Source organism: Cricetulus griseus, chromosome 3, assembly GCF_003668045.3.
Source record: "Cricetulus griseus strain 17A/GY chromosome 3, alternate assembly CriGri-PICRH-1.0, whole genome shotgun sequence".
Taxonomy (NCBI): Eukaryota; Metazoa; Chordata; class Mammalia; order Rodentia; family Cricetidae; genus Cricetulus; species Cricetulus griseus.
The window spans coordinates 56,030,536-56,100,804 of NC_048596.1; the positions used below are offsets into that span (position 1 = coordinate 56,030,536).

General features: G+C 50.4%; 1 protein-coding gene and 1 non-coding gene across 6 annotated transcripts; one reads left to right on the top strand and one right to left on the bottom strand.

The window, feature by feature from the left end:
• The first annotated feature begins 12,377 nt into the window (after nt 1-12,377).
• On the top strand, nt 12,378-46,014 carry Tpcn2 (two pore segment channel 2). Of its 5 annotated transcripts, none has more exons than XM_027408792.2 (25): nt 12,378-12,508; nt 16,097-16,161; nt 16,957-17,033; nt 17,394-17,571; nt 18,331-18,447; nt 21,452-21,558; nt 22,268-22,343; nt 25,735-25,834; nt 26,550-26,615; nt 27,454-27,518; nt 28,030-28,130; nt 28,617-28,698; nt 28,828-28,914; nt 37,191-37,310; nt 37,442-37,501; nt 38,450-38,578; nt 39,348-39,397; nt 40,867-40,966; nt 41,557-41,628; nt 42,420-42,493; nt 42,866-42,947; nt 43,082-43,164; nt 43,694-43,775; nt 44,543-44,650; nt 45,386-46,014. In XM_027408792.2, exons 1-25 carry the CDS (start codon nt 12,448-12,450, stop codon nt 45,395-45,397), a joined length of 2,154 nt encoding a protein of 717 aa, XP_027264593.1. In that variant the 5' UTR covers nt 12,378-12,447; the 3' UTR covers nt 45,398-46,014. The 5 variants fall into 5 exon arrangements, with proteins under 5 accessions (XP_027264593.1, XP_027264592.1, XP_027264594.1 ...); XM_027408791.2 differs by having other exon boundaries at nt 44,543-44,637; XM_027408793.2 differs by lacking the exon at nt 18,331-18,447 and having other exon boundaries at nt 44,543-44,637.
• Nucleotides 36,832-36,904, bottom strand: Trnaq-cug. The gene has a single exon. It is a non-coding gene; the product is annotated as a tRNA-Gln (tRNA).
• Nucleotides 46,015-70,269: the final 24,255 nt, after the last annotated feature.

Here is a 70,269-nt window from a genome sequence, read left to right on the forward strand (position 1 = left end):
CATAGATGCATCATCTCTGGTGGCTTGTGGGGGTGGTTTAAAGGCTCAAGTGAGACAGGGCACTAGAGAAGGGAATGTGTTTGTTTTGTTTTGTTCTTGAGGCAGGGTCTCAGACTTGGACTTTAGCTCCCTGTAGAGCTGAAGATGACCTGGAACTTCTGATCCTCCTGCTTCCGCCTCCTAATTTACACAGGGATTACAGGTGTGCATGCCATTCCTGGGCTATATGGCCTTCGTACTTAAGCCAGGGCATCATTCATGCTAGCTAATCACTCTACCAACTCCCCTGTTTTGTTTCTTTAATACAGAGTCTTGGTCTATAGACCAGGCCTGGAACTCATGATAATCCTCCTGCCTCAGCCTCAAGAGTGCTGGGATTACAGGCATGGGCCACAATATGGCTTGAGAGTACGATTTTAGAACTCCTTGTTATTGTTTTCCCCAAGATAGATGTGAAAGGAAGGAGGCAGGGCGAACAGGCTTAGAGACAGGGGCCTCTATTGTTCTGAAGCCCAGTTTATGGATGTAGAATCGAAGGTCCACAGGGTATCAGGCTGGGTGGTAAAGGCCCATACCTCATCCACTTGACAACACATGGTGATGTGTGCTTTCTCCCAAATGGCTTTAGAAATCACTTGATGCTATTCCGATCTGCTTGAAGCATTATTCAACAGTACGTAGGGATAGTTCTTGGTGTGCAGTAGGTACTCAATAAATGAACAGGTAAATGAGTGAATGAATGAACAAAATCCATAAAGCTCCCTGTTCAAATCCATGTGGGTACATGCTTGCTCCTCAGGCCACCCATGAAACCCAGCTCCATTGTGCAGGAGGCCCTGGTACACCAGGGGAGGAAGCATCTAAAGCAGGTACAGTTTGGATCTCAGCCTGTCAGGCCAGGCCCTGAGGAGCTTGAATCTCTTGGGAAGGTCCCTGCAGGGTGCAGCCTCCCTGGGTCCCTCAAGCTTTCTCTATCTCCAGGAATACTTGTGAAGCTGGGTAGGGATGAGTTGGGGTTCAGGGTTTGTTTCCATTTCTGGGAGGTTCCTTTAAAACCCAGGGGCAGTGAAATGGTGGCCATGCTCCAAGTAACATTCAGCAGAGTTGGGAGGCTGAGGGGGTGTTTCTTACTTAGAGCCACATTTGGCATAGTCTCCAGGGCTCTAGGGAGAGAAGGCTGGCACTGGCAAGACTCCTGCAGGGACTCTGGGAGGTAGGAGTGTCCAAGGGCCTGAATCCAAGCCAGTGTCTCCACCAAGAGGTTGTTTCTATCCACTGCAGGATCTAAGACCTAGGCCACAAAAGCACCTCAGGGAAGTGTAGCTGTGTGCAGTGGGTATGACAGGGTGCACTGTGTGGTGCCCACTGCAGGGTGGAGGTTGGGTCCCAATGTGAATCTTCTGTCTGTTTGCAATGCCTGGGGTGCAGAGAAGGGAATTTCCAGCAAGGCCTCCTTTCTCATCTGCACCACAAACTCCTGGCTCAAGCTGTTTGAAGGTCTCATCTGGCCCTACACACTGACAGCAGGGAGCATCCTGCTGTGGCCGGGAACAGCCCTTTCTGTTGAGCTGTGGGAAGCTCACCTGCTGTGCTTGTGGCTGTGGGCTGAGTGGACTGTAGGCTGGGGCTGTGGTGGGATTGTTCCAGTCCATGGGATGATCCAGCTTTGGGAGGGAACCTTATAGAGGCCCTCCAGCCTCAGTTTCCTTATCCACACTTAGGAGTGACAGGCCCCTTGGCCTCCAGTGTGGATGAACAAACTCAGTTCCCCTGCCTCTGCCTCCTGGGTGCTGGCATTGTGATGCTACTGTGCCCAGTGAAACCTTTTTTTTTATTATTATTATTTATTTAGCCTCACTCTGTTATAGCAACACAGACTAAGATAATTTCCAAGAACACCTGTGTTAGAAATGTGTTTACAGGATGGGTGTGGAGGCACACACTTTTAATCCCAGCACTTGGGAAGCAGAGGCAGGGAGATCTCTGAGTTTGAAGCCAGACTGGTCTACAGAGAGTGTTTCAGGACAGTCAGGGCTACATTAAGGAACCCACCTGACACCATTTAGAAGGCAGAAGTCATTTTCTTTCTTTCTTCCGTTCTTTCTTCCTTCCTTTCTTTCTTTCTTTCTTTCTTTCTTTCTTTCTTTCTTTCTTTCTTTCGTTTTTTTGAAACAGGGCTATGTGTGAAGTTTGCTGGGGGAAGAGAGGGGAGAGAGAAGAGAGAAAGAGAGAGAGTAATAGAAGAGAAGAGAAAGAGATAGACAGAGACCTGCCTGCCTCCTCAGAGCAACAGTGGAGAGAGGAAGGAGGCAAAGCTTGTCTCTTAAAGGGACTTTTTCACCATTGTAGAGCTTGCAATGTATGGAGGGGTGATGCACTCTGCCAGGTCCCCAAGGGGCAGGGCCAAGGTGTACCTGTATGCTAACATTCTTCCCTTTATTTACTTTAAAAAAGGGTGGAGTTAGGTGTGGCAGGTTAAGGGAAGGAGGGTGTTGAGTTCTCGAGTCAGCTTCCTGCCGACCTGGGAGGTGTCAATCATCTTTGGGGGACCTGAGAAAGTTGGGGTGCTGGCCACATCCTGGGATAGCTGTTTGTTTCACTGCTGTCCAGGCTACATGGAACTGTCCAGTGTCTCTTGGTAATTGTGGGATAGGGTGTCAGGGCTAGGGACAGGTGGGGGTGCTTAGGCTGCTTAGGGCCTGGTAATTGAGGGAGGGATGCACCTGACCTGTGTGAGTGAATTCTTTGAGTTTGTGAAAACATAAGTTTTAGACACATTAGCATTTCTGCTGTTTGTAATCTGTACTGAAATTTACATTGCAGAAATGGCAGGATACTCATGCCAGAAATGACTCTGGTTGAAAGCATTAACATTCTTCTATCCGGAAAAACTGAGACAGATGTTTTTAGCATAATGAAAAGTACCTTTGAAGCCTATAGTCAGGAAATGACCAAAGGGAATTTAAAATGTTGGCCTTGCAGTTATGATCCTATAGTGGTATAGTATGGTGTTTAGCACTCTGTCAGAGTTGGATTAGTAGCTTATCAGAAATTCATTGATTACTGTTAAGACAAGGAACTTTTGGAGTCTCTGTTTAGCATTGTCTTTGTCAGCACTTAAGGCTTTCCATCCTCAGACCTTCATAACTTGCATCTACATACCATACCTTAAGTCACTTTTTTTCTCCATTTTTTATTTAAATTAGAAACAAGATTGTTTTACATGTCAATCCCACTTAAGTCACTTTTTTCTACCCTGAAGCATTCTTAGGTCCTCACATCTTAAGCTTTCTTGTCTTTATATAGGTATACTTTAAAGCATCGATTCTTTTCCCATCATCATGGCATCACCTTAACACTCAGGAGGCAGGGCTGAGGGCAGTCACTGTAGAGTAAGTTCCTCTAAACAAAGAAATGGTAAGAAGTTATTCTGAGGGGCTGGAGAGATGCCTCAGAGGTTGAGAGCACTGTCTGTTCTTCCAGAAGTCCTGAGTTCAATTCCCAGCAACCTCATGGTGGCTCACAACCATCTGTAAGGAGATCTGGTGCCCTCTTCTGGCCTGCAGGCATACATGCAGACAGAACACTGTATACATAATAAATAAATAAATCTTAAAAAAAAAAAAAGTTATCCTGAAATCTGTTTTGGGAGTTTATCCCCTTTCTGACTCTGGTAATGAGGTAAACATAGTATTGGCTCTAGGAGAGTGAAGCCTGTGACCTGAACTTTACACAGAACCGAGAAGGCAGCTGAAGCCTTGGCTGGCAAAGCTACCAGTTGTCAAAATGGCATCAGAGCTCTTGAGAAGAATAAAATTTTACCTGAATTAATGATTGAAAATGACAGAGACTCACTGGCCGCCTGAACAGTCACTCCCCAGGGTCTTCCATGGTCACTGAGGACATCATCAATCTTCTGTTGTTAGGTTTAGGCCTGCCAGGCTTCAGAGGATCTTGTGGATTAGGAGTTTGTAGGAAGACCAACCTCCTTTGCCCTAGGCAACTCAAGGCAGTAGATTCCCCGGTGTCCTGTTGTTCATGGTCTGGAGGGGTCTGTGCAGAAGTTGAGGTGAAAAGCAGGTTTGCTCAGTGGCTAGCACTGCCACTTAAGAAACAAGGGTGAAGGTCCTTCTGTGCCCATCCATCTTTGTGTCCTTTGGAGGAAATAGAGGTGCTTCCAGGAGTTGGCATGTCTCTTTATTATGAAAAGCAGTTTTTTTCAAGACAGGGTTTCTCTGTGTAGCTTTGTAGACCTCAAACTCACAGAGATCCGCCTGCCTCTGCCTCCCTAGTGCTGGGATTAAAGGTGTGTGTCACTATTGCCTGACATGAAAATGTGTTTAATAAAACATTTTAAATGCCATATTCTGTAGATCTCTGAACATTTGAGGACTGTTTGTCTATTGGGTATATCTGAGCAGACAAACTTTGTCTTTAGTTGCTTGAACAGGAGAAAGAGGGCTGTGAGTTGGGGTGTGGACCGTGAGCAGGGACTGAGGGAGCACAGAGGCCAGCATTACCCTTGACAGGCCATGAGGACCTCTGCCCAAATGCTCTGCCCAGAGACGGAAAAGGACCCTCTCTGGGACCAGTAATTTTATTATAGAATATATATTTTATCAAATACATGTTGCCAGTTATTTAAATTTTCTAGAAGCTTGGAGTTGAACCCTTGACAAAGACATAAGTACTTAGGTGTAAATCTCTAAGTTAGCTTTTGTTAATCTGAATAGATCTTTATAACCTTAAATTTTTATCACCATTTCAAAGTACATACCAATTTAAAATATTTGAGACTTAGAAGATTTTAGAAGGAGATATAGTAAACAGAACACATTAGGACTGTTTAAAAGAGTTCATTGTGGTTGTTTAAAACATTTTTTTAACATTAGGTACATGTACACATACGTGCAGTTGAATTTAAGTTACATACACACAGAAAATTAGAGCTAGCTCACATTCACACCTATAGAGTTAAGCGCGTGCGCACACACACACACACACACACACACACACACACAGAGATATATTAAGCAGGAGTTGAGTAGAATAATTAGAAAGGGAGAATCAGTGTGTGTTGAGCGAGATGAAGTTGGTTTCTCCACTTCTGACTTGCACACTATAGCAAACATTTAAAGAAGAGAGAGAGAGAACAGACAGACAGACATAAGCAGGTCTTTGGAGCAAAGAAAAGAAGTGGAGAATCAAAGCAGCCAGTGAACAAGAAAGCAGATTTGTTTCCAGTGGAAGGGAGCAGATCTGCTGCAGATAGAGCAGGTGGATAGGGTCCCTGTGTGAGGTGGGTGTCCTAGAGGGCCATTTAAAGGGTGCACATATCCCAGGGCTTGGTGACAGAGGCTGGCTAGGCTGTGTGGTAAGGAACCATGTGGGGTAGGAGCATGCAGGCCTGCAGCTCTCCCTGGAATCTCTCAGGCCCCTTCTGTGAGCGTCCTCCTCAGCCCCTGCCCCAGCTGCTACCCGGAGGCTGAGTGGCAAGGGGGCCATGGATTGGCAGGGGCGCCAATCATACATATGAGCAGAATTTTTAGAGGGAGTAGATGTTCCCAGGCAGAGGGAAGAGCCATGGTGGGAGGAGATGGGAGGCAGCTTGGGGTGGATAGAGGTAGGGGGAGGGAGAGAGAGAGAGACAGAAAGAGCTTGGAGTGGTAGGCTACACATTTCCAACTATTGGATTATTGGATTACTGGCAAAAGTTGCAAAGGTTCTGTGAACTATCAGGGCATGGAAGGAGTATTGGGGTAAGCATATTTTCTGTGAGTGAGGTAGAGATAAGGTTCAGAGATTGCACTCCAGTGTCCCAGAAATACAGCATGGACCAAGGCACAAGCTGGCCTAACTAACATGACTACAAGTTTGACTATCATAGATTACTATCTATTAAACTGTATTTATTAACTATATATTACATTTTTAAATGAGCTGTATAAATATAACACCTTAAATAAGAGTAGAAATATACACATAACAAAATTAACCTTAAGTTTGTATCAATAAACCAAAATCCATACCAATGTAAAGTATTCATTTCTATATCATATCTTTTTTTCTTTAGAAAGAGATTGACTGTGATCATCAACCATTCATAACAAAACCTGTTTAAATGAAAACAAACATTTATAAACAATATTTGGGAATTTGGGCATAGATCTCTAGACTACTTTCTGCTGATTGGGGGGGGGCTCTGTCAATCCCATAGGGATCCTGAGAAAACCCAGAACCATGGCCAAATCTTGGCTGTAGTAGTTCTTGAGGCTGTATTGTCTCAGTTGTTTTAGATGTTGGATCACCTGGGCCATGGCTTCAAGGGGTTTTGCTTGATCAAATCATATCAGTCTGGAAGGAATCTATAGGTTCCCATCCTCTGTGGAAATAAAATGAGAACCTCTTTTCCAAAGTAGCATGTCGACATCTTAGACTTAAATTTTGAAGTCAAGATACCTTTAAAATATATGTTGGTTTAGCTTAGCAGCTGCACAATCAAATGTCTGTCAGTAGTTAGCTCATTACTAGTCAAAAATTTTAAAGAAAACACAATATACATAATCCAGACTCTGTATTTTTATCTTTACATGATTTTTTTAAGAACCTCAGTTTATTAGCCTTAAATTACTGTTTTTATCTATGTCTCTGAAGCTCATGTACATTTTTTAAACAGATTGTGGCCTGTTTAGAGGTCATTTTTTGTCTTAATCTGTCCTACTGTGCATTTGTAATCCTTTTCTGACCAGGAGAGTTTAAAGCACTAGGGGGCCCTGGATTTTGGCTCCACTACGTTTAGACTTACAACATGGTGGAGGTATGTTCATCGCCAGCTCTGGGATCACTGGGTAGGAGCTGTACTTACCGCCCCAACTCTGGAGAGCAGCATGCAGCACGATGCCCATAAACCTTTTTTGTCTGAGTAAAAGCTAAATTTGCCATGTGGCGTGCTTCGTGGCCTGGAAATGCTTCTGTGTAACATGGCGGGAATCTACTGTCATGTGCTCAAGCCTTATCTGAAGCCACCAGCACGAACCATGAAACTGTCTCTTAAAGGAGCCTTGCATCTGTTTGCCCTCGGGAAATAGAGTCTATCTCCTGACTGTACAAGTCTAGCATATCTGATCAGGCCACTTGCCTGTGTGGGGAGTGCTGAGGCATGGGGCATGCTCTCAGATAATTTCTTCCTGACCCTGAGTGGGCCAACGTACAAGCACCCAGACCCAAAGGGGGTGATGGGTCACACAGGCTGGGCTGCCCTACCCAATATAATCCAACCATTGTGGTACCAGTTCTCTTTGGGCCTCCCTGGCTACTGCACCTGGTTCCTCTCTCTCCTCCTTCCCCTCTCTCTTTCCTCACAAGGCTCCCACTCTGGACTCTCCCAGATGTCCCCCGCCTCTGGCTATGATCTCCCTTTTATCTGCAATAAACTTTCTCCTTCACACCTAGGAACAATCATGTCCTTCCTTTTTATATCTTTTTCTCACTCAGGGGGGGCAGGTTTTGTTATTCATGCTAAGCCACTTTCATCATCCTGGACCTTATGCTAATGAGGGGCTCCTGGAGAGTAGGGACCAGCCTGATGATTACAGGCCAATGATCTAATTACCAGGCTTACTTAATGAAACCTTATACAAGTCCTGAACAACAGGTACAGACACCTTCAAGTTTGATCAAGAATCCTTGGAAGTGATGCATCTTGAGAAAGCACAGACCCATCAGACCTTGTCTATGGACCTCTTCCTTCGAGCCCTGTGCTTTATAATAAACCAATAGCAGGAGATGGCAAGACGACTCAGTGGTTAAGAGCACTTCCAGCTGTTGCAGAGGACCTGAGTTCAGTTCCCAGCACCCGTATCAGGTGGTGCACTAGTGTAACTCCAGTTTAAGGGGATCTGATGGTCTCCTCTAATGATCTGGTACCCTCTCCTGGCCTCCTCCAGCACTGCACTCAACTTAACTTAAACATAACCAGCACTAAATAACTTAAACCAGCAGTAAATGTCTTGAATTCTGTGAGCCATTCTAATGTAGGAAGATAAGGCCTATGGGGCCGAGAGACGAACCAACCTAGAGTCTGCCTGGTGCTGTCGTAGGTCATAGGTCTTGATCGTTCCTAGTCAATGTGGGGCAACTATGTGATGCTGCCGGAGGCCTAGCAACAGGCGCTGTCAGAGGTCCTGATTGTGCCTAGCCAATGAGGGGTGACCACATGATGTCAGCAGATCAGAATGCCTGGATGCTGGGAGGGTATATAAAGTTCTCCCCATTGCTAAGTAAATGAGTCTGTTGTTTTTCCTTTCACTCCCAGTGTCTTTGCCATTGATGCTGAACCTTCTCACCCCCCTCTCCCGAGGAAGCCATTAGGACCCAGCAACATTCTAGCTTTTTGTTTGTTTGTTTGTTTGAACTTGAGAGTGTGTAGTGGGCACCCTCTGTTTGTAGACAATTGCCTTGAAGACTAGGGAGACTTACACTTAGCATGTGAAGCTGTAAAGTCTTGTGTGACTGAGGCTTAACTTGTGGGTTCTACACTAGCTATAAGCAAATGGTGTCTGAATTGAATTGTGTCTTAAGGCACTATTGGGCATCCAGGAGTAGACTGGTTCCTGGTCAAACCCTGTGGTCAGTACCACCCACTCATGCTGTGTTCTAAAGCCAGGGCTAGCAGAGTCCCACATTGTAATGGCCAGGTCTCTGTGATGGCGAGGCTGTTCGGGATCAGCCACTACCTGTGAGAATACCATGACTGACTTCCTGGATGCCATCTGTCTGCACACCAGGGACATTCTAGCTGAACTAGGAACAGGACACCCTGTGTCTCAGACTCAGAGCCCTCTTGTGGTGCCACACTGCTCCTTGTAGTTTATTTCTGTATCCATTTGTGACAAGGCCCCTCTGTGAGTCCTGCCTGACCCCAAAGGAGGCTGCCACTTTCCATTCGAATCTCGGGGAGTTCTAGAAGTATCTAGGAAGTTCTTTAGCTGCAGTAGATGTTTCCCTGAGGCTGTGTGAACTCATTTCCTTTTCCTCAAAAACAAAACAAAACAGGGCTGGAGAGGTGGCTCAATGGATACAGTACTTGCCCAGCATGTACCAAGTCCTGGGCTCCATCCCCAGCACTGAATAAACTAGGTGTGGTGGCACACACCTATGATCCCAGCACTTTAGGAACCTCAGTTCAGGGAGAACTAGGATGTACAGTGAGTTTGAGGGCAGCCTGAGCTACGTGAGACCTGTCTTCAATCAAATAAATAATAAATAACAAAAATGTTACTTTTATCAGGGTTTACAATGCATGCTCCTGTTTAAGCAAACCAAAACAAACAAGTAACCTTGAAATTATGGTTTCTTTCTACCTGGCCTGCCTTCTAGAATGGAATCATCTGATGTCTGCTAACTGATGGGCTTTGTTGAGTTAATTTGCATCTGTTTTGCATATGTGTATTCTAATGAGGTATAGCTGTTTCTGGTAAGTGTGTGTTGGGGGATTATGCTGGGTTCAAATCCAGGGGCTTATCATGTGGGCAAATGCTCTACCATGGAACTGTAGGCCAGCTTCTTGTTGACATTTCTTTTCTTTGGGTTCCTGGTTCATTGGTCTGTCCTATCAATGGACAGCTTCATCTTTAAACTTAACCTTATTTTCTGTGTCTGAGTGTTTTGCCTGCATGTGTGTGTACCACATACCTGGTGCCCTCCGATCAGAAGAGGGTGTTGGATCCCTTGGAACTGGAGTTACAAATAGTTGTGAACAGACGGGATCTGAAATAACAATTGTTCTTAGCCACTCAGCCATCTTTCCAGGAACCAGAAAATTTGATTTCTAAAAGTGTATTAGATTTATTTGTGTACACGTGTGTGCCCTGTGTGTGTGTGTGTGTGTGTGAGAGAGAGAGAGAGAGAGAGAGAGAGAGAGAGAGAGAGAGAGAGAGAGAGAGAGAGAGAGACAGAGAGGGGGAGAGGGAGAGAGAGAGAGAGAGAGAGAGAGAGAGAGAGAGGAGAGAGGGGGGAGGGAGGAGGGAAGAGGGAGGAGGGAGGGAGGGAGAGATCACAAGATAATTTTCAGGAGTTTGTTCTCTCCTTTGTCCACATGGGATATGAGTCCTGGAGATCAAATTTCAGATGTCTGGCTTGGTGACAAGCACATTCACCTGCTGAACCATCTCACTAGCCTGGACTACATAAGACTTTTACTCCTTGTGACCCTGCTTCCATTAGATGGTTTTTTAAAAAAATTATACAGCAGGGTGTTGGTGGTACTCTCCTGTAATCCCAGCACTCAGGAGGCAGAGGCAGGTGGAGCTCTCTGAGTTCAAGGCCAGCCTCGTCTACGGAGTGATTTCCAGAAAGGCCAAGGCTACATAGAGAAACCTTGTCTCAAAAAAAAAAAAAAAAAAGGAAAAAACTCCTGTAGAAATGAGCAAATGTGGAGTCAGAAAGCTGTCAGGTCTTGTGCTAATGTGGAGGCCATGTATCTGAGACCTCAGGATTAGGTCTGTGCTTGTCAGCTTGTCAGCTTTACAAGGGGGGGGGGCTCCTTCTTGGGAGGGATATAGTGACCCCAGGAGCTGGGAGCCACCCCAGTCATACATCTGGCAAGTGAGCATGGATCACAAAGTCCAAGCTTCAAGGAAATTAACTCTGCCTGTGTCTGGATAAATCCAAAGTGGATTTTCCCCGTCTCTGAAGACTATGCTACAGTGGGGCTGAAGACAGGGCCCACTGGTGAAAAGTGCTTGCTCTGCAAGCTTGACAACAACCCAAGTTCAATCCCTGGAGTCAGTGGAACCCACCGTGGAAGGAGAGAACTAACTCCTGAAAGTTGTTCTCTGACCTCCACATGTGCAGTGTGGTATGTAAGAGCATGCCTGTACTGGCACATACACACAGTGATACACACACACATCACACACATACACCACACACACATACACTATACATCATATGTACACATATATACATACACCACACACACATTACACACACACCATACATCATACACATACATACACATACATACACACACATACACCATATATCACACACACACATACACCATACATCACACACACACATACACCATACATCACACACACACATACACCATACATCACACACACACATACATACACATCACATACACATCACATACACACCACACACACATCACACACATCATACACACACATTTATACATACACCACACACACATTACACATATACCATACATCACACACATACATACACACACATCACACACATAATACATACACATATACACACCACATCATACACACATACACCATACATCACAAACATACACATACATCAAACACACAGATATACCATACACCACACACATACATACAAATATACACATCCACACAACAACAACTACTACTAATAATAATAAAAGAATAAAATTAAAAATCATAGTGGCCATAATTGGCTTCAGCCTTCTGAGGCCAAAAGGAATTCTGTACTGTCTTTAAACTTCTGACCTCCAAGACTGACAGGCAACAGATAACAGCTGTCTCTGTCTCTCTGACTGCCTCTCCTCTGTCTCTGTCTTTGCCTCTGTCTCTCTCTCCCTGGAACTAGATAGTAGCAGACTGTTTTCCAACTGGCATCAATCTTCTTGTCTCTGCTGCTGGGGTGACTGGATTCCAAGTGTGTACAGCAACATGTCCAGTTCCATGTTTTTAAATTTTACCCTTAATTATATTTAGTTTTTTTTCTTCCTTTCTTTCCACCTTCCTTCCTTCCTTTTTTTTTTTTTTTTTTTTTTTTTTTTTCTGAGACAGGGTTTCTCTGTTTAAGCTTTTGGGGCCTGTCCTGGGGCTCACTCTCTCTGCTGTAGACCAGGCTGACCTGGAACTAACATAGATCCTCCTGCCTCTGCCTCCTCTTCTTAATTTCAGAGGAGAAACTCAAGCTCCATTGGGGTGGTGGTGACCTTTGTGGTCAATCTCTTGTATACAATACTCACATGCGTCAGAGTCATACAAAATGCTTGCTTAAACACTTCTGGGTTCCGGGTGTAGCTAGAGGGAGAGAGCTTGCTTGGCTTGTTATAAGGACTTGGAAATCAAAAACAAACAAACAAACAAAAAAAACAGGCAAAATCTCCAAACAAAGCAAGAGACTCTCGGTCCAGCCCCGGGAGTTTGACATTCCTACAGCTGGAAGGAGACAGATAGCAGTAATTCGTTTTGGTAGAAAACTTCCTTAGAGTTCACCTTCGCGTTTCTGCCCCTCCCTGCTGGATGGAAGCGGAGCTCCACCCATTGGAGGCGGGGCTTGTTGCTTCCGCCTCCCAGCACGATCCCTCCATTCTCATTGGCTGTCGCTGGGAGTCATCACAGAGCGGTCGCTCCTCCTCCGGAACGCTAGGTTCTCGCTGCTGGGGCCGAGTCCCGCTTCGCTTGTGTTGGTGGTGGGATGGCGGCTGAGGCGCAGCCCCTTCTGGGCAGGGACCGAGGCGGTGGCCAGGCCCGTTCTGGTGAGTGAGGTGACACTTTCATTTTTACTTTTCTTTTTTCCTCCTAACTTTTTGAGACAGGGTCTTAGGTAGCCAGACTGGCTTTGAACTCCAGATCCTCTTGCCTCCACTTCCCAAGTCCTGGGGTTACTGCACCACCACTTAAACTTCTTCCTCATGGGGAAACTGAGGCTTAGAGAGAGAAGAGTTTTCCGATCCGTGGTCCCCAGGCGTAAGTGGCTGAACATCCTTCTGGGAGTCACTTTGCTCTGGGTGCTAGGGGCTGGCCAGGGTGGCTTCCTTCCCTGTCCCCTTAAGTGCAGGGCCCCTCCCATCCTTTCTCTCCTCTTCTCCCTTCCTGAACTCAGGGAGAGTGGAGTCACCCTCCCAGCCATCTGGGGAGGGTTAGGTAGTGGCTGAGAGGCAGAAGATCTTATTCTCATTTTCCAGGTGAGGAAATGGAGGCCAAGAGAGAGAACGAGGAGAGGAGCCCTAGCCATCTCTGACCTACGTAAGGTCACAGCCCTGCCTTGTGGTGTGGCCACTGTCAGTACTAGCTTGTGTGTGCAGGCCTGGACATTCCCACTTCCCTTTCTGGACCTCCTTTCTCTTCTGTTGGGAGCAGACTAGATTGGCACAGTGGTCCCCCGTGCCTTTCTGTTGAATATGAGGCCACAGAGGTCCCCAATAGGAGATGAGGAAGCTAGAGGCTGAAGATGGCCACACTTCCAACCCCTCGCCCCCCTGTTGTGAGTGTTGAGGCATATGGTTCAGGGACACATGCTTTGTGTTGGGGCATCTGGGGACCTTTTGGGGGCTGCCAGTTGCTGGATGTGGGATTTGCTTAGCTTGAGTCTCAATAAAAGGGGGTAGTGACGGGTTGGCGGGGTGGGGGACATATTTGGAGGATGCAAAGAGATTCTGTGAAGTCTGGTGTGTGGGTCTGACAGATGTCTGGGATAGCAGGGTCATGATGCTCATAAGTCCTGGCCCTGCAGAATGAACAAGTGACAGATTCAGTCTTCTCTGTTGAGGCAAGACTCAAGGCTGGGCAGTGTCATCTGAGAGACTCTGGGGGCTCTTTGTCCAAACACTTGGCTTTGGCTAGGGCTGAGAACCCAGACAACACTCTTTGTGTTTGCATCTCCTGAGCTGGGCTGCCCTTGAGAGTGCATCTTTTAGTCTCTACACCAGCATCCTGTGGGTGAGAGATGGTTTCCAGGCTCTGGGTTTGGCTGCCCTGTGATCAGACTCCCAGAGTGGTTAGCTGCTGCAGACCTCCTGGGGACCTCAGGGGTCTCTGCAATTGTGCTCTGCGGAATCAGGTATACCTGGCTGGCCCTCACCAAATGTTGCAGAGAGTAGTTTTACCTTGTTCCTCCCGGCTGGTGTGAAACAGGATGAGGGTGCTTATAGGCTCTGTGGGCTAACTGCAAAGCTGAGGATCTGGGTCCTGCTGGGAGGAGTCAGGGAGGAAACTTCAGAAAGGTCACACAGCATGCTGGGCAGAGATCAAGAATGGATGTGTAGAGTCTAGAGTGAGAGGCAGAGCAATCCTAGACCTGGCTGTCAGGAAGTTGAGGGTAGAGAGATTTGTCCATAGGTATCATTGGGGACACAGGGTCTGAGCTTCTGTTATTGTCCCTCACTTTGCCTCATTCTGACCCTATGTGCTCAGAAGTCCTCTGGCTAACCTGTTTGGAGTTATAGGTATCAACAGGTGATTGCTACTTAAGGCAGTGAGCTCAGGGCAGGGCAGGTAGCCCTGGGAGAGTCTCTGGACCCTCAGGTTAGAGGAAGATTCTCTGGCAGAGACGGCAACCTAGACACGCGCTCAGAGGCTCTAGAGAGCCAGGCCTCCACAGGGTCAAGTTCCGAATGTGTGGCATGACTGGGACAGGGTGGTGAAGTAGCAGGAGATGGAGTGGGTGGGCAGAATGGGTTCCCGAAAGTGCCAGGATGGGGCAGAGTGTGGACCTGGAGCATAGGGGATCCCTAGAAATCCGTGACATGCTTCCTAGAGCTTGTGATAAGCTTCCTAGAACTGCAGGATGCAGAAGTGTGAGTTCGAGAGCATTCTTCAGGCACCTGCTGCCTGGGTGAGCTCAGGTAGCAGGACCAAGAATCTTACATACTAGCAGCCAGAAGCTAGATGAAAGGGCCCCTGTTGTTACAGAGCCCCAGGGTGCTGACTCACACCTGTGGAGGCTTGTCTGGGTGGACGTGAGTCCTTGTAGCCAGTTCTGAGACTCAGCTATAGCTGTTTTTTGTCTAAGAAGTTATTATGGTTTATGGCTCCAGGCCCAGGCTACTCTCTAGGGCATGACTAGGCTGCTAGATTCTCCCAGGCTGCCCTCTGCTATCTTTCTCACTGGGCTAGTTGGTCTTCAGTTCTGCCATGCTGGGAACACAGCGGTATGGCTTCTTGTTCATAGCCATCCCAGGAAACTTTCAGGAACACCAGCACCCACAACCCTCAGAGCCTCTCTGAGAAACAGTTATGGTGTCTTTAGGATAAGCCTCATGGACACACATGTGGGGAGACTGAGGTCCTGGTTGATAAGGTGTTGTAGCATGGCTGGGGCGGAGCTAGGAGTGAGGTACATCTCTGGTCGTCCTCTGGGATTTACTGCCTCTGTTCTGTGACCCTAGATGTGAGCCCGAAGAACTAAAGCAGATGACTCTTCAGAGACGGAGGGCATACTGTGTAGGCAGCCGCTGAGGCTCTGTCTATGGTTGTACACTGGCCTCAGGGCTTCTTGCTGTGGCGGCTCTGTTCTTAGCAAGGGCATGGCTTCTGTGGGTCCCAAGAGACCAGATTTTATAAAAACCAGAACTACGAACTGAGATAGCTGGATTTCTCACCTTGTTTCCAGCATGATGTCACGTGAATTGTTGGGGCTGCACAGTCCCCTAGCTCTTCTGCTCAGGGTTATATTTGTGGTCTACCTGGTCCTGAAGTGGGGAGGGAGGGAGAGCTCTGTGGTTGTTGGTATTGGCGGAAGAGAGTGATACCTTTGGTTCTAGCCATAGTTCCCCCATGTTGGTGTGAAATCTTGTGTTCATTGGATAGCGGTTACCCCATCTCACAGTGAAGGATACTGGCTGAGGTGGAGCTAGCATGGGTGGTGATGGCAGAGTGGTGATGGAAGCCCCTTCACTGAGCCTACTTGGGCACCAGGGGCTCCTGCACCGCATGGCATCCATTCAGGAGCCAAGCATGTGGCCACTGGCATCCACTTGACAAGGTTGACCATTTCCTGCTCTTTCCATGTTAGTAGATGGTTGTGGGCTCTGAGCCCTAAGTATGGTGCTAGGGTTCTACAGGTTGCTACTGCCTCTGTCTTTGTGCATGCTGTGCCCTGGGCAGTGGTGGTCATAGAGTAGAGCTGTCTTTGTTCTGGGCCTGATTCCTCCACCCATGCCATGTGTTTTTTTTTTACCTGGTTGGCACTCTGGCCTGGACAAGTACCTGACCTGCTTCAGAGTGGAGGGCCTCTGGCTGCAGACAGACAGCTGCAACTGGCTTCCTTCCTGCATGTGCTCATCCTGTGGAGGTGAGGCTGTGCTGTCCTATTTGCTCACCTGCTGTGTTCCCTCTACCTACAGGTGCTGCATCCAGTCAGGAGCTCTGCATAGACCAAGCTGTGGTCTTCATTGAAGATGCCATAAATGTGTGTAGTGGCTGCCCTGATGACCAGGAGTCTACCCTGTCCCTTTGTTCCTTACTGTCCTAGGGTGGGGACCTTCATTTAGGATAGACACAATGGCGGAACCTGGACCCAGCTCTCACTTGTCCTTTGATGGAGGCTGTCTCCTTAGTGTTGGAATCACTGTGTTATTGATTTTGTATGTACTGAAGCCTGACTTGAACCCCACCCTGTGCTAGGCCCAGGTCTGGGAGACATCTGCAGGGTGGATACAGTTGTATTGGAGAGTGGAGCTGGCCTTCCATGTACACAGCCTTAGCCTGTACTGAGGGAGCTCTCTCCACTGAGCAAGCTCTGTAGCTTGTGCTGGTCTAAGTCAGAGTTCAGTGAGGGGCTGTTGTCCAGACTCATTATAGCACACTTGGCTGGATTGGGCCTGCCTCTGGGGAGATTAGATCATTGAATTGGGCCACGTGTGATTTGTGGGTATAGTTGGAGCGTACACATATGTGGCATCAAGTGGGACCCCCCTCCCACATCCATATATGTGTGCCACTGTGGGGACCCCACTCAAGCCCAGTGTGTGGCAGCACTGGCAGAACCTACTCGCATCCCTGTGTGTGAGGTGCTGGAGAGACCCAACTGAAACCTCTTTGTGTATCACATTTGGGAACAATGCTAAAGTCTGTTTGTAGCCAGGGTCCCTAGTCACTTCCCTGTATTGTGTGGCACTGGAGGGACCCTGCTCATTTCGCTCTGTGTGTGGCTCAGTGTTGGGGGAGGATCTGTCTCATGCTCATCATGTGCTCTTGTTTCCAGTACCGCTCCATCTACCACCGCATGGATGCTGGCTCATTGTGGCTTTACCGCTGGTATTACTCAAACCTGTACCAACGGTGAGACTGAACCCCAGTGGAACCAGGCTGTGCAGACCTGCTTGGTGGGGTTGGGCTGACCCTACAGCTGTCTTGGGCTAAGCATACTCCTAGTTCTCATAGACATAGAGATGACCCCTGGTGTCTCTTCCACAGAGGAGCCAGCTGTGTGGCCCTAAGGCTACTGGTGGTAAGGGCTTCCTCCTCAGAATGCTGGGCCAGCCTAGCCACTGAGTCTTGGGCCAGGCTGTGTTACTTGGCCACGCGTGGTAGCCACAGCCAAAAAATGCCAGCTGTTGCCTTCTACCCCTAGACCCCAGTGCTTCCTGGCCCAATAGGCAGCAGCCTCTCACACACTGACAGTGTTTGTTCCCTTCCCAGAGTGCTGAGCTTCACCATTTTCTTGATCCTGGCTCTGGCTTTTGTGGAGTTCCCATCATCATTCACAAGAACTGCAGATGTGCGCTACCGCTCCCAGCCCTGGGAGCCACCCTGTGGGTTGACGGAGACCATCGAGGCGTTCTGCTTGCTGGTCTTCCTGGTTGACTTCTCTGTGAAGGTGAGGTGGGTGGTACATAGATCACACCCACAAAGCTTCTAGTGTTGTCCAGATGCCCTGAGCTATCATTGTGTGGCTACCGGTGAGCCTTGGCGCTGGTGTGTGTGTGCTGATTTAGGTTGTTTACATCCATTTGTGTGTGTGTGTGTGTGTGTGTGTGTGTGTGTGTGTGTGTGTGTGTGTGTGATTGGTGTACTCAGGGTTTTTTTTTCTATCTTTGCATATGATGCCATGGGCATCTCTAGGTTTTTAACTGGTGAGAATTTAGTATTCACTGGCTGAATGACTGGTACATGAGTGTATTCTCAAGGTGAAAGAGAGCAGAAGTTTTTAATCCATGGGCTGCGACCTCTGGAGGCAAGGTGATGGTGGGACATCAAGAGGGCAGGATTGGCAGGATCCCGCCTCCTGGATTGCCTTCCTGGAGTGGCTGTCAAGCCTACCCAGTGCGTGTCCTTTTGCCCTCCTGTCTTTTGGAATGCTCTCCTGTCTGCTCAGCATGCACTGATAGCTTAGATAGACAAAGCTGGTGGGACCTCTGCCACCAAGAGGAACCCAGCCAGAGAGGCTAAGTGCCATCCTTAGCTGCCTTGCAGGACCCCTGCTCAACTCCTCACTCCCCACCAGTAGTGCACAGAGACTGGACCGTTGAACTCCCCTCCCTGTTACCCACGTCCTTCGGTGTGCACTGATGCCCTCTGCCTGGCTGCAGGCCCATGTCTGCCTGGCTTGATGTTCACCCCTCCTCGTCTCTTTCAGAGCTACCTGGTGGGGCAGCCCCAGTTACAGGAGAACCTGTGGCTCCTGTCCTACTTTGTGGTGCTGGTTGTGTCCGTGGTGGACTGGATTATTTCAGTGAGTCTCACTTGTGAGGAGGTAGGTGTTGCGTCAGCTCTGAGACTGAGACAGCACTGTGGGAAAGGTACACATTTGAAGCTGAGCCCTGGGCCATGGGTGCACATACCCAGTGTTGTTTGGTTTCCCCCACTGCGGGAAAGGGTCTGTGACTTGAAGGCCAAGGTTTCTCCTGTGGTGTTCCTGGTGAGAGGACCTAGAAGCAGGGTCCAAGTTGCTGTGGCTCCCAATCCTTGAGGTTGCAGTGAACTCTCCTGGTTAGATCCCTTATAAGAGAGCCATCTCAGGGCATCACTGTTCCCATAGTTCCACACCCAGAGCTGTCCAAACTCAGTACTAACAAGTCTTATCTGCTCTCTCAGCTCTGACCACAGTGCCATGCTTCCTCAGAAGCACCCAGGACCCAGGGAGGGAGTGTGGGTAGCAAGGCAGGAGCAGGCTGATTTGGCCTTCATGGTTCTGTTAGCGTGTGATGGGAAGATGGTTACCTTGATGGGAATTGAATAGAGGGACTAAGACTGGTGCTGAGGACTTAGTGGAGCCTAGAGGGCTGATGGGAAACAATTCTTGGGATCCTGTGAGAATCCCTGCTGCAGAGCTGACTTGTCATCTGCCCTTTGGGTGGGTTCTGCCTGGTAAGGACAGCTGGTGATGGGAAGGAGGGGAGCCCAGCCTGCAGCCTCCCCCAGGCCCTACAGGAAGCTGATGGCAGAGAGTGGTGGGTAATGGGTCCCTGTCCCTGTATCCAGCAGAAATTGAGGGGGCACGGAGACACAGTTCCACAGCTGTTTGGCACCTTCTACTTGCCCTCCTTTGTCAGATGCAGCTCCTCTTCTGATTGAGGAAGAGTTGCCCACGCCTCCTGGAACAGGAGGGAGGTGGCCTACAGCTACCTTTTTCATGAAGCTTCCCCTGGGTCTTTGCACGTGGCTGTCAGGAGGGAGGACAGTGAGGAAAAGAAGCTCCTTGTGACACACAAAAGAGTCCACCCAGTAAATGAACCAGGGTTGGGACACACAGGCACAGAGTGGCCCTGACCTCCTAAGTAATCTTTATAATGTCCCTCTGCAGCCTGCTGCTGTCCCTGGGCCTCATACTTGTTAGCTGTCCAGAGACCTTTACTCCTAGAAGTGGACTCTTTAGTTCTGCTTTTTTTTTTGAAAGCTGGAGTGCTGTATCATCCCCTTCCAAGGCCTTGTACGTGCTGGGCAAGTGTTCTACTGCTTAGTCACACCCCAGCCCCCAGCTGTAGTTTTCCCTGGAGGACTTGGGGCCTCCTTATCACTCTGAGTGGCAGTGTCCTGTGCTGTCTTCTAGAGTTGGTTATTTGCCCTTGCACAAGTTAGGTTCCCATGTAGTAGGACCAGTGTGTGTCCTTGGTGGCTTTTGCCTTTGGAATTAGGTACTTCCAGACCAATAGGGCCCAGCATGGCAAGATGAACAGTAGAGATGTGGTCACTAATATCCAGCTTTGTGTCCAGCTGAACCTCAGACTCTGGACCCTTCCTGCAGGCCACAGATCTGGCAGCCACATTGCAGGAGGGTTCCTCTGATTTGCAGCAGCATGTGTCACACTGAGGTAGTGGAAACAGATCACTGGGTCATTTCCAAGCTCTAGGATGGTGGTGCTTGGCGAGGCACCATGGACAGGAGGGCAGAGCATGACTGACATAGCTATTTGTCCAGGGATGGATCAGTGACCCACATAGAGAAGGGCCTTGTGTTGGGCTCTGCTTTGCAGAGTGGGTTTGTCATTGGCCCCAGGTAGAATCTTCACCTTTGTCCTGGTGGCTATTTCCTGTGTAGCTGAGGTCAGAAGCTCAGGGTATTTGTAGGACCTGTTGAGTTGATATGCAACACTTCTGGGGCCCGAGTCCTGGGCATCCTGTGCCTGTTTGGAGGGACCTGTCCACATATGTCCTCCAAACCCCTTGTTTCTAATCCTTCAGCTCTTTCCACAACATTTTCTGCTCTCAGGAATCATGTCCAGTTAGCAGGCCCCTGCCTGCTGCCTCTCTCTGAGGGACTTTCTCAGCTAAGGCTGTCATGCCACAGGAGATCCATTTTTGCTTAGGTGGCTGTGTGACTCAGAACTTTTATAGCTATCAGGGCCCTCTTGAAGCACTCCCACAGATGCCGGATGTCTTGATGGGGAGGACCAGGCACCTGGCCTTCTTTGCCAGACCAGGTTTGTCTTCTGTCCAAATAAGTCCTCATGGTGTATAGGTTGGGTGACATAAGGTCTACCAGGCACTGGTGGTAATGACCGCATGCACACATACTCTCTCTCTCTGGATGCTTGCTTCCAGTCTGGGATCTGGGTTCTGATTTTCAGTATTGTCATCCTTGGAGATGGTACCTTCTTTCTTCCTTAGTCTGTGGCATTGCTAGCCCACACAGACAGCAAGACCATAAATAAGTTACCATTGTGTCCCTGTATGACTGGAGGTGGTCCAGGTTCCTGGAGGGGTAATGCATGTCTGAAGAGCTGGAGAACATGGGCTCTGGGCTGCCACTGTGGGTGGTATGTGGTGGTTCAGGGAGTGGAGGGCACTGATATCTCTCAGTCATGGGAACCAGGCAGGGTATCCAGGTTGGGCTGAGCCCTAAGTAGTTTTCTGGTTGTCATGGTTCCTGTTGTTGCCACATTCTGTTCCAGGCTCTGGGACCTTTCTGTATGAGCATAGCCTAGGAGCACCAACAAGCCCTCACAAGGCTCCCTTGGGAGTCTGTCATGTTGGTGCTGGTGGGCCATTGTCCTGTGTTATGAGCTGCTAGAAAGAGAGGCACTGATAGATAGCTGCAGTGTGACGGGTGCTGTAATGGAGAACCCCAGGAGAGTGAGTAGGGGGTGGAGGCGTCAGGCCAAGATATAAGGAATGCTGTAAGCTGTCAGCACTGTGGCCAGCAGGCCTAGGATAGCTGGAGTGGTTGGCAGGGACTACTCCCTTCTCCATGCTCTGGGATCCCTCGAAGGAAGGTGTGTGTGTGGTCCCAGTTCAGTGGCTGGCTTTTTGTCTTCCAGCCCCTGCGGGTGCGCCGATCACTCCGTCCCTTCTTCCTGATGCAGAATTCCTCCATGATGAAGAAGACCCTGAAGTGTTTACGGTGGTCACTGCCAGAAATGGCCAGGTGAGCACTGGGGCTGGCAGCTGCAAGCTGGGCCAGAAGCACTAGAGGGTAAGCTTGCTCCTATTGGGTATGGTTAGGGCAGCCCTCTGGGTACTCCCAGCCCAGCATCCTGCATGAGTAAGTGGGCAGTGTCTGGGATCCTGGTCAGATCTGGTTAGACACTATAGACTCACACCTACCACACCCAATTACTGAGTTGAGCAGGTGCCTCATTTTTATCCCTGGGGTCTCCTCTTGGTTGTCAGTACTGGCAGCTTCAGTTCAGCTGCCTCTTACATTGTGCAGCTATGCTGGCCTGGAATCCCTGTAGCTCTTGGGGCTCAGTGCTGTGGAGCTTCAACTCCCCAGGCCCCTCCCAGTCCTCTTGGCTCCTGCCAGAAAAAAAAAATGTCACCCATGCCCTCCCTCTGCCTCCAGTCCCTTCCCTGGTAGGCCACCTGCCTGTCCAGCCCCAAAAGATGGAAGTGACCTCTGTCCTCTGTGTCCTGGTCCCTGGCTGGCCCATCCCCAGGGTTGTGTCCCACCGCAAACAGAGGAGCTAGGGTAGGCTTGGCTTCAAGTTCCTGTCCCAGGGCTGAAAATACTCAGTTTTCTCCAAGGAGAGGAGGGAACACTGTGCCCATGCCTGAGATCATGGGCAGGATGGTGTCATGCCTCACTGGGTGTGTGGCCTGTGCCGTACCAGGCTGAGCACTGTCCTTTCTCCCAGTGTCGGGCTGCTACTGACTATCCACCTGTGCCTCTTCACCATAATTGGGATGCTAATTTTCTCCAGTGATGAGAAGGTAAGTATGGCCTTGGCCATAGGTGGGCCTCATAGGCCTTTGTCCCACAAAGCCTGCCTGCTCTGGAGTAGCCAGGGTAGCCAAGAGTGACAGACCAGGAAGTGGGTCATGATACCTCTTGAGGGTCTGTCTTTTACATGGCCAGTGTTCCCATCACTGAAACCTTTATCCACCCCTGTCCTCTGTGCTGGTTGTCTCCTCTATGTCCCTGTATGACAGGCTCTTCACTGAGGTGGCTTAAAAGTTCTTCTCCAGTCTGTTCATGCCTTAGCCTTCCTGGTGCCTGCTCCAAGCCCCAGCAATGCTTGGCTAAGTTCCTGGCTTCTGACTCTGGACCCCTGCCCTGCCCTGCTGTAGTTGAGGCTTTGACCCTAGCAACTTGCTGCTTTGGGGAGATGTCCACCTGTCTGCTTTGGTGGCTCAACTTTAGGTTCTGTGTGTCTTTCTTCATGTCTAGCAAGGGTATGTCCAGGCCAGGTCATTGTCCTCTAGCTTGGGCCATTTTGCATCTCAGCCTCTGTTGTGGGATATGACTGGGTGGTCACCTCACGGCATTGAGATGACATAATGGAGCCCTGCTGCCAGGGTGGGAGAAGACAAGATAGTACCTTCCAAACCTGGGGTGCTGGGGTGGTCCTGCGGGTGCCTGCATGCCAGTATCTCTGTATATGTGTGCCTCTCATGGCCGCATGACTCTCTGGATAACTCTTGTCTGTGGGTGTCTCAGGATGTGTAGTGTATGACTGTGGGGGTTCCCTGCCTTGCCTGTACCCAGCCAGTCTCCCAACTCTGTCACTTCTTGTGACATCCATGTCCTCTGCCCCTAGTCATTTGTGACATGTATATGTCTGTGAGTCTGTTTGTGCCATTTGTTATGCCTGTGTGTGTCTCATGTTTTGTGTGTCTGTGGGTGTCTCTGTGTACATGTCTGTGAGTGTGTCAGTGTCTGTATGTGAGTATGCATATCTGTGAGTTCGTCTGTATCTGGATATGTCTCCATGTCTATGTATGAGTGTCTCTCTGTGTGTATATGGTTGTGTCTGTGAATGTCTTGGGTGTGTCTCCACATAAGTATATAGGTATGTCTCTGTGTGCATATCTGGATGTGTCTCTGTCTCTTTATTTTTGTGTCTTCATGTAGTATGTCTCCATCTCTGTGTTTGTAGGTGTCTCCATGATGTGTCTATTGAGTGTCTGGGTCTATGTATGCATGTCTATGGTGGCAGGGGCTGGACTGCCTTCCATACCTTTGAGACCTCTGTGTGACTGTCCCATGACTATGATCACTGCTGCTTCTCAGAGCCTGGGTTAGGCAGGCAGGCAGGCAGGCAGGCAGGCAGGCAGGCAAGCAGTGTAGGGGCTGGCAGTGGCTATAGCCTCAACCTCAAGATGAATGTGGGGGCCTCTCCCTAGGAGTTCTGTATGCAGTGCTACAAACTGGGTTCCTGCTCCATGAAGGGGAACCAGGCTGAGCAGGGTGAGGGTTGTGTAATTGAGGGTGACTTCCTGTCGTGGTCTTGACAAGCATCCCATTCCTTATGCTCTGTTGTAGTTGGGAGGGTGTGAGGACTTATCCATGCTGAGTTCCTTCTCCTTGGCCATCTCCAACTGTGCTAACCTGACCTGGGAAACAGGTTGAGAGCCTGCTGCATGTCCCCATGGCCCAGCCTGGTATCTCCAGACTTGTAATGGCTGAGGACACACTCCTAACCTTGTCTGAGCGCCTTCTGCAGGTGTTGTCTATAGCTGGCTCACTTGCTACCCACATCTCCCTCACCACATGGTGCTGGCCTTTGGGGCATGTGGTCCCTAGCAGCAGTGCTGTCATTGCACTCATGCTGTGTGCTGGATCAGGGCTATGGCCATGTGTTGGCAGTGGGCTGGGTATGAACCCAGGTTCCTACAGGCAGGGCTTTCTCTGCTGCCACAGGCCCATGGCTCAGAAGAGCCTACACAGCTTATGGAAGGAGTGGACTTTTGGGGACTTGCGCTGCAAGAGACCTTCTGGGAGATAGATGGGCCAGGCCAGGGGCTCCTGCCTTGGAGGCCTCTCATTCCCCTGACCCCCAGTCTCATTTGCCTTGTCTGGAAACTGATGCAGGTGCTAGAACCTTCCTCAGCCAACATGAAACCTTCCCTGAGCTCACTTAGTAAGTTAGGGGATTGATTCAGGCCCTGGAGAGTTACCATCAATCCTCTAATACTGTCCCTGGACATGTGCTTGGGAGATGGCTTGTCCTCTGTGTCCTTATCTGAGCAGTGTCTTTGAAGGTGTTTGGTGTCCTGTCCTAACCCAGGTGGGGCTATCTGGTCCTGCAGTAGCAACACCTTGCCTCTCCCATGTCCAGCATGTCTCTCAACCTTGTTGCTTCTTGTGACATTCATTTCCCCCACCCCTAGCCATTTGTGGCATCTGTTACCACTCGTCACTCATCTGTTGTCAGGCTCCATGGGTGGCAGTGCTATTTTGTACATAGGACAAGTGGGTTCTGGAGTTAATGTTTGTCCTAGATTCTGTGCAGTGGGGAGACTGCATCAGGTGGCTACTTGCTGGGGTGTTGGCAGAATTGGCCTTTGGATGGCAGGGGGAACTTGGCTTTGAAGTTGTTTTGGGAGAAAGTTGGTTCTGTGAGCATGTGGTCTGCTTCCTGTATGTCACTTGCTCTGTTTACATTGCCACCCATTTTCTGGCTCGAGTCTGCAGCTTGGTAGGCACAGGGTAGCTCTAGGGGACAACCCTGAGTTTAGGAGTCTGGAGTTGAGGTTACTTTGAGGCAGGTACGCTGCCCATATTTACTGCTCTCCATGTCAGGAAAGACAGAGGCTGGGCTCCTAGGCCTGGCTACCCATGTTGAGAGCTGTGGTGAGCCATAGCTGTATGGATAAGGCCTCTGAGTGCCATGAGTGGCCAGGGACCTCTGCTTCTGGAGCCATCAGTCTCTCCCAGGGGTCCCATCCCAAATCACTGGGGACAGTCCACTATCCTGTGGTAGCTTCTTTGAGGCCACCCTTTCCAGGATGGCTCTTTGCCTGTCTTGCTCCCTGGATCTTCCTCACTGTGCACACAGCACCTGACAGTCAGGTTCCAAGGAGAAGGACTGGTCTTTCATGTTGTTGCTTGGCTGCCTGGCTGCTATGCTGCTATGCTCAGCTAGGCTGGCTTGGGGTTTCCGTTGAAATTCTGGATAGGCCATTGTGGTCAGAAGCCTGCATATGTGCCTGCAGGCCCTTCATTCAGAATCTGCTGGGAAGTGATGGGTGGATGCAGGTCAGGGGTGCTGACTCCACCCCCACCCCTAACCTATGTGTGGTGGGTCTGAGGGGGAGCTGTGTCAGCCTACGACCTCAGCTGGGGGACAGAGGTCCAGGTGGCTGCCTCATCTGCTCTCAGGATGAAGCACAGAACCAGGAGAGGCTGGCCTACTTCCGGGACCTTCCAGAGGCCTTGACCTCACTCTTCATACTGCTGACAACGTCCAACAACCCTGATGGTGCGTGTGGGAGATGGGAGGGGCAGAGAGGCGGGCGTGGGAGGGCTGGTTGGGATGCTGAGTTGTGGAGCTTGCCCTGAGTGTGTGAGCCCTTTTCATGGCCCCCTCTGTACCTTTCCTCTCACCCCCGTGTGTTCTTGGTCCCTTCCAATCCCTTCTTTTTTCTTCCCTTTGTCTTGTCACTTTATTCCCTGGAGAAACTGAAAGTGTGTGGTGGTATGTGGTGATGTGGCATTGATCAGTGGTTCCTATAGTGGCCTCTTTGGGACCTAGCCACACTCCCTCTCACACCCCCCCCCACCACCAGCCTGTTGTGAGAGGTCCCAAGTCTTACCTGGCCACGGCTGGGTGCTGCCAGGTCCTCCAGCTACTCCAGTGTAGGCTGTGCAAGCTGCAGTCCTGATAGCTGCTGTGGCCTGGCCACTGTAGCCAGTGCTGTTTATCCCAGGCGTGGGCTTTCTCACAGCCTTGGAGACCTCCCCTGAGGGCAGCCTGGGATTCCTATCCCAGAAGTGCTGTGTAGCCTGACCCCAAGCCAGTCACTGTGGGGAGAGCTGGGGTGTGGTCACAGGTAGGCCCATCAACAAAGGGGTAAGCACCCATCCCAGGGGCTACCAGTAATGGAAGATGGAGTCCTCAGTCCCTCAGGGTCAGGATGGAAATGGGGCCAGGTGCTGCAGTGTGTCTTTAGCCTCTGACTCTTTCTTTGTCTCAGTGATGATTCCTGCATATAGCCAGAACCGGGCCTATGCCCTCTTCTTCATAATCTTCACCTTGATAGGTAAGTGCAGGTGGGCCTGTGTGGATACAGGCAGGTGCTCACCCATGCTCAGGAGTGGCTGTAAACCGGCCTACACTTGCTAACTCTCCTCGGCTTGCTGCTTCCTGTAACTGCCTCAGTCTGCTCTCGCCTTCACTTACCCTCCGCTATACCCCTTAACTTGACTTTAGCCTGTTTCACCTCATAGCTTTACCTTAGCTCATCCCCTAGACCTTCACCTTCAACTGACCTCTCAGCCTGTCCCCACCCTGTAAGTTCACCTCAGCCTGCTCCCTTGGTTTGCTGCCAACTTACACCTTCACTTCAGCCTGTCCACCTATGGCTTCACCTCTGCTCCCCACTCACGTGCTCCCCTATAGCTTCATTACTGTGTACCGTCTCCTCAGTGTGGCCCCTCTGTATACTGCTTTCCTATTCTTCATCTCAGCCTGTCCCATCCCTATAGCATCACTGCAGTCCCCACCCTGTACCTGTGTGTGCCCCACGCCACCTGTAACATACCTCTCAGTCTGCTCCCCACCCCAGCTTCATCTTGGTATGCTCTCCCCACTCTTCCCCATGGTCGTTTGTAACAGGTGATGCTCCTGTCTGTCTTCCTATCTGTGGCAGGGAATACTTGGCCTTGAAAGGATGTAGGAGTTCGTGGGGGTGTGTATCCCCTGTTATGAGGCAAAGAGAACTCTATGAATGTGACTGTGATTGGTCATCCTGAGCTCCTGGCCACCATGGCCAGGCTTGCTGAGACCTTCGAACCCAGGGAAGGTTTTGGTCACTGGCTGCTGCAGGTTCTGCCCCACTGGCCTCTGGTTAGATTCTTGTTGTTTTTTTCATTTCCCAGGAAGTTTGTTTCTGATGAACCTTCTGACAGCCATCATCTACAGTCAGTTCCGCGGCTACCTGATGGTGAGCTGCCCCGACCACCACCCCCCCCCCTTGCTGGGCTGTGATGGAGCTGGCCCCAGACTCCAGGCAGAGTGGGCCCTGAATCAACTGACCCTAGTGGGACAGGGAGTCAGTTGCCGCCTCTTGTGGACCAGCTCAGATAAACTATCTCTGCTATGGTTCATTTCAGTAGCACAGGTATTGCCATGGCTACCCAGGGTTTCCTTCTCTGCCCTCCTACACCAAGAGGAAAACACCCAGAGGGCACAACTTCTGGGGTATCTGATCTGCACCCTAAATGTGCAGAGAAGAAATGCAGGCCTTAGAGAATTACGTAGTGAGCCACGGTTGGCAGCCATCCCTGCCTTGCCTTGGCTGGGCTCCCTCCTTTGAGGACTGTCCCTTGTAGGGGAACCCAGCAAGTGAGGGGCTGGCTCCCTAGGCTCCCCCTTAACCCACTCCCAGGGCAGGGTGGACAAGGATTTATGTGGGAACTGCCAGAGCTGGGTGTTCAGAGCCATCGTCTTTACAGAAGTCTCTACAGACCTCGTTGTTCCGGCGGCGGCTGGGGGCCCGAGCGGCCTATGAAGTCCTTGCGTCCACAGCAGGTCTGGCTGGAGCCACCCCTGAGGCGTGAGTGCTGGGTGGGGTCCTCCCCCAGGACACTAAGGTCTTTTGCTTCTGGGAAGGGGAGTTGGGTGCTCAATAGGGGTTTCCTGAGTAGCCCCTGCTGGCTGGCACCAGACTGGATATTCCATTTGGAGCTGTGTAAACTGCCAAGCCCTCAGTGCTTCCATTATCCTGTTTACCCTTGCCTGTTAGTCCACTTGTAAGTGTCTAAGGCAGGCATCCACACTGCTAGGTAGGTAGAGAAAGGAGCAGATAGCTCTGGTGTGCTGCTGAGGAAGTTCTGGGCTTGACTCTCAGTGGCAGCAGCATCTGCTGTCCAACTAAGACGTCTCCAGGGGTCTTAGTTGGGGTTTATAGGACCCTACAGCTCACCCCATGTGGAATCTCACCAAGGCTGTTTTCCATGCAGCAGGGAGGATTCATAGCCAAATTCAGGCTGGGGAAACTGGCACTGAGCATGCTCACTGGGGTAAGATTTCTTTGTCACAGAGTTGGGGTAAATCCTGAGAACTTCCTGCGAGTACTTCAGAAAACCCAACTGGACAAAATCCACAAACAGGCCATCATGCAGGTTGCTGCTCTTCCTGGGTCTGCCCCAGCTCCTGTTGGGTGGGTCGTCAGCCTAATGCTTACCCATGGGTGGGGGTGCTCAGGAATTGCTCCCCCATTGCTAGTAGCCGACCTGGCCTTCCTTCTACAGAAGGTACATTCCTATGGAGGCCGTCCATTGCTGGCTGATGAGTTCCAGAAACTCTTCGATGAAGTTGACAAGGGTGTGATCAAAGAGGTAACTAGGTCTGGCCTGTGCCACCTGTCCAGCCTGGGCTAGTGGGGTTCCATTCCTTGTTGTTTCTAATGACCACTGCCAGGACTTGCCTGTCCTGGATCCTTAGTTCCTGGGATTGGCAGTGAGAATCCTTTGGCTCTTGGCAATTTGGGGTAAATTTGTTGGCTAGAGACATTTACTATTTGGGGAACCAGCCTGGGCAAGCCTGACACAGAGGAACATTCCATACCATTTTTCTGTCTGAAACAAAGTCCTCTGGCCATTCCTCTGGGAGGTCTAAATGCTAGCCCTCTCCAAGGCCTTTGCCTCTCACTCTTGACATTTGTGCACAGTCCCTTGGGGGTCTTGGCTTCCACTTTAGCCCCAGGCAGAGGACAAGAATGCCTGCATGTTCTAGTGTGGGTTTCTGGGGTGAGCAGCCTTGTTAGGCATAGCTCAGGTACCCTAGGCAGGCAGAGGACTAAGGGAGGTCCTGAATCAGGACAAGCTAAGTTGGGATCAGATGTGTCCTGCTACCTGAAGCCTAGACACTTCCAGTGCTGTCTGACCCAGCTGCTCCTCCTGCCTTAGGACACATAACCATAGCAACTGACATTTAATGTCTTATGTCCTGGGAGCTGGAAGCCTGAGATGGAGACATCACAGGCCCAGCCCCTCTCAAGGCCTCTCTGTGTAGTTGGCTGATGGTGGCTTCTCCCAGTGTCTGTATGTGGTCACCTTCTGTGTGTGTGTCCCAAAATCTTCTTACAAGGACATAGTCATGTGGAGTAAGACCCTCCCCAGTACCCCACTCTTACACAATCACCTCTGGAAAGGCACTCTCTATAAATATATGCAAACACATCACATTCTCTGGGGATGGGACTGGGCTTGAGTGGAGAAGTCTGTGCAGCATGAAGGATCAGCCCTCCTGTTAGCCACTCTAGAAGGCTCAGGTCCCCATTGCAGGTGGTTGTCTTAAAACCATGTTTCTCTCAGGCTTCCCCAGGACTTCTGGAGGCATGCATTTATTGCTAATGTCCTTAGGGGTGTTGCTTCTGCTCCCATCTTGGGACACAGGAGTCTGATGATAGCGATATTTCATCAGGGAGCACTGTGTATATATTCTGCCATCAGACCTCTGCGTGGACCAGGTGAGCATTGAGATGTCAGGGGGTCCCCTTGACTTGGGGCGTGTGAAGCAGATGCTGTTGGATATAGGCTTGCAGCGATTAGGGAGGCTCTGTTCCAGGTGGTGGTTTCCAGCCTGGGTAAGAAGTCTGCTGCCTCAGAAGGCTGCTCTTAGAAGCCATACAGGCTAGGTCTGTTGTCACTCAATCCTTTTCTAGGTATAGTTAGACCTGGTCAAGAGAACAATCTCCATTTAGGCTCCGTTCCTTGGTCTTGCCCAATAGTGCTTGCTGGGCTACCCTGGTTGTCCCTATGCTGGTGCTTGCCAACCTCTGGGAGACATAGTAGCTGTCCAACTTGACTCTACTTTCTCCCAGTGCCAGGATGTTATGGTATCTATTCACGGGGAGGTGTTTCCTGTCACAGTGCTGCAGAGGAAGGACACACAGACTGTGTCTATCAACTGAGGCCCAGTAGAGTAGACTTGGGCTGGGGACAACCTAGCACTTGAGCTGTGTCCTTCCTCTGGCCCCTTTTCCTAGCTACTTTTTGGATTTTTTTTTTTTTTTTTTGAGACAGGGTCTCCCTGTGTAGTCATAGATGTCTTTCAACTTACTATGTAGCTCTGGGTGGCTTCAAACTCACAGAAACTCACTATCTTTGCTCCAGAATGCTAGGATTAAAGGCATGCATGACCACACTTGGCTTTCCCAGTTACTTATCTGCTCTGTGGCCATGCTCTTTGTGGTGGTCCAAGATCTGAAGCTTAGGATTGGGTCTTGATATGTGTTTGAATCTGGAAGTTTTGAGAACCTTGGGTCCTTGCCCTGGTGTTATGTCACTCTTCCGTCCAAAAATGGAGTGCAGTGGGGACTGTATTTTAATTTTGAGGTTCAGTTGCTTGGGAGTTGCTAACTCTAGGGGCATGCTGTAGTTTTGGATCAACCCATTCAGAGAGATGCCCTGTGTAACACGAAAAATAAAAACCCAGAGACAGATATTGGGGTTCAAGCTTCAAGCTGAAGATCAGAGAAGCAAATCAGCCAGCCACCAGCTCTTACCTCTACCTCAGTCTAAAAGGAGTGATCCTGTCTCCACAAGCACTCCACCAAGCCTCAGACTGCTGCCTTTCCTCAACATGGCTGGAGAATGCATCCTGAGACACTGGGCTCCTGTCTTTTATACACTTCTCTAGGGCTGGGATTAAAGACATGAGCTCTGTTAATCTTTTAGACTGATTCACTCTGGTGTGGCCTTGAACTCAGAGATCCATTCTGAGTCCTGGGATTAAAGGTGTGTGCCACCACTGCCTAGCTTCTATAGCTATCTAGTGTGGCTGGCTCTACATTCTGATACTTCAGGCATTTTATTAAATCCTAAATAATGTATCACCACAGCCCTGGGGTAGGCTGATGCTGTGGTAGCTTGCATGATCTGCTTGTCTGTCGGCAGGGACTGAGTGCATGCTGGTGGATGCAGAGCAGGCACCGTGCCTGCAGCTTCCAAAAAGTCCTTCAATGGGTGTAGTCACAATTGTAGATGTGAAATAATAGAAAGCCCCCTTCACTGCCCTCCTCAGAGGCAGCCTCTGTGACGTTGGAGAGACAGTCGGTTCAGCTCTCAGTAGCACAAGAGTACGTGGCTATGTTCTGCTAAGTTTGAATGTGATGGAGATGCTGGACCTCTCTTAGCAAGGTGTCAGTGTGCTTCCAGTCAGGCAGAAACCACAGAGGGGGTGTAAACAAGGCCCTCGCCCTATGAGGAAGTCTCAGGTGTGATGAAAGACCTTCTGTAGAGAAGGAAGAGCTCTGGGGCTGAGGGATAGTACCCAAGCAAGGAGACCTTAAAAGGAGAACTTCCCCAGCCAGACTCAGGCCTCTGTGGAGAAGTCTGGCTTACGCTTCTAGAGAGAAGGTGGCCCAAACCTCTGGAGAAGGTTTCCAGACATCTGTGGAGAATGTGGCTGAGATTCCTGTGCAGAAGATGACCTAGACTTCTGGGGAACAGACCTCTGAACTGCCTGAGCCAGTGCTGGTCTGTGGGCCACTGGCAAGTGAGAGCAACTGTACTGGGTAGTGCGGGGGCCATGCTCTCTGCAGCAGAGGTCAGGATGTGCAGAGCGCTAAAGGGCAGCCCCTGCACACTAGCTCACATGTGAGCAGGTCAGGCTGAAGCTCTAGGGTGCCAGGAGGACTGCATGCCTGGAGAGTCACCATATGTCCTGATACCACATGACACCAAAAGCTGCAGGGGGTTATTCACTCCTGGCTTGTCCTCCACCGTCTGTTGAGACTCACCCCATGCCTGCTGTAGGTAAGGGATGCTGGCAGAAATTATATTCACAGTGGAGCTGGTGTTGACAGCAAGTCAGAGCTGAGAAGTAGTGACTGCTTTTTGAGGACCCTCCCCAGAGGAGCCATTCTGTTCAGTATGGTGTGTTGACATTTTCCTGTGGACATTGTCCCATGTAGTCCTAGGCATGCTTGTCCTTGACATGGAGTTCATGAAGTTTGGGACCTTTCCACGTAAACCACTCTTGGTGATGAACTCTCTTCCCTGCATCTCCCGCACCCCCACTCCGGTAGTCTTGACCGTTTTTCACTTGGAGCTGTCACCTGAAATGTGGCCTTTGCTGGTCACTGAAGAAGTCAGTGGTTCAGTTTTATTATTGAAACTTACTGTGTATGTATGGTGGTACTCCCACCCCTGGGGCAGCAGGAGCGGAGCATTCTCCCTGCCTCCTCTGGGTGGACTCACAGGTGTATCAGGCTGCCCCTGTGGTTCGCTGCCTCAGTCTGCTGTAGCCACCATCACATGTGAGAGAGGTGTCACAGGAAGGCACAGACCTCACAGGTCTTGTGAGGCTGTCCTCCACTGCTGTCCACTCTGGATGGCCACAGTGCATCTGGGTTTGTCGTTATCTTGTCCTAGCACTTGGTGAGCCAGCCTTAGGAATGTTCCACAAAGTAGTGTCCATTTGGTATGCTTTTATAATTTTAATTATTTATTTGTTTGTTTAGTCATTTTTTTTTATCTTTCAAGACAGTAGTGTTTCTCATGTATCCTTGGCTGTCCTGTGACTCACTCTGTAGATCAGTCTGTCTGCCTCTGCCTCCCGAGTGCTGGGGTCAAAGGCATGTGCTACCACTGCTCAGTGCAATTTCAGTTTTTATTGTATTTTATGTGCTTTTTGTGTGTGTGTGTATGTCACAGTGCATGTGCTGGTCAGAGGACAACTTATGAGAAGCTGTTCTCTTTGTCCACATGGGTACTATGGGTAGAACTCAGGTCATCAGTCTTGGTGACAAGGCCTTCACTCACACATCTTTTATGTGTATGCATGGTTTATCTACATGTATGTGTGTATGCCATTTGTGTGTCTGGTCCCTGTGGAATAGGTCAGAAAAGGGCATTGATCACCTGGAACTGGAGTTGCAGATGGCTGTGAAGTATCTTGTGGGTGCTGGGAGCTGAGACCAGATCCTCTGCAAGAGCAGCTAGTGTTTGTTTTTTCTGTGTAGCTTTGCAGACCAGGCTGGCCTCGAACTCACAGAGATCTGCCTGCCTCTGCCTCTGAGTGCTGAGATCAAAGGTGTGCGCCACCACCACCCGGTTAAGAACAGCTAGTGTTCTTAACTGCTGAGCCATCTCTCTAGCTCCCAAGCATGCTTTTTATTTTTAAACTATTTTACTTATTTTATGTGCATGGGTGTTTTGTCTGCATGTGTATCTGTGTACCACATGTGTGCTGGTGCCTGCAGAGGCCAGAAGAGGGTGTTCTATCTCCAGGGATTGGAGTTATAGATAGTTATGAGCCACCATGTGTATACTGGGAATTGAACCTGAGTCCTCTGGAAAAGCAACCTGTCCTCTTAACCACTAAGCTGAAGAGATCGATCCACAGTCCGTAAGGCTAAGATTTCTTTATTCAGATAAACACCAGCCAAGCGTAAGCCAGAGCGTGCCAGGGGCAGCAAGGCAGCCAGGCTAGAGAGAGGAGAAGGGAGAAGAGGGTCTCCACGTGTCCGCTGTCCCTTAAGAATCCTCCCCGAGTCACCTTGAGGCCTCCCCTCACTACGCCCTCATGGGCGTGTCCCAGCACACCTGTCCGGGCTGCTAGGAGGCGGGGCTACAGTGTCTCCCTACAATTCCCCTTTTAGTCTAAAAGAGGATTAAAACTTAATAGTGTAAAACATCCAAAATTAAGCCGGGCGTTGGTGGTCCACGCCTTTAGTCCCAGCACTCGGGAGGCAGAGGCAGGTGGATCTCTGTGAGTTCGAGACCAGCCTGGTCTACAAGAGCTAGTTCCAGGACAGTCTCCAAAACCACAGAGAAACTCTGTCTCGAAAAACCAAAAAAAAAAAAAAAAAAAAAATCCAAAATTAACAATCATAAAGGTGAAGTATAAGAAGATACAATAATCTGCTATTGCACATCCTAACTATCTATTTCGTCTAAGCCCTAAAGTCATGTGGAAAGGGTGTCTAACTTGAACACCTCCTTCCAATCCCAACTCTAAACAATAAGAAAGTTATTTCTAACTAGCCTTATACTACCCTAATAAACAATAATGGGGAGCAGGGGCATAGCATCTTCTAAGTTACTTCCTGCTGAAATGGGACGATGGTAGCCTTGTGGGGTCCTGTAGAAAAAAATGTTAGCACAGGGAAAGTCTCTGTTGGGTTATCTCCAGTCCATGTTAGATGGGATTTGCTTGATTGAAGATCTAGGTTGAAATCTTCAACTTGATTGAAATCATTACTCGAGGCGCTGGTCGGAGTGTCAGTAAAAACAGAGTGAGTTGAATCCAGTGCAGTTGGAGAGATGTGGTCCAATTCTTTTTCTGGAGCATGCAGGGATTGTCGTCAGGTGGGTCTTCATTGGCTGTATGGGACTAAAACATAAGTGTCAGCAGAGAAATGTTTGCTTGCACATGTATGTGTACTGGGAAAGGCAACCATTGAAAAACGACAATTATGAGAGGGTGTAGGCCTTGAAAGAGCCAAGAAAAGTCAAAAGATAGTCTTCTGATTCTTCATTTATTCTGTATTACATCAATTGGCTTCTTGATATAACACAGAAACTTTAAATTTTTTTGAAATAACATGCTTGGATTTTAGGGGAGGAAAGCCAAATCCAACTCTAAATCCAGCATCGATTTGATTGAATAGGGACTAGGAAATGAAGAGAAATAGAATTATTTGAGAGACAGCTGTAAAGTTTACCGTATGCATGTTCCCTTTGTTCAATGGTTATAGCTACCTTCTTTCCTTTAAGTATCTACCCATGCAGTGTCCTTTGACTTTCTGAGGTGGGTTTTCCGGTGAGGATAAAAACAAAGCACTTCCCATTCCTTTGGGAGGCTTTTATTTAGTTCATGAGATATACTCAGTAAATACCTGTCAGTCGTCCTTGTCGAGAGGGTTTTCTTTTTCAATTCAAATCTTGATCAATTTTGATGGTATCCAAAGATTTTTCTTCTCCTGTGGAAACATGCAAAACCCCTACATAACACATGTCTGGGTTTCCATACTGAGGTCAATACATCTTTGAAGTACACTGGTTGATTCAGTTCAGCAGTTTTTTCCATAGTCCAGTGTCTTTCCGCAGTTGTTTGTCCTTTGTCATTGGCATTAAGAAAGTTTAGTGTCAATAAAGCATTATGCAACCTATGTTTGGGGTGGGGGTTTGACTTACCAGCTTGCCTATGGAGCATCTCCTTAAGCGTCCTGTTAGAACTCTCAACAACTGCTTGTCCTGTAGGACTGTGTGGTATACCTGTGACATGTTTTATGTTATAATATTTGAAGAACTGTTCCATTTTTGTGGAGACATATGCTGGAGCATTGTCAGTTTTTATCTGTGCCAGTATGCCCATAACTGCCATCACCTCTAGTAGGTGTGTAATAACGGAATCAGCTTTTTCAGAGTTGAGAGCAGTAGCCCATTGGAAACCTGAGAATGTGTCAATGGTATGATGCACATATTTCAAATTTCCAAATTCTGTAAAGTGAAAGACATCCATTTGCTAGATCTCATTCCTCTGAATGCCTTTAGGATTACAGCCTGCTGGCAGCGGAGTTTGGTTATAAAAGGAACAAGTAGGACAGTTTCTCACTATCTCCTTGGCTTGTTGCCAAGTGATGGAGAAGTCCTTCTTTAAACCCTTGCTATTTACATGATGCTTTTTATGAAATTCTGAGGCTTCTAGCACAGTGCCAATTAATAAACAATCAATCTCGTCATTGCCTTGTGCCAGTGGACCTGGCAGACCCTATGGGATCTAATATGCGTAATGTACAGTGGATTACTTCTGTTTCTGATTGTTTCCTGTAACTGCAAGAACAACGAGGTTAGTTCAGTATTATCAGGGACGAATTCTGAGGTCTCTATGTGCAAAACGACTCTCTCCACATATTGGGAATCAGTAACTATGTTAAGAGGTTCTGTAAAATCCATAAGCACCATGAGAATTGTATATAATTCTGCCTTCTGTACAGATGTGTACAGACTTTGAACTACTTTACTTACCTCACCTGCTTTATAACCACCCTTACCTGATTTGCTACCGTCAGTGTAGAAGGTAAGAACTCCAGAAATGGGAGTTTGTCTTACAATGTGTGGAAGAACACTGTAGCCCTGCCTCCTAGTAGCCCGGACAGGTGTGCCGGGACACGCCCCTGAGGGTGTGGTGAGGTCTACAGGTGACGTGGGGAGGATTCTTAAGGGACGGCGACACGTGGATAGCCCCTTCACTTGGCTGGTGTTTATCTGAATAAAGAAATCTTAGCCTTACGCCTCACTTGGCGCCCAATGTAGGGCATGAACCTACGACCCTGAGATTCAGAGTCTCATGCTCTACCAACTGAGCTAGCCGGACTACTAGGAGGCGGGGCTACAGTGTCTCCCTACACTAAGCCATCTTCCTAGCCTCACAAGTACACATTTCAAATTACTAATGTGACATTGTTTACATACAGGTCACTAGACATTTATCATTCTAGCTGTATAAGGTCACTGCTATAAAGGCCATTATGAATAGGCTCTCATGTATTTGTGATTACTTCTGAGGAAGGGCAGGAGGTAAGCCAGGAGGATGTCACCTTAGAACAAGAGACAGGTCACCTGCCTCACCATGGCTCTGAGAGCATGGATTCTCTTTGTAGGTCCCGCCGATGCCCCAGTACCAGTCTCCATTTCTGCAGAGTGCCCAGTTTCTCTTCAGTAATCAGTACTTTGACTACCTGGGGAACCTCATCGCTCTGGGAAACTTCTTGTCTATCTGTGTGAGTGGGGGCTTACCCTGTGGTGGTGCGGGAGGCCCTCTCCTTCAGCTAGTCTTCCCTTGTAAACCCCCCCCCCACACACACACACTGGCTGGCCACATGGTAAGCCGCCCTCCTCTGTGGCTCTACAGGTGTTCCTGGTGCTGGACTCAAAACTGCTGCCTGAGGAACGTGATGACTTTGTCCTGGAGGTGAGTTCAGGGGCTGCTGGCCTGTGAAGCTGTCAGCTCTGCTAGGGGCTGAGCAGTGAGGAGGAGGAGGAGGAGGAGAAGGAGGAGGAGGAGGAGGAGGAGGAGGAGGAGGGGGAGGAGGAGCAGGAGGAGGAGGAAGAGGGAGGAAGAGGAGGAGAAGTAGGGTGGAGACGGTGACTGAGTCCAGCCAGAGCAGTGATCCCTCACAGGGGTGCAGGTTCTGGTTATATGGGCAAAGGATGTCTGGATGGGAACAGAGTGACTCCCTTGGGAGGCTGAGGGTCCTTTAGAGAGAAGAGACCAACTGGGCTGCAGTGCTGACTGGGTCATGTGGGCTGTGTGGCTTCAGACTTTGAGCTTTGCCTCCAAGAAGTAAACTTGATTTCTTTTGGTGTTAAAAGTTTCTATCAAATCCCTTGGGAGTTGAAGCTTTCCACTTTGAACTTTAAGCAGAAGCCTCATGTTAGATTCTGTTAGTGGCTTCATGGAGGTAGCCTGACAGCTCAGAATGAATAAAACTGTGTACACCTGGGGAGTGAGCCTCCCCGTGTCTTTCCTGTGTGTGAGGAGCGTCTGCATGACCCTCTTTAGAGGAAGAGTTACTTGTGTTCCCTTCCTGGTACAGGCCATCTTCCTTGATGAGCTCTCACCCCAAGCTGTCTGTCCTATTGCAAGCTCGGGTTCCCCTGAGAAGGACTAGCCCAGGGTGTTCTCTTATGCTTCCTGTTGGTTGGGGAGGCCTGCGTCAGGGGCAGATGTGCGTCTCTGTAGACCTCAGAGATTAGGACAGAGCAAGAAACAGAAATGCCAGCCCTAAGCACAGGGGATGGGGGTCCTAGAGGGGCAGCAGAGGAGGTGGGGGGAATGCCATGGCCACAGGCCTTGGTGTCCTAGGACCAGCTCTGGGGATACAGTGGGTGAGGCTAGTGCTGGGTTCTGCCTCTTCAGATTCTTGACTACGTCTTCGTCTTGTACTACCTGCTGGAAATGCTGCTCAAGTTGTTTGCACTGGGCCTGCGGGGCTACCTGTTCTACTGTGGCAACGTGTTCGATGGCTTCCTCACCATTGTCCTCCTGGTAAAGTCTACACAAGCTGGGGTACCTCTCCTGACAGCTGTGTGAGCCTGGCCAGCAGCTTTGCCCAGGCCCTTTGGGTGTATAGTATAGTTTAGTATAGTATAGTATAGATATATCAGGGAGAGCATAATGGGCTACCTAAGAGGAAGTGGAGCTCTTGGCTCAAGGGGCCTGGGTTGAAGTGTGTGATGGGTTGCAGAGACTTGTATGTGAGTGCTGCGGGGGCTGGACTGCCACTTGTCATCCTGAGGGAGGACCAGTTGGACCCAGAGCTATCAGCAGCTAATGCAGCCCCTGTCACAGCCTTTCAGTGCCACTGGTTCACAGTGCAGCCTTGGTGTGGGTAAGTGGGTATCAGTGGACTCAGCCACCCACGGTGCCCTTGGGAATTCATGAACTTTCTTTTCCCTTCTTGCTGGGAATGAGGGGCTCACACTTGGTGTGGGTATCACAGCAGTGACCTCAAGTGACATTTTGAGAGCCAGTGGGTCCTTGGAGACATACATAGAGAGAGTTACTTGAATGAGGCCTTTTGGTCCATCTGTGACTAAGTGACTTCCGAAGTCCTGATTCCTGAAGCCAGTTTTCTGACTGACAGAAGTCATACATCTGGATATACAGGGCCAGGCCTGAGCTCCGAGTGCCATTACATGGCCAAAGGATGGACTTAAGTCTTGGGATTCTGTTGCAAGCTGCCTGGGATGGCACTGCTGGAGGTGCCACCTGGGTGGGCACTGCTGGACAATGCCCCTTTCTCTCTATGATTCAGGTTTTGGAGATTTCTACTCTGGTGATATACCGATTGCCAAACTCAGTATGGTATGTGATTGCAGAAAACTTGGGGATACCACCTGAGCAGTGACCTGTCTCACTGCACAGCACCCAGGTGACATATTCCAGTACCCCATGGGGTCCCTGGACAGTGTCATGCACCATTCTGCCAGTGGGGATGTTGGATTGTGGGCTGAGTCTGCCCTGCATGGGGGACATGCAGAAATGGGCGGAGGTGTTCCCTGTAAGGTATTCTAACAAGTGGACATGTCCCTTCTCCCCCACCATCTCCAGCATGGGAAATGAGGCCCAACTCAGGTCTGGGGGATCTGGGGTCACAGATTGAGTGGGCTGGGTCCCTCTGCTGGAATGTGGCAAAATCCCCTTGCTAGTGCCTGCCCAGCATGTGGCCTTGACTCATCCCTGTGTTCAGTGTCTGTTTCCTTTTTGTAAAATGGTGTCCTTGGCTTCCTTAGGTGTTAGGGCACTATTTGAGCCCACTAGCCCCCATTCTTACTGTACCGAGAGACTTCTGGGTAGAGTCCCACGACTTTTGGCATAGCCAGTGGGTGCTAGGCTTGAACCAGTGCCTTTGTTGGTGAGGCTGCCCTGTGTCAGGATGACACATTAGGTTGCTATGAAGCTCCTGTGAGCCAAGGCTTGGCTGGTACAGGCCTGGGCCACTTATGTACACTATGGATCCCTGCCCTGCCTTGTCTTAGACAGTGACACAATTGGGATAGGCTTCTGAGGGATAGTGGTCAAGCATTGACCTGCAGGAGTTACCTCTGGGGTGTCTTCTGGCTTAGCTTGGAGATGCTGGGACAGTTCCATATGCCAGGCAGAAGAATAGTGATCTGTGAGAATAGTTTCTGATGTGAGCCAAGCCCTTCTCAAGCTTTGTCCCATCACCTTGGGAATTGCAAAGGTGACATTGGGGTGAGAATGGATTATGTTTAGATAGGAGTCAGAATATAGACAAACCATGGGGATACTTGAGTGGAGTGGTAGCCACAGGGTTGGGGTTAGGACTGGATCATATGATAGGAGGTTGGTTCAGGAGAGGGTCAGAAGTCATAGGCCCAGATAGAACAGGGTCAGTGATGGGATAGGGTCAAAGGTCAGGTTGAGGTTGGGACAGGCTTCCTATCAGTTCTTTAGGAAAACTGAGCTCAGCAGGTCTGGGACCTGGTTATTGAATACTATCTCTTCCTTCATGCTATGGGGCTGCTCTGGTGGGTGTGGCCATGACTGTGGCAGTTCTGGGAGGTGTGGCTGTGGCAGTGTTGGGAGGTGTGGCTATGGCTATGGCAGTGCTGAGGGGTATGGCTGTGACTATGGCTGTGGCTGTGGTTATGGCTCTAGGTGTGAGTAGGGTATGACCAAGCTCAGTCTCCCACCTCCTGAGAGCTTTTTCTGCTTGGTATCTATTCAGTGACTATTGCTGTCTGTTCACCCCTGCTGCCTAATTGCTCTGCTCTCCTGGACCTCCTAACATGGCTCCTGTGCCTTCCTAGGAAGCCTAAGCAGTTTGGCTCACTGTCACTGTGGGACATGACACGGCTGGTGAACACACTGATTGTCTTTCGATTCCTGCGTGTCATCCCCAATGTGAAGGTATGCTCTGCGCCCCACCCCACCCCCCCTGCCGCCATGAGCTTAGGAAGAGACACACATCCCCAAGGGCCCTTTGGGAGCATACCTTCAAGCTTCTTAGCGTTCTTAAACTGTTGGGGTGGGGAGGGGGCACTGGATCAAGAGCCTGCTCTTCCATTTCTTTTAGCTTCTGGGCACAGGGATGCACATCAGGTCTTAGCAGGCCAGCAGGCAGAGGTGGTCACAGGGTATGGATGCCAGGCTGTTAAAGGGACCTGTGACTCAGCACCCACAGAAGGCTGGGCATTTGGGGGGAATATGTGAGCATGTGTGTGGGTGTGAGCGTGTGTGAGCATGTGGGTGTATAGGGTTTCTATATGTGGTGGATGTGTACAGGATATATGTGGAGTATGGGTGTCTGTGGGAGTGTGATGTGTGTAGGTGTATAGATGGCCTTGAGGTGGGTGTCCAAGTGTGTGTCGATGTGTGTCGATGGCTATGGAGTAGCTTCTGGTCCATTCTCTCCTGGTCAGGGTGAGGATGTGTGTTGTGGGGTACACTGTTATCTTTGGGGCAGAAAGAGTTAGGCTAAACCCTCTTCCTACCCACAGCCAATAGCTATGGTAACCAGCACCATCCTGGGCCTGGTCCAGAATTTCAAATCATTTGGTGGGATCTTGGTGGTAAGTCCTGGGGCTCTGGTGGTAGCCTGGGTGGGTTGGCTCTGTGGAGTCCAAGTGGCATGTGGCTGGCCTAACTCTGCTCTGATGAGGAGACCCACAGCCATGTCAGGATGCCAGACTTGTTTGGCCCCTTCCTTCCAAAGAGGACTTGGGGTTGCTGTCTATGCCAGGGTCTTTGTGGTAACTACCCAGTCCTTCGTGACCCCTGAGTCATGTACCACAGTAAAAAACTCAGGAAATTGTGAACAGCCTTTCTAGGGCTCCCACAGCCCCCCTGGGCCCAAGCTTGAGATTTTGGAAGGTACTCTTTTTTATTTTTTAAAGATTTTATTTATTTATTATGTATACAACATTCTGCTTCCATATATATCTGCACACCAGAAGAGGGCTCCAGATCTCATAATGGATGGTTGTGAGCCACCATGTGGTTGCTGGGAATTGAACTCACGACCTTTGGAAGAGCAGCCACTGCTCTTAACCTCTGAGCCATCTCTCCAGCCCCGAAGATATTCTTTTGTAGACATATTGCAGGGCTTGTAGCCACGTGTGCCAGACAGAAGTTAAGATATGCCTGGGCCTCCGCAGGGGCCAGATGGCCTGGTCTGTCCTCAGTGGTAGCAGGCCTACAACTGTGGAACCCAAAAAGCAACCAGACCTGGAGAGCTAGCCTAGTGCTTCTGGTCTCCCCAGCTCCCCATCTGTAGGGCAGAGCTGTCTCTGTGTCTCCCTGCCTCCCCTCCTTTGGCCTCAGCCTGGCCCTGTGGCTGCGCTGACAAGGACTCTTCCTCCAGGTGACATACTATGTGTTCGCCATCATTGGGATCAACCTATTCCAAGGCATCATTGTGCCTCCTGGAAACAGCAGGTGAGGGGCTGGCTGTGCCTGAGGGCATTAACCTGTGGGCAACTCAGTGGGCCCTCCCCCTAAACATTTCTTGTCGGTGTCCTGCACTGGGTCTCCTGAGCACAGATCCCATCCCCACCAGGATGTAGGCTATGGCAGTGCTAGGGTGGAACTGGGGATAAAGTACCATCCTCAGAACCTGGAGCCTAGGATTCTGGGGACGGGGGCCTTTTGGGTCATGTCATATATGCTCCCTGCATGGCTAGGAAGTGGCATCTTCCTTTGCCCTTTCCCCTGGGGCCTAAGAGTCCATGCTGGGCTGAGGAGTAGGGCAGTGCTGAGATGCGCAGGCCCTTGGCTACAGCTACTAACCGAGGGACATTGTGTCTCCAGCCTGGCACCCGATAACAGCTCAGCAGTGTGTGGAAGCTTCGAGCAGCTAGATTACTGGTCCAACAACTTTGATGACTTTGCTGTGAGTCCTCTGCCTTGTCCCCAGGTCCAGCTCACTTGGGACTCTGCCTCTGTCTTGCCCCTTTTCCCTGTTCCCTGGGCTGCTCTTCTGCCTTGTCCTGGGCCCTCCTGGACCCTACCTCTGCTACCCCACAGGCTGCTCTGATCACACTGTGGAACGTGATGGTGGTGAACAATTGGCAGGTATTACTGGAAGCCTATCAGCGCTACTCAGGCCCGTAAGTCTGTCTGCCCCAGTGCTGGCTCTTAGTTGGCCAGTATATCAGAGAAGCAGGGCCTGGACTGAGACGGGAACTAGTCCCTGACTTTGGAAGGCTGCCCAAGCTGTGACCTGGCAGCCTTCAACCTTCATCCACACTAAACTGGGAGATAGCCAGGATCCTGGGCTTATACACCCTGGGGATGCCAGCATGGGAGTAATAAATGGTGTATATAATTGCCTGGTGCTTCTGGGGATTTCCATGGGGGTAGCATCCTAGGAGAACAGTCAGGTGGCTCATTTAGTTCATAGCTTGTAGAGCTTTGACCAGCTCATCAGAGGGACCTGTTTGAATACAACTTACATATCATGCTAGGCTTCCTTGGTGTCCCTGCACCTCCAAGTCCTGGTGTTATGGCAACATTACTACTCTATACACTGTGGAGTTAGCAGCAGGGTCCCTCACAGATGTGCACTGGGAGATGTTTGACTTTGTGGAGTCATCTCACCCCACTCACAATGGGTCTTGCCCTCCTTGTCCTTCACAGGTGGTCAATGGTGTATTTTGTGCTATGGTGGTTGGTGTCCTCTGTCATCTGGATCAACCTGTTTCTGGCTCTGCTTCTGGAGGTACCAGATATCCCTGTCCAGGCCTGAGATTGCCTGCTGGGCTGTCTAGAGTTTTGGTGGGTGAGCCCTGCTACCTACCAAGGCCACAGGCTGAGGGAGCCTGGCTGCAGGCCTCTGAGCTGCTTACCCTGGCTGGTCTGTCTTAGGGTTTCTGTTGCTGCAACAAAACACCAAAAAGCAAGTTGGGGGAGGAAAGGGTTTATTTGGTTTATGCTTCCAAATCACTGTTCATCACTGAAAGAAGTCAGGATAGGAACTCAAATAGGGCAAGGATCCTGTAAGTAGAAACTGATGCAGAGGCCATGGAGGGGAGCTGCTCACTTGCTCAGCCTGCTTTCTTTTAGAACCCAGAACCTCAGGGATGGCACCAGCCACCATGGGCTAGGCCCTCCCCCATTGATCACTAGTTGAGAAAATGCAATTACAACTGGATTGGGGCTGGGCCCTCCTCCATTGATCACTAATTGAGAAAATGCAATGCAGCTAGATCTCTTGGGAGCATTTCCTCAACTGAGGCTCCTTCCTCTCTGATGACTCTAGCTTGTGTCAAGTTGACACATAAAACCAGTCTGTGGGTTCTTAGGACTTAAGGATGAGAAGTCCAGCATCTTGCTATTTCATGGGTGCGGATCTCATAGGCTCTGCATCCAGATGTCCAGGGTGAGCTGCTCCCCACGGTGACTGTACTGTAACCACAGATTGGGTGATGGGGGTCTGGCTCTGAAACTGGTACCACATGGTTACTTATACCCTTCCTCTTGCTCCAGAACTTTGTCCACCGATGGGATCCCGGAAGTTATAAGCAGCTCCTTGTTGGAAACCAGAAGATCAACTATCAGATGTCTGTGGAGCTCATGTTCAGGTGCAGGCCTTGGGTGTGTGCCTCCAGGGCTTGGAGCTGATGGGGGGTGGGCAGTGAGGAAGGCTTCTGACAGGGTTCTTTCTCCACTCAGTCATCTGGGCTTCCACACCACAACAGTGGACACTTCTGGTTCCACCAGGGACATGGACTCTGCTGTACTTGGGGTCCAGAATATGGAAGGGACTGTCTATCCTCCAGTGTCTTGTAGTTTCTGGTTGATGCCATGGGACACAGCCAGGTGGCCTGGAGGAGCCACATCTTTTCCTCTTGTAGCATCATGGAGATTGTCCTCTGCTTATATAGAAGAGTGGCTGTCATCCCAGGGCCTTTTGTCATGGGCCCCATTTTCTTAAACCAGTGTTGGCTGTGTGCTATGACCAGCCAACTGTAGTCATGCCATTTGGTATGAGAAGGGCTCTCTAGGCTTCCAGGCTTTTCATTTAATTCTTTTTGGTGTAGGGGTAAAGTCTAGGCTGTGTGCATGTTATGCCCTACACTGAACCCCTCCATAGTCCCCCTAGTGTGCTTGTCACTGCACACAAAGGTTTTAGCATCTATGTCTTCCTGAGGCAGGACCTACATGCTGCTGCCCCTGTGCCCTGCCACAACCTGTTTTGAAAGTACCTCCCAGTTGGGGACTCTGAGTCTGGGCACTCGCAGACCTTGCCTGCTGACTTTGCTTGCAGTCTCTAAGAGACCCAGGCCCATCTCTCTCTGAAGCTTTTGTGTGACTGTCCCTACCTTGCAGGGACATCCTTGAAGAGCCCAAGGAGGAAGAACTGATAGAGAAGCTGCACAAACACCCACACTTGCAGCTGTGCAGGTGACATCAGAGTGTCCTCCCAGCCGGGGTGGCAGGACAGAGATGCTGGCCTGGAGCCCGTGCTGTGGAGGCAGCAACTGATAGAGACCAAGCAAGAAAAGACGGCGCTTGGAACAGACCACTCAGGGACAGAGAGAGGCTGGGACAAGGACTGTGGCTGCTTAGTAGTAGTCACCGAGCACGTGCCGTCTGTGGCCTTGGCAGATGGGTAGTCAACACTGCAGAGCAGCATCCCTCTGTTTGTTGCTCTTCCAAGCTGCTTTGGCAAGAGTTGCTAAGGAGAGAAGGGAGTGATTTTGCAGGGACCTTAAAGCCCAGGATGTGAGAAGACCTCAGCTCCCCTTGTTACCCACAGCTTATCTGTGTCTTCAACCCTGGTGGCCTTTGTGAACCCAAGCCTGCACAGAGCCTGTGGAGGGTAGCCGGCAGGTTTCTGGGGCATAAGGGTTGGTTTCACATGTCAAGAATGTCACCTTTTTATTTCACAGTGTCTGTGAATATGGTTGGCTGTGTGAATATGGTTTCTGTTTCATAAAGAATGTTCTTGTAAAGAATGTTTTGTAAAGCTTGTTCTTACACTACCCTTGCCCCCACCCTCTCTCTCTCTCTCTCTCTGCCCCAAGACTGTTGGGTAGGGTTGCTTAGGTTGTGGATCACACAAGAACATCAGGTTGTGAGGTGTGTCCTCTTACCTGTGGGAGAAGCATTCATTAGTGACATGCACAAAGGCTAAGCCAGAGGTGACTCTGTTTTGTGTGGCAGAAGGAGCTGGGGCAGGAGGGTAGGACACTCAGGGCACTATACTGGCCTTTGGTTCTCTCACTTCAGATGTCAATTCTGGGGCTTGGTGGGGGAGTTTCTTGGGGTCATTCAGGCTGTGGGCTGGTTCCAAATGATGTCTGCCATGGATATTGACAAGGAATGGGGGCTTGGGTACTACAGTGCTCAGATCATGAGTGCTGGAGAGGTGCCCACCCCCTCCATGAGGTACAGGGTGCCCGAGCTCAGGCTAAGTACTTGCTGGAGAGGTGCCAGCTCCAAGCACACAAAGAGCAACTTGGGAATTCTGGTCATTTCCCTGACATCAGTGTGGAGCCTGTAGGACTCCTGAAGACAGTCTGAGACCTGCCCCTCTGCAAGCTCTTCCTTGGAGCTGGATAGGAGGACATACCCAATTGTCCTGAGCTGGGTTGGTCTCTGGCACCATGGCTGGACCAGATGGGCCACAGCAGTAGTGGTGTCTGTTCCCCGACTCCGACTGCTAAGCCTTGAGTGCCACCTACTGGTGAGATGAGCTCTGCTGATGCTACCAATGTCTGGTGGCCTCTGGGACTCTCCAGAAGCTGCTCCTGGGTTTTCCAGGCCAGCTCACAAGTCTCAAGTCCCCTGTCCTCACCTCAGAGTGAGCCTGGTCTAGTGCCTGTTGGGTGAATGTCAGTGCCCTGGTTCTGTCTCTATTGTCCAGTCTACTCAGTGTCATCCACCCCAGCTTTTGTGCAGAAATCCATCCTGCAGGTCATTTAATCAGGCAGAGCTGCCCTGCCCTCAGTGATTAGCCCTGAGATGCTAATCACTGGAGTGTGTGTGAAGGGACCAGAGGAGTCACAGTGGTATTCTGGGGGCCTCCTCAGCTCACTGTCCTGTCCATTTCAAATGCCGTGGCCCTGGCATTTGTGCAGCACGGGTGGCCATGGGTCCTCAGTGGGGGTAACCTATGTGAAGAGTGTGGGCTTGCACTCCTCAGGGGGTCTTCACAGTTGCTCTGCAGGCTTCCCCCTATTTTCTGTGGTCATCTCTTGGTACTGAGTACAAAAGCTGTGGATCCTGAAGCATGAAGTGTAGAATAGAGCTGGTGTCACACACAGCCCTGATGGCTGTCCAAAGAGAAGGCGGGTGTGGGAAACGGCTGAGTGTCAGAAGCCAGCCTTGGCGACCCCATACATAGTTAGATGCCAGAAAGTCTGGCATATCACAGGAGATTCCGGATATCTGCCTGAGAAGCAACTAACACCTATCCCCTCCCTCATTTCCTTAGTGCTTGAGATAAACACAGGAGATTCAGAATACCTGCCTGAGAACAATTAACTCATCCCTCCCCCCACCTCCTTTTTCTCTGCTCCTCCCTTCTCTTTAAAAAGCTCCTTGGTTTCAATAAAGTCGGCCTTGACAATGGAATCTGCTTGGTCCCGCTTCTTCTTTCTCGCCCATTATTTGCAGGCGTGATCCACCTCGGACCCACGAATTACCGGAGCCCCGCGGGGTGGGGCAGCTGAGGTTGAAGACCTGGCCCTAAGGTCTGGTTCCCATGAGGGGCCTTTCATCCCTATGGCCAGGGAGTCCTGGAGTCAGCAGGAAGTGTGTATGATGAAGACAACTGGCATGGGAGGCTGAGCCTGTCAGAGCAACAGTGCTCATGGTGGTGTGGGGTGGGCACCCTTGACCTCAACTTGAGCTTGGGCTGCCCACACTTCAGTGGAGCACTGTGAATTGTTAGACATGTCTAGTGCACACAGGGAGTCAGTGAGGGGACCTGAGGCTGCATGGAGATCACATCCACCTGGGGGTCTTTAGCTGCCCAGCTAGTGCTTGCAACCTGAACAAGGAGGTGTTTTCTACACTGGGCACCTTGGGCTACCAGGGGCTCCTGCAAGTCCCTGACACCTAACCCCAGGCCATCTTGTAAGCATTTCCTGGACTTGTGTGGCTGTGTAGCTCTGCCTCCCTGGCTTATGTGAGCCTTCTAGGCCAGACCTGGGACCTGTCTAGGTTCTTGGAAGAGCAGCCAGAGCTCTTCACTGCTGAGCCATCTCTCCAGCCTAGTACTTCCAGGGTCAACCCTACTCAGGGAACTTCCTGTTTTCTTCTTTCTCCCAATGGGTTACCAGTCTTCCTTAATGTGTGTCTGAGCAATTTCAAGGACAGTTAACCAGTGCACTAGGCTCACATCAGCCTCTAAAAATGACCTTGGGGACTTTGATTTGTCTAGACCACTAGGTATCAACCTGTGGGTTGTGACCCCTATGGGGGTTATGTATCAAATATCCTGCATGTTTGATGTAATGTAATGATATTTACATTATGATTCATAACAGTAACAGAATTACAGTTATGAAATAGCAACAAAATAATTTTATGGTGTGTGTTGGGGCAGGGGTCACCACAACATAAGGGACTGTACTAAAGGGTGGCAGTTGGCCTCTGTGACTGGGCACTCAGCCATGGCTTTGACTCACGGTCAGAAGTATTTGAAGACTGTGAATATGCTCAGGTCTTGCTGCTGCTCCATGATGTATGGTAGACACTGAGTGGCACTATGGTGAACTGCAGTTGTCATCTAGATGTGGTTTAAAGTGCAGGATGAGAACACCAAATCACTTCATGAGGATGTTGGTCTCCCTGGGTGGGGCTGGGGCCATTCTGGAGCCATACCCTGAGGCTACTGACATGCCAGTAATTCTGGGGTCCACAAGAGAACACCTGCCCAGGTGCCACAAGAGGTGACCAAAGGATGTGCTGATCTCTTAGGGAAATGGGGCTGGAGAGAGGGAGTGTGGGAGCCTTGGGTTCTGGACCTGGTGTACGGCCATGTGTTTGGCTTTCTTACACATGTTGTACCATGTTGAACATTAACTTTCGAAGCAGAACAAGAGAAGTCCTGGGCAGGGAGTGAAGTTGAGTCTTCAGGCAGCTTTGCTTCAGAGGTGGGGGGAAGTTCTCTGTTTTTTTCATGGGGTGGCTGTGTGGACAGACCATGTGCATGATACCGAGTCTACTGCTAAGGCAGAACAGGGCTGTGAAACAGAGGTGGCAAGAGAGAGTGTTGGGCAGCAGCTGGATGGGGTCAGGGTGGCCTGGTGGGGGTTGTGGTGGGTAGGTAATCAATGTACCTGGGGGTTGGAGCAGTGTTAGCTGGAGCAGAAATACTGCTGTTCTCTCCCACAGTGTCACCTGTGGGAGCAGATGGTGGCCATTGGGCATCTTCCCATTGCCTCTTGATATTCTCCTCTCAGTGGCTGGCTGGGATCCAGGGCTGATGCCTGATCTGTTGCTGGGGCCCAGGAGCAGGGTGTTTGATGTGGTCTTGGTCCGCTCCTCCTAAATGTAGTCGCTTCTCCCTAGAACAGCCCTGATTGAGTTTCCAGCCTTGGAGATAATTGGTGGTTTTTATTCACAGGTTAGAACAACGCCTTGCTTCAGAAAGAAAGCCAGTGGGACTTGGGCACACCACTGCTCTTAAAAGTTACAGGAGGCGTGGGGCTCAGGTGACATGCCTCACATCAAAGTGGCCAGCAGACGCTGGGGGCAGCAGGCAGGCATCACCCTGCCCTCTAATCACACTTTGGGGCCTGAGCTTTTCTTCTGGGTCATTCAGTCAGGGCCCCACCAGGCAGAAGTGGGATACACACCTGTGGGGCACCTGCCCTATAGCAGTTGGCTAATCCATGCAGTGACTGGGGCCCCAGCAACACCTGTCTCTAGGTGAGCCAGGCCTTCCTCTTTTCCTCCTTGGCCCTGACCCTTTGGCCTTTAATGGGAAACGGGGGTTCTCATATAGCCCAGGCTGGTCTTGTGCTCACCTTAAACTTCTGGCCCTCCTTTCTTTGCTTCCCTAATGTTGGGAGTCCTATAGCACCAACACCGCTTATGTAGTGCTGGGATCAAATCCAGGGCTTCATGTTTGGTAGACAAGCACTCCACCAATTGAACCACACCCCCAGCTGTGGCTTCTGCTTTTTGAGCACAGCTAGCAGATGCATAGCCTTCCACAGAGAACAGGCCAAGAACACTATAGGTAATGAACCCAGGTCCAAGGCCCAGCCCTCACCAAGAGTAGGACTGTGTGGGCATTGTTCAAGGCCAGGCCTCAGAACTTCTGACTGAGGTGGTAGCCAAGGGGCTGTTCCTGGAACGTGGCTGCCTCTGTCCTCCTCCTTTGCCTCTTATTTTCAGCAAACAGGAGGAACGTCCACAGTTGCTGTTGAGTTTATTCTCAAAGCAGCCCTGGAGAGTGGATTCAGGGAAGAGCTCTGGCTTGGTGCTGCTGTGGTCTCCGCCCCACTGGAGGTTGGGATGTGTGCCTTGGCCAGTAGAGTCCTAGCAGGAAAACCCTCTTCATACTTTAGCTGAGGATCTGTGTTTGGGCCTCTTGGTTGGACATGGAGAGCCTGGTTGGAGCATGTCCTGTGCAAGAGCAGAGACTTTGAGTTTCTGGGTAGAGATTGGATCCCACAGTTTAGCCACTGCCTGAAGCTGCATGCATGAGGTGGTCAAAGTCTGGGCCCACTTGCTTCCTGCCTTGGTCTTAAACATGCAGAGTGTGCCTTCCGTCTGTCCTTCTGGAGGAGGTGGTAGGTGGTGAGGAAGTCCAACCTTGATCAGGGACTTCCTGTAGGGCAGTGCCTGGGTTTCTAGGGCTTGGTAATGAATGAACTGTTACCTTCCCTGATGCTGGTGGGGGATGGGTGAGAAGGCTCTGGAGTGGCTACACTTTCTGCTGGAATCCACTGTCTCCCCACTTCCTACCCTGGGCTGGGAGCCATCAGTGTCCAACTGTTCACTTGTGCTTAGAGCCACCAGCCAGGATGGTGGGCTCTGCAGCTGCAGCAGGGGTTACCCCACTTCCCCTGGTGGTCTTGTATAAGTTCTGCTTGCTACTGAAGAGAACAAGGCCAGTCCTGGACAGGCTGGGGGAGGGGTCTGGTGCACTTAGGGATGGCAATTCTGGACCCACAGCTTCCTCAGACCCAGAGCATCCTTTTGTATGGAGGCACCTGAGAAACCAAGGTCAGGACCCTTGTTTTCCAGATAGGGAAACTGAGGCAGAGAGAAGAGGGACTGCTGATGCTGTTGGCCCAGATGGCGTGGGCCCTGGGCTCTTGTGGGGGCTGATCCATGGTGGTCTAACTAGATTCATGCTGGCTGCAGGGTGGGAGAAGCTCCCCTTCTCTCCCTCCTCCATTGGTGACAAGCATGGTGGCTATGAAGGGAGTCAGCCTGTCCCTAAGAGCCTCAGCTCTGTGTGAGGTATCAGTTTTTAATCCCATTACATTATTTTTATTGTATTCTTCAGTGCTTGGGATTAAATCAGGACTTTATAGACACCCAAACACATGGTCAGTGTAGACTGTAGCCATTTGTGATTACTAAAAGAATGGGACTCCAGTGTCTTAATATCTAAGTCCTGCAAAGGGTTTGTATGGTTCATGCATATGGATACATGTGTGTACATGTATATGTGTGTATATGCATGTGTAGGCCAGAGAATAACCTCAGAAGTCCATTCCTTGGGACCTATCTGCCTTATTTTTGAGACAGGATCTCCCACTAGCTTGGAACTCAAGTAGCACTTCTGCCTCCCTACACTAGGATTGATTACAAGTTCACGCTACCAGGCTTTATTTTTACTTTCTTATTTTAATGTGGATTCTGGGGCCGAACTCAATCCTCATGCTTGCCAGTAAGCACTGTACTGCCTAAGCTGTCTCCTCAGCCCTGCAAGACTCTTAGCGGGACCTGTGTCTGTTGCCTTTTCCCTCTGCTCCTCCTGGAACCCCTCAGGGCAAGGATGAAGATGGCAGTGTTGACAGTAACTTTGGGCCATTGGGCTTCTCCTCATGCCTGACTGGTACCCGTCTGTCTCCAGACCTACTGGACACCCATGTCCTCTCCTGGTGCCTTTGTTGAATCTTAGGATAATTTACCTGTGTATCCTTACCCTCACCTTCTCAAGCCTGTCGTCGACACATTGGCTGGCAACATCTCTCCCCTAGCCTAGCCCACACTCCACCCTGCTGCTGCTGTGACTTCCCTGTTGTCCTTGGGCTTAGTGCTGGGAGGCATGCCTCCCCCTCCCTTAGTGGTCTCTGGTGGACAAAGGACGAAGGGATCTGATGCTGGTCCATCTCTTTATTTCAATCTCTTTATTTTGTGTGTGTAAGTATTTTTCCTTTATGTACGTCTACACCATGTGCATGCAGTGTCTTTGGAGACCAGAAGAGGACACTGGAGTCTCTGGAACTGGAGTTACAGACAATTGTGAGCCACCATGTGGGTGCTCTGAACTGATGAGTCAGTCATCTCTCCAGCCCCAGATCTTTAGATGTCAGAAGGCCTCTGCCCGGAAGAGCCACACCTCATGTTCTGACGGAGATGCCTTATTTAAAATGCATTTTATTGAGGTGTGTGTGTGTGTGTGTGTGTGTGTGTGTGTGTGTGTGTGTGTGTGTGTGTGTGTGTAGTGGAGGCATGTGCTTGCCACAGCATGTGTGTGGAGATTAGAGACAACTTTTGAGAGTCAGTTCTCAGTCTTCCACCTCGTTGAGGCCAGGTCTCTTGTTTGGGGCACTGTGGCACATGCTATAGGCTAGCCAGTCCACAGACTTCTTGTTGCTTCTTCTCTCTTGGCCAGCCATCTCTCACAGACTTCTTGTTGCGTCTTCTCTCTTGGCCAGCCATCTCTCAGTAGGAGTGCTAGTATCACAGATGCACACTACCACACATCTGGCTTTCTTTCTTTTTCTCTTTATTGTTTTTAGTGTGGGTTCCTGAGATGGAACTCAGATGATCAGGAACATGGAGTTGGGTGGCAAGTACTTTTACCCACTGTGCCATCTTGCCTGCTGCAGGTGGCTGCTCAGGTGAGCTGCAGAGGTAAGCCTGTCAGGCTTCCCCTGAGGGTGGGCCTGGACTTATGTTTTTCAGTGTAATAAACGATTCCACAGCACACTGCAAATACCCAGGGGAAAAAAATAAAGAGAAAAGATGTTTGAAGAGATAAGCGCCTCTCCCAAATCCTATCCCAACTGTGACAATTTCTGAGCTGCTTTAATGTAAGACAGAACATTCTGGATCAGATAGAGATGAGGACCAAAGCTTAGACTTGTGTACTTTTCTGTGCCCGGAACCTTTACATGTCTGCAGGATTCCAGGTTCTGTGTTGGAACTGATTTTAGATCGTGCCTGGGACACAACAGGAGTGTGTGTACTAGAGAGAATTCAGAATGTTGGGAAGCACCTGGCAGCCTGCTACACTGTCATATGTGTGATTTCTAAGTAAGAGCCAGGTGTGGTCATATCTGTCATCCCAGCACTTGGGAGGTGGAAGCAGGAGGGTGAGGATTTCAAGGTTGAGTTCCAAGCCAGTCTAGGCAACATGAGACCCTGACTCAATAATAACGATGAAGAAGAAGAAGAAGAAGAAGAAGAAGAAGAAGAAGAAGAAGAAGAAGAAGAAGAAGAAGAAGAAGGGTAATTGTTATTATAGAAAAGTAACAATGATGTTTTAAGAGTTGACAGTGGTGGTCATAAGGTATCTCAGTGGGCCCAGGGCCGCAGCTGGGTCTGGGGTTGCTGTTTGAATGAAGGGGTGTTGGTGATACCATTTGGCTTTCTTATCCAGGGTTCCTGGTCCCTGGGGACTCTCCAACAATGTGACAGTGGGGTTCTGGCCTGTCTATTGGACTGTAATGTTGGACAAAATCCTGTCCAGGGCTTAGCTAGGGCTTAGCCTCCTTGCTTAGTAATGGACTTGAAGGGAGGCGACCCAGCCACTTCAGGAGCCCCACACTAGTAACGCTTAGATGTCTCCTGGGCAGCTTTCTCCTAGCACAGCTGGGTGCGGTAGGCATGGTCAAGTATGCCATCTGTCCCAGGTACTTCAGACCCAGGAAAGAAACCCATGGTATAAGGCACTTGCCCACTGCTAGGCTCCCCCAAGCTTTAGTATCCATCAGTACCCCCAGAGAGCTTGCTAGACAGATTGCTGGGCCCCACCCTCAATTTCTGCCTCATAAACCTGGGCAGGTAGTCCCCATGCTAAACTGTTCCCTATGATGCACAAGCCTGGAGGATGCGCTCTGAGAATGGTCATGTCTCTCCTCCTCACCCCCAGTGACCCTCCAAAAATGCCCAAGACCTAATCCCTGAACTCTGAGTGCCTTACCTGGGGATAGAGTCTGCAGAGGTAATTAAAGATCTTGAGATGGGGGCGCTGGAGAGATGGCTCAGAGGTTAAGAGCACTGACTGCTCTTCCAGAGGTCCTGAGTTCAATTCCCAGCAACCACATGGTGGCTCACTACCATCCCTTATGAGATCTGGTGCCCTCTTCTGGTGTGCAGATATACACGGAAGCAGAATGTTGTATACATAATAAATAAATAAAATCTTAAAAAAAAAAAGATCTTGAGATGGGGTCACAGTGGGTGTAGGGTCTGCTTCACAGAATGACTGGTGAGGGAGTTTTAAGAGTTGACAGTGGTGGTCATAAGGTATCTCAGTGGGCCCAGGGCCGCAGCTGGGTCTGGGGTTGCTGTGTGAGTGAAACACAGAGAGCTTGCTAGACAGATTGCTGGACCCCACCCTCAATTTCTGCCTCATAAAACTCCTCACTCCTGTGAGGGAGACTGGAGAGTCCTGTGGAGTTGGAGGTGGACATCAAGTGATGTAGCTATACCTTGAGGCAGGTCTGGGAATCCAGAAGCCAGAGGCAGGGAAGGCTCCTCCCCCAGGCCCTTCAGAGGGACAGGGCCCAGGTGCCAGCAAGCTTGGATGCCTGGTCTTGTCTCTGGTCTGAGTCCCCCGAACTTATGGTGGCCTGTCACAGAGGCTTGGGGCAGCATGGCCCTCTGTGAGTGCTTCATACAGCACCTCACGCTGATGATGGACCCCAGGCCAACAAGACTCCTAGAGTTGGAGTTGTAAGTCAGTGAGGACACAGTGGCTCAAATGCCATTTTTTTCTGGCTGTGTCTGTGTGTATGATCCAGGGAAACAGGTTCTGTCCACATTGGAAGCTGTCTGAGCTGGGACCAGGGGCACAGTGGGACAGAGGGCTGCTCTGTAGTGGCTTGTCATAAGTTTGTGTCAGGAAAAGGATGCTATCCTAAATTGGAGTGGTCCCCAAACAGGCATGTGTTGGCTGGTACTGGCCACCAAGGGTCAGTCAGCCACCTTGGACATGGCTCCGTCAGCTTCAGGGATCTGTGGACCTCAGAAGATAGGTCTATTTATCAGTGACTCTTGGGAGAGAAGATCTGGGGCTTCTCTGGCCAGGGCTCTGTTCTGGAACCTTCTCTTGCTACCTCTGTTTCCAAGTGTACACGTTAGGATTGGCGTGATATCTGGGGCTGTAGGCACTCTGTACACCACAGCTCTTAAGAAAGGCTTTGCATGGTGTGTAGCAACTCTGGGAGATGGCTGTCAGAAATCTGGTTTGACAGCAGAACAAGGAAGGGGCTGCATTTCTCATGGGCTCTTGGCCAGTGGGCACCTGGCTCTCTGCTTGTCACAGCAGTTTTGGGGCCCCTGGTAGTGGCTTCTTTCCCTCTGTGCCTGTATACCATTGCTTGGTTCTGTGTTTACATGTCTCAGTGAGTGTTCTGAGCAATGTCCCTCCCACAGCTGAGGTGTGTACTAAGGCAGCAGGTATTGGTGCATAGACCCTGAGGCCGTTGGTGTTTGAGTTAGGTCCCAGTGGGGCCTGGGGTGGGCTAGCATCACTGGTACCTTGTAAGACACCAGAGTGGAGTAACCGGCTGGCAGTATGAACTGGTGCCCAGAGGTGATTTGCATACAGGTGAGGCCTGTGGCAGTCCTGGGTTGTCCAGCAGATGGGCCAAGGTAGAAATGGTCCCAAGACCAGGGCAACTGAAAACCCTGGTCTGGCCAGCAGAGGACAGCAGCGCTCCAGTGGCAATGAGTGGCTCCTGTCCCAGTACCCTCATCTCCCCACACTAATGCTAAGCTGGTGGTTACCCACGTGGTCTTCCTTACAATTTTCATAAAGGCTTCCTTCTCCTCTAGGCAGCTTTCCTTGACCCCAAGACCCATGTACATCGCCCCTTCCTCTGTTCCTCCTTCCCCATTTGCATATACTTGTCCATCTTCTGGCCTAAGGGACCATGAGGACCCCTGTGAGGGCAGGAGTATATCTCCAGGACTGCCTTCTGGCCACAGTCGGCATTTCCTGAGTGTTCTGCAGCTCGCCTCAGTGGATACACAGGCCGTCCTGTCTCCCCTCCTGACCTGGCTTGCCCCTCGGTGCTCCTCTTGGCTGGTGTGGTGTGTATTTGGGGGTTCTCTATCATGGGCTTTCTTTGGCTAGAACGTGAACCCGACCAGGATAAGACTGTGTTTTGTTTCCGGTCAAGTCCCTGGTGCCCAGGAAGGTACTAGCATATAAAAAGATGCCCAGTAAGTATCTGTTCACCAAACCAATGGGCAGATTGACAGATGGAGGAATGAGTGGGTGTCTGCATCTGGGCCAACCACATGGTTTCCGCTGTGCCTCTGAGCTGCCAAACGATAAAGGGATCCAGCTAGGGGTACAAATCTGGCCATGTTCTTACATAGCCTCTGTTCTCTATGGACAGCGAAGAGGGAAGAAGGCACTGGAGCCTGAATGGGGAAATGGTTGACCTTGGGTTAGTCCAGTGTTAGAGCTGACCCTGGGTGTGACAGTGGCCACCATGGGGACTCTGTCATGTGCAATTTAATATGCATGTGCATATATCCTTATTTGTGTTTGACAGAAAGGAACTGGGGCTCAAGCCTTTCTAGACGTCTCCCCCACATTAACGCCCCCACTTCTGTGCACATCTGATGCTTCCAGAAATCAACGTGGCACTGGCTGTGAGCATGAGCAGAGACACTGTGCTGGTGTTGGTGTGATAGGCAGCTCACACCTGTGTGTGTGTGGGGGGGTGTGGAGGTGTGTGGGGCGGGTAGAGGTATGAAGTCACTGCCTCCCTCGGGTTCAGGGTTCATAGCCCCTAGAATCCAAAGCATTCTTGTAGTCAGGTATGTTCAGCATTTTTGTGAGATGCCAGGAATGTGTTTGGGGGCACTAGGGACCGGATGGCCTTGCTTTCCCCTGGCAAGCCATTCTACCACATAACTAAAGGGCAGCGACTCCTCGTGACCACGGCATGCAGAGCAGTGATCTCTGCTCCTGCCAGTGGTGGTGGCTGGTGGCCAATGGAGGGGAACTCCAGGCCAGACAGGAGTGGGGGAGGTGAAGCTGGTGAGGGGTTGGGGGAGGAAACCCTTTTCTGAGAGTACCATGGTGGATTACTGGCTTCTATTTTGTCTTCCCTTGTCCCCAAGTGGTCAGTAAAGTGACAGGGATGGAGTCCACATGGTGGGCAGCTGGGTGTTGTCCTGACCTCCAAGCAGGCTGTGTGGCACTGCAGAAACTCACGGTCACATTCTGGAAGCCTGAAGTTCAAGATCAAGGTGGGGTGATGCCTGCAGCCGCTGAAGGTGCAGGAAGAGTCTTCCTGGCTTTGTATATTGCTGGTGTCCCTTGGTGTGTCACTTAACTTTGTTGCTGTAACCAGACAAAAGCAATGTAAGGGAGGAGGAAGTCATTGTGGTTCATGGTTTGAAGGGATGCAGTCCCCCACCCCCACCCCCATCCCCTGTGAGGAAGATATGGCCACAGGAAGCTCTGCAACCAGGGGGAGCATGAGGCAGCTTGCTTACAACTCAGTGGCTCGGGAAGCAGAGAGATGAACTTTCTCCTTTGCATTCACTTGAGGACCCTCACCCATGGGGTGATACCCACACAAATTCAGGGTGGGTCTCCCCTCAGTTAAACCTCTCTGGAAACCCCTTCACAGACACCCATAGGTGTGTCTCCTAGGTGATTGTGAATCCAGTCAGGCTGATGATGTCAGATGAGTCTTCCCATTGGACATGTAGCTGGTCAGTCCTGCCTCTCCCTGTGTTGTTGCCTGGCCTCCTCTTCTGCCCGGCACTCATCCTCTATCGAGGGTGCCAATGCTGGGATTAGGACATGTCTTACTCTAGTATGAGTCCAGCTTGGCTACAAACCCCTGCAAACCCCAGATTAACGAAACGTTATTATGAGGTAGGCTATACATCTGTAGGCTATACTTGGCTCAGCATAGCTATTTTTTCCCGACAAGCAGTGTCTACCTGCTGGCAGATCCTCTGGCCTCACACGAGGACTCCTGCCCCCAGCACTGTTATGAATGGACATGTGATGTTGCAGATGTGGGGAGGACAGATAGGAGAGGAGACAGCAGGACAGGGTAGCTGCAGCATCCCTTCTCAGCCCCAGCCCTGCCTGCCACTTCATAGATGTCTGGCTTCTATGATGGGTGGTGCAGACATCTCTCTGCCATTCCAGCCAGTTTCTGGTTCACAAAATAGATGTAGCTAGCAGAGATGGCTCCTGGGGGACCAGGGCAGCTTGGTTCAGAGGTAGCCAAGGTTGATATTTGGTCTCCTCTGCCAGGTGGTTCACATGTATTTTGTACTTCTGCAGTCATCTATAGATGGCAAATAATGGCTGTCCCTCCTTTGGGTGTCAGACAGCGTCTTCTGAAGGCAACCTTCTTTTGTCTAGAGACCTGGTTTACCACATGATACCCTGTTAGTACCCAGGATAAAGCTGGTCACTGCCTCAGTTTCCTGCTACATTATGTACTTGGGGCTGGTCCTGGCTGCAGTGCATATGAAACTGGCAATAAAAAAATTTAGGGTCTTCATGCCAGCAACAGCCAGGGTGTTCTCCATACTGTTCACTCGCAGGCCTGGGGGCCCAGCAATGTTAATTCCAAGAGATCACTGCCAGTTTGTCTATGGTGGGGAGACCACCCTGAGTGAGTGCAAGACCGGTGCTGGCCAGCCCTTAGGCTATGGCAGTCCCAACAAGCATTTCCTTAGGCTAGGCCTTTTCTGCCTTTGGGATATGTGGGGTTCCCATCATCCCCCTTGGGCCTCCTTGGGCCTGCATGGACAGTACCGTGTCAGCTGGCAGGGCTGTGAACTCTGTAGCTTTTCCATTTCCTTGGTCTGGGCCCCTCTGTCACACAGCTAATGATCCCCAAACAAGTCGGGCAGTGTCCTCAGGGAGTGCCCATTTGAACAGGCCCCACTGCCAGTCTTTGTAACATGAGCCACAGCCCCTAGGGCCAGGGTTCCCATGGATCAGAGGGGCACACCTGTGGTCAACCCCCCTCCAGCCCAGAAAGACAAGGCTGGTGTTGCCTAGCCTGCAGAGTGCCACCCCCCACCCCGCCTCCTTCACCTGGTTCTCAAGCCAGTGGGAGTCCAGAGAAGGACTTTTGATCTTAGGAGGGCAGCACTTTTGCCAAGAGCCCCAGACACTGCTGCCTGGCCCTGTCCCAAGCCTGCTTCCTTCGAGAGCTCCTGGGAAACACCTTTGAAAAATGGCTCTAGGCAGTGAGCTGTGGGGTAGCAGACCTCGCCCTGGGCTCTTCCTTGGCTACTAGCCTGGGTCCCAGGACGCAGGGCCATATGGCAACTTCAGAAATTAAGCCAGATCCTGACATTCCTGTGTGAGGGCCCAGGAGGCCCAAGTGCCTCGACATGCAGCCCACCCTGTCTCTGCCAACCTGGGGACCTCATGGACTCACCCTGCCTTGGAGCTTTGGGATAGGGAGTACAAAAGCTTCTAGATTTCCCTCCAGAAACTTCCATGAGTGGTCCAACCAAACAAAGGGTCTCCTCCCACTCTTTGTGCCCTCTTTGGTTTAGGGATGATCCCTGAGGCCACTTAGCAGATCTGAGTCTTGATCAGTGCTTTATTTTTGTCATGTTCAGTCAGGGTGGTTATCTTTAATAAGGCCATCACGGACATTTCCTCGTAAGTTCATTTTAAGGAAATGTTTGTACGGTATGATTTTCCCACAGCCGGGAGACAATGCCCCATCCCTTGCCAAGGATCACATTTGCCACCCTCGGCCTTCCCAAAGCTGGAAGGTAAGTCTGGAGCCTGGCCAGGAGGGCGCTGCCAAGGGCTCTCATTGATCACTATCAGGGTGCGTTTGATTAATATACCACGTGGACATGGGCTGTGCTTGGCTAGCCCCCCTAGCATCCTGCTGAGAAGGGGCTCTGTGTGGGAGGGGACTGTGTGACTCCAATGACTGTGCTAGAGTTTGGCCTGGGCCTGCTCTCAGCTCTCTGAAGCCCTTCCTGTGCCCAGCTCTGCATGCCCAGTGCAAACCTTCGCATTTCCAGTTTATCCAGATCCACAGTGCAAACCACATCATGCAGGCCCAGAGCCCTGCTGGCCCTGTCTCCCAGGCCTCCGTGGGAAGACGCCTCTGGGCCATTCTCTGAGCCTGTGGGCACCGGTAAAGAAGCAGGTCCCAGTCACCTGTCCTCAATGAACTGACCTGGTGGTGACAGGCCTGGGTGCTGCCAGGGTGCAGGAAGAGCCAAACTGTCTCTAAGGGAGGCACAGAGAACACGATGGAGCAGCACGGGGCAGTGTAGGGGTTTTGGTGACCCCCAGCTCCTAACTAAAGGGAACCATGGGGAGGGAAGAGGGAGCACTCGAGGTCTGGGACCACAGCTGGGGAGGAACATCTATGGTAGACTGTGCATGTCTGAACTGTGGCAATTGGGCAGATTCCTGGGAAGGGTAGGTCACCCAGGTGACTCTCCCTCTTTGTTGATCTGTGACTATTGGGAGACTCTGGCAAGCAAGTATGTTCTCCAAATGGCCAAGTCTCTGCTTTACAGGGCTGGAGAAGCCTGAAGTGGGAAGGGCTCTAGAGATCGTGATTCGAGGCTCCTGTGGCAGAAATAGTGCCAGCATGGCAGAAGCATGGCCATGCTGTAAAAGGAGGCCTGGAAATCAGCATGGTGAAAACTTATCTGGGGGAGGGTGTAGAAAGTTCTTGTACAGTCTGGGATGTACGATAGTGGGTGAACATGCTGTGTCAGGAAGACCCTAATGCCCAGGTACCTGTGCTACAAATCTACTAGGCACTTTTCCTGGCTTCTATCTCCTGGCTCTGGCCCCATGAGATGAGAGCACCATGGAATCCAGGAATTTTAGGGCCATTAGGAATCCAGGAATATTCATGGCCATGCCTACTCCCCCATTTCTGGAGAGGGCTTTTTCATGCCAGCTACAGTGCCAGACTCCAGTGCCAGTGTTGCAGCTCCCTTCCATGCCCTGTCCTGTAGAGCTTGTTGCAACTAGACCCCTCCTTTCTTTCCCTGCCTGAGCCCCTTGGTCTGAGACACCCCTCAGTCACAGCCCCCTCCCCTGCCAACCCTGCTTCTTCTCCCCTGCCCTCTCTATTTTTCCATGCCAGTGGATTATGTCCTTCACCAGTTCAGACCCAGTCATGGACTTCTGCCAATGGTAGCTCTGGGTCCCATGAGGATAAGTGTCACCATTTATATGCCTTCATCTGTAGCCCTGTCTCATAATATGCCTCCCAGCCTCAGGATAAGTGTCTTGGACATTTATATTGTGCAAAATGGGATCTGAAAAAGAAATGACCCTACAGTTACACATACCCGGTAGTCCTAGCACTCAGGAGGTAGAAGCAAAGGATTGAGAATTAAGGCCAACCTGGAGTACCTAAGGAGACCCCATCTCCAATAGAAGGGAGTGTTCTATTTAAGTCCCAACCCTCAGGACCTGTGATCATGACCCTCTTTCGTCATGTGATAAAGATAACACCATGTTGGGATTTTGCCCATTCCCTGAGCTCATGGTTCCCATTGCATGGTGTCAAGAGCTGGAGTTAGTCCTCGATGATGCTTTATGGAACCTCCAGGGAGTGGTTAGGGTCAGATGAGGTCAGAATAGGGACTGGAGAGAGAATTTTGATGGCTTTTTCAAAGGCAGACAGATAGGCACACAGACACAGACAGACAGACAGACAGACAGACAGACAGACAGACAGACACACACACACACACACACACACACACACACACACACACACACACACACACACACACACACATGATGTCTCTTTATAGGATGCCCTGTGCTACCTGGGGACACCACCAGCAAGCGGACTAATGCCAGGTACAGCCTCTAGCCCTTTATCAAAACCATGAGCCCAAATAAATCTCTGTTTATAACTCACCCAGTCTGTGCTACTGTGTTACTGATGACAGAAAACAGATGACACAGAGGAATTTCAGGCTAACATTCTGCATCATCCTTGTTGACCTGAGATCCAATGACAAGTGTCCTCTAAGTGACAGAAGAAAAGACATGGGCAAGAGAAGGACACAGGTAGAGCCTGCGAATGTGACCATAAGCCAAGGAGCACAGGCAGCCACCAGAAGCTGAAGAGGCAGGTAGTGGGGTCCTTCCTCTGAAGGGGGCATGGCTTTGCCATGACTTGTTTTCAGACTGGTTACCTCTGGGAATATGGAAGAATTAGTTGCTCTTGGGCCATTGGGCATGAAATCATTTGTCATGGCTGCCAGTGGGAACTCATGTTCTCTTTGGATGCCTTTCTTGAGCATCTTTGACGTCTCAGCTGGTACCCACTTCCTGGTGCCTGTTTGGGTCACTCCTGCCCCTTGGGGAGCCTCAACATAGTTCACTCTTACACCTTTGTCCTGGCCTCTACCCACTTTTGATCACGCAGGAGGAGCCTGAGACTACTCAGGATGGTGCCATCACCTGCTTGGTGCCCTTGACCTCTGCATTGTCCTGGCATGGAGGAGAGTATGAGGCACATGGCTACCCACCTGTGGGTGGATCTAAAACCAGGGCCCTTGGGCCAGAGGGCATGAGTTAGAGGTGAAGCTTGGATGCAGAATTTGGAGATACAGATGTCCTAGGAAGAAATTCGAGAACAGTGCTCAAAGGACAAACACAAGGCTGAGGGGAGACCTGGCCTTGTCCCTTGATTGAAATCCTTGTCCAGTTCTAAGGAGACAATGAGCTTTCTGGGGGGATGATTAGTTTTCTCTACCTACCCATCCACCTCACCTCCCCCACCTATCCCACCTCTCTACCTACCATCCTTTCCCTCCCTCATCCCATCCATCTACCCAACACTCATCCATCCATCCATCCATCCATCCATCATCCATCCATCCATCTCCCCAACCTTTATTTACCCGATGCTTGTTTATCCATCCACCCATCCATATCCCCAACATTCATCTATCCAACACTCATGTATCCATCCATGTCCCCAACAACTATCTCTCCAACATTTATCCCTTCATTTTCCCCTTCACCCATCCATTTATTCACCCACCACTCACCAGCCAAAATAGTTTTTCTTTTCTTCTCTCTCCCCTTTCCTGCCTCCTCCTATCCACCCATCAATCAAATCAATTCTTCTTCTCCTTTCTTTCTCTTCCATCCCTCCCTCTAGTCATCCTCCCTCATCCTCTCTCTCCCTTGCTCACCCCCCGATTCTGCACTCTGTTTCCTCAGAGGTTACAGGGAAATGGGATCTCACGGTCAAGATGGGCACCTACAGGCTCTCAATGCCCAAGTACTTTGCTCTGGCCAAGTCAGCTGAAGGAACATGTGGGCCTAAAATTAGGCAGACGTGAACACCCCCTGGAACTCCCAAGGGCAACTTTTGCACATCTTTCCCTGTCTGTTCATGGGTACAGTCTGTTCGGACCTTTGGAACATTCCTCAGCTTTGATTGAATGTGGGAAGAATCATTTATGGAATTAGCATATAAATTGGCAGAAGTCAGCAGCTCTTACAGTAGCCGGTGCTGTCAGGCGGGGCAGCCGTGGGATGAACCCTGTCCGGTCCCCACACTCTTTTGTTGCTTCCAAGACACGAGAAACACACTCTGCTCCTTTCCCAGACTAGCATCTTGGGGAAGGGTACATGCCATCTTGATGATGGCCATGGGGAGAGCAGGTCTTGGCCAGGGAGGAGCAGAGTACGTGGGAAACTCCTCAGTGCAGTGGCTCGTGGTGGGAAGATCTTCCCACAGCAAATCTCATGGCCTGCATTTGAGTGCAAAGTTATGCAAAGGGGAAACCAAGGAATAATTGTCACCCTAGTTGTCATGTCTGGCATGGTCAGGGGCAGGCATTTTACACATTTTATAGCCTTGTGACTTCCAGGACTCCTGTACAGGGGTGACCAGTTGATCATTAACTGTTTGCTACGTGTGGCATTTCAAATTCTAGCTCAAGATAGCTCAGTCCAGCATCTTGATTCCGTCTACCCATTGGGCCATGGCTGAGCCATAGGGGTGGTGCAAATTCCCCTGATGCCAGGGACAGGGCCCTTGTGGTGGCCCATGGGCTCCCTCAGGCTCTGCTGTATATGCTTACCTCTACCTTTTGGAAGTCTGGCCTGCCTGTGACCCCGAACTGCTGTCCTCTTTTCACCCCTCCGATGTCCCCCCCACCAGATGGCATGGCAGCTAGATTCTTGCTATCCTCATGTCTGCATGGTCCCTGGCAAATGACACAGGCATTGGTGTCTGAGCATCCCTCTGGGGCTGAGGTCCTCACACCTTCGCTGGGCTTGGGGGCCTGGCCCAGGAACTTGCTTGGTCTTCATCCATTTAATTGTGTTTCTCACTGCTGTCATCAAATGCCTGACAAGCAACTTTAGGGAAGAGAGATTTACTTTTGGCGCACAGTTTTGGGGTGTGTATGTTACAGTCTATCGTGGTGGGGAGAGCACAGCAACAGGAGGCCCTGAGGCGGTGGGAACACATGGCTGCTTGCTCACACCTCGGCAGATCAGGAAGCAGAGAGAGAGGTGGACGCTGTTGCTCAGGTCACTGCCTCCTTGTTCTGTCTAGAACTCCAGCGCATGGTGGTGCTGCCCACATTCAGAGGTAGTCTTCCCTCTTCCATCAAACTCTGTGGAAACAACCCCACAGACATGAATAGGAGGTGTATCTCCTAGGTGATTTCAAATTCAGCCACGTTCATGATGTAGTCCGACCATCATAAACATCTCCTGTGATTTCCAGCTACTAAAGATTCCTGTCAGAGTAGGGCTGTTGGCCAGCCCAAAGCCTTCCACACTGGCTTCTTGGACACTGGAGCCTGGTGGGTCAGCTGCGATGGGAGCTGTGTGTGTGTGTGTGTGTGTGTGTGTGTGTGTGTGTATGTGTCTTACTATATTGTCCAGGCTGGTCTAGAACTCATAGGCTCAAGCAGTCTTTCTGTCTCAGCACCACCACACACAAGCAGCTGGGACTAGAGACACAACCTACCATACCCATACAAGTAGGCTCTTATTTTTACATTTATCTAATTTCTATCAGGGTTCCACAAACATTTTGGTAAAATCATAAGGTGGTGAAACAGTACACAGGCACCTATAGTATACAGGTGCCCGTCCCACCCCAGTCTTACGAACAGCCCCAAACACAAACTCCTTCACTGGTGTCCTGCTCCTACCCCAAGTACCCACCTTCCCTCCCATCAATCCCTCCTCTTCATTGTCTTCTTTCCTGGGGCAGGTGGCTCCTAGAGAGCACTTCTAAGTGGATGATTTCAGGCTAGTGCTGAAGTTCTAGCATGCACAAAGCTCCAGGCTCCCTTCCCAGCACCACATGGACCACACACGGTGGTGCTCACCTGTAACCTCAGCACTTGGCATGTGCTGCCAGGAGGATCAGAAGTTTGGGGTCATCCTCAGCTACATAGGGAGTTTGAAGCTAGCCTGGGCTGCATGAGACCCTGCCTCAAAATAATAGTAGGCATGTTTTATCACTTTCCCTGGGCTCCAAGATTCTGTGGCATCACTAGATACTGTATAAAAGACCTCTTTCCTAAAGGTCCTAAAGGGCCCTGCTAAGCCAGCCCTCCCCTCCTTTCTGGGCCCAGATGGCTTGGAGAGCATCTCACAGCTCCCTCGTTATGGCCTCACTGTTCCCTCTTCTGCCCCCTCACCTGCTGGGAGGCCCATTATGGTGGCACTGTGTCCTGTGGGAATGCCCGGGACTCCTTTTGCACAGTGAAGAGTCAGCACCCATTTCTATTGCTGATGATGGGTGAGCATATGTGTGGGTGGATCGGGAGGCATGTGGTAATCTGCCTTGGTTTTAGGCTCAATTGAAAGGAAAGGGTGAAGGGGACCAGAGAGACCTGAGGTAGACTCCAGCCTGGCTGCTGTATGGCCTTGAACAAGCTTTCTAACCTCTCTGAACCTGGCTTTCCTCACCCAATAAAACATGTAGGCTGAGAGCACTTTGGAAGGGGAGCAGGGAGCCTGGGCCCTGTCTTCAGCCTGGGACTCCTTCATGGGTGAATTCTGGATATTATCAGGGTCAAGTTGAGAGGAAGAAGATGGTTTCTGGCTGCTTTAGGGTGACTCAGGCAGGAGAAGATCCCCCAGTGTTGTGGGGAGGTGACCTTATGCTGGTGAGTCAGAAAGAAAATGCCCCTCTCTCATGAAAGACACGTGAGATCCAAGTTCAAATTCTGATTCACCTGCAGTGAGGGTGGAAGGCTGGAGACAGGGTTGGTCTCTGTCCTCACTTTCCCTAGGGTCCCCTAGAGGTCATGTGCAGTGATACTAAACATCCTGCTGCTGCTTCAGAACCTTAAAGAAATGTACATGACCTCTGGCTCCTGGGGACTCTGGGTCCTACACTGCCCAGAAACTGGCCGTCTTCCAGAGTCCTGTATGTACACATTGCGATTAGGAAAGAAAATACCAGAAACAAAAAAGGTAAAGGAGAGGTCCACACTGGCCCTCAGATAGAAGGGTCTCCCAACAGTGGGAAAAGCTCCCCTTCACCCAACCCATGAAGTGTGGTCTTTTTTAGGGGTGCTGGGGGAGGAGCTCGGAGCAGCTACCATGTTGTAGCAGCAGGTGACAGGCCCATGTGATGTTGCCTCATGTTCAAGAAAACAGCATCCATTAAGCATGGGTGTTTATCAGGCCTCCTAGTCAAGAGCTGGCACTGTGCAAGTTAGTGCTTGGCTCTTGCCCAGTCGGCCAAGCACCCCACTCTGTGACGAAGTCCATGGTGATGCCTGTCACTTTCATATTATCCCCAACATGCACACCAGAAGTAGCAGCTCTGACACTGTGGTGGTACCTTGGAGATATTGACAGCTGTCAGCACTAAAGAACCCATGGGCACCCTGTGAAGACTATGCAGAAGCATGGCGCTTAGGCAAAGCCTGGGTTTGCTCAAGGTCACTGGGGAGAGGGCTGCTTGGTTTCCTGGACCTGAGGTCTTGGTAGTAGACATGAAAGGCACTCCCTCACAGCCTTCCTAGTAAGGGGTATAGCAGGGGGCAGTTGTAGGTTCAGGGAGCACTGTGGGAAGGTGGGCTGGGGTCCCTGTGGAGGCCTGACCTTCCCAGGACTCTTCACCACCAGGGTCCCTGGAGGAATTCTGCCGAGAGAGAGCTTTTTCCCCTTCAAGAAATAAAAAGCACACACACACATTCCTCCGAATCAAAGGTGTGTCCCGGGGAGGGCGGGCAGGCCCCTCAGCCGGTGGCCCTAGCACGTGACAGACTTGGAAGCTGCTGGCACCAACTCTGGCCAGGCATTTGCAGTGGATGGCGGTGCCAGGAGAGGGATGGCCTTTCACCAGCCTGGCACCTCTACCAGGTGACAGCCTCCTCCCCTGGAGAGAGCCAGCTTTGTTCCATGCTGCCTAGGCCGTCCTGAAGGGCACTAGGGTTCACTAAGACTTCTGGGTCTGGCTCCCCACCCTGGCCTCTGTAAGCACACAGAGCACCTGCCATCCTAGCCAGGTGTCAGGGACAGGAAGTGGGTGGGTGAGGAGCTCCTGGCTGCATTGCAGGCAGGGGACTCACATGCCTATTAAATTAATTAATCAGTTAATTAAGACAGGGTCTCATGTAGCCCAGGCTGGCCTGTAAAACACTCTGCAGTTGAGGATGGCCTTGAACTCCTGATCCTCCTGCCACCACCTCTTAAATGCTGGCCTGACAGATGTGAACCACAGACACAGTTTTATTTTGTGCTGGAGATGGAACACAGAATTCTGTGCATGCTAAACAAACACTCTACCAGCTGTGCTGTATCCCCAAATCTATTTTTAGTATTAGGGTTTTTTTTTTTCCTTTTTATACAGGGCCTCATGTGGCTTAGGCTGGCCTTAAACTTGCTTTATAGCAAGGATGACTTTGAACATCTGGTTCTCCTGCCTCTACTTCTTCAACACTGGGATTACAGGTGTTGGATGCCAAGCCTGTCCTTCAAATGCCTTTGAAGAGTTCCCAGAATAGCTGGGCAGCGGTGGCACACACCTTTAATCCCATCACTTGGGAGGGAGAGTCAGGTGGATCTCTGTGAGTTTGAAGTCAGCCTGATCTATGTAGTGAGTTTCAGAACAGCCAGGACTAAATAGAGAGACCCCATCTCAAAAAAAAAAAAAAAGAACTCCTGCTCTTAGGAGAGAGGCTCTGTAGTGGGAAGTGGATGTTCCTTCCCAGTATGCCTTCTTGGACTATGGGAGCCCAATGGCTGTGTAAGTGTTTGTTTGTTGTTAAGGAAACAAGTGCTGTAACAAGATACTGTAATAGCTGCCAAGAAAGAAATCTGCCCTCTCACAGGTCTAGAGGCCAGCAGTCCATGGCCAGGGAACAGCAGGGCTTCATCACTTCCAAAGGCTCGGAGGGGGTGGGGGTCCTACAAGCTCCTCTGTGGCAGGAGGGAGTGTCTGGAGCTGGATAAACGCAGCACCGGCTGAGTTGCCTGATGCTGCCAGAGTGGCAGGGCCTGTGGGGTGCAAGCACACTGCATGAAAGGTGCAGGGCTCCGCCCTCATGGACAGTGGTGCCCAGAGGCTGAGCCCATCATGGAAGATGTCTTGTTGAGAGCTGGTCTACTCATCCGTTGCACAGTCTGAAGTGGTTTAGGGTGAGTCCCACTGTATCTGGCTTGTGGTGTCATTTTCCCAGCTGCAAGGTGGAAACCCTCCTGATAGGAGTAACGGTGGAGTCACACTGCCATCCATGTGGGGAAGTATAATCATCCCAGGGGGTCATCATTTATGTGCTCAAATTCTAGACAGTGAGAGCTAAGCAACATAGATTTTCTAGAAAGCTTCCTTGGAGGGAATAGGCATGCCCTTCGCTCTCAGCTGCTTGGGAGGTGGATATGATGACTGGAGCTCTTGTAGCCATCTTATACTACAAGGATGAGAGTCACACCCTAAAGTAATTTAGAAGAAAGCTAGCATCCTGTTGAATTCTCTTGTAATTATTGTCTGTGGGCTTCTTTCTCATGATGAGAAAGTTATATGTGGTCTATTTTTATTCCCAACTGGGGCTGTGAGGGAATATAGCTTAGTAAGTAAGTTTCTTGGGGTCCTGAGTTTGGTTCCCCATAACTCATTTAAAAAGCTAGGACCCTAATGTACACTTGGAATTCCAGCACTAGGGAGGCAGACACAGAAGGATCCCTGGGGCTCACTGGCCAGCCAGTCTTTCTGAATCAGTGAGTTCTAGATTCAGTGAGAGACCCTTTGAGAGAAAGCATAATGTGGCTGTGATGGTTTGCATAGAAATGGCCTCATACTAGGCTCTGCTCCAAATGATATAACAGACTTTGAAGATTCCCCCATAGAAGGCCTCACCCTCCCTAGGGAGCAGAAAGGGGTTGGAATAGGGGGTCTGTGGGAGGCAGGGGAGGAGGGGAGAGAAGAGGGAACTGGGATTGACATGTAAAAGAAGCTTGTTTCTAATTTAAATTAAAAAAGAAAGACACAAAATAAAAAGGAAAAAAGAAATGGCCTCATAGCCTTACAATATTTGAATGCTTGGTCTTCAGGAAATGGTACTAGTTGATAGTAATTAGGAGGTATGGCCTTATTGGAGTAGGTGTGGCCTTGTTGGAGGAAGTGTATCACTGTGGGTGGGCTTGGGAGTTTCAAATGCTTGAGCCAGGCCCAGTGTTTCTCTCTGCTTGCTGCCTGCAGAACCAGATGTAGAATTCTCTAGCACCATGTCTGCCTTCATGCTGCCATGTTGACAATGGACTAAATCTCTGACACTGTAAGCCAGCCCCAATTAAATGTTTTCCTTTATAAGAGTTGCCATAGTCATGGTGTCTCTTCACA

Bases quoted from the DNA above. Each gene is read 5' to 3' on its own strand.
- Tpcn2 (XM_027408791.2), top strand. From the start codon at position 12,448: ATGGCGGCTGAGGCGCAGCCCCTTCTGGGCAGGGACCGAGGCGGTGGC. The intron at 25,835-26,549 runs GTGCGTGTGGGA...TCTTTGTCTCAG, and splicing joins AACGTCCAACAACCCTGATG to TGATGATTCCTGCATATAGC. The intron at 28,915-37,190 runs GTAACTAGGTCT...TTCTCTTTGTAG, and splicing joins ACAAGGGTGTGATCAAAGAG to GTCCCGCCGATGCCCCAGTA.